The sequence below is a fragment of the Drosophila tropicalis genome, unplaced genomic scaffold (assembly GCF_018151085.1).
Source record: "Drosophila tropicalis isolate 14030-0801.00 unplaced genomic scaffold, ASM1815108v1 contig_1190, whole genome shotgun sequence".
Classification (NCBI taxonomy): domain Eukaryota; kingdom Metazoa; phylum Arthropoda; class Insecta; order Diptera; family Drosophilidae; genus Drosophila; species Drosophila tropicalis.
In genome coordinates, this window is record NW_027172561.1 from 811,144 (window position 1) to 879,176 (window position 68,033).

At 37.7% G+C, this 68,033-nt stretch overlaps 10 protein-coding genes and 2 long non-coding RNA genes across 14 annotated transcripts; 6 read left to right on the top strand and 6 right to left on the bottom strand.

Moving 5' to 3' along the window:
* Positions 1-6,310: 6,310 nt before the first annotated feature.
* LOC137578673 (ankyrin repeat and MYND domain-containing protein 2) lies at positions 6,311-7,884 on the bottom strand. Its single transcript, XM_068292247.1, has 2 exons — positions 6,816-7,884; positions 6,311-6,749 (listed from the first exon to the last, which is right to left on the bottom strand). Exons 1-2 carry the CDS (start codon positions 7,767-7,769, stop codon positions 6,495-6,497), a joined length of 1,209 nt encoding a protein of 402 aa, XP_068148348.1. The 5' UTR covers positions 7,770-7,884; the 3' UTR covers positions 6,311-6,494.
* Positions 7,885-8,049: 165 nt separating this feature from the next.
* LOC137578677 (CYFIP-related Rac1 interactor B) lies at positions 8,050-29,202 on the top strand. 2 transcript variants are annotated; one of them, XM_068292250.1, is made up of 5 exons: positions 8,050-8,332; positions 10,029-10,338; positions 23,756-24,019; positions 28,230-28,492; positions 28,564-29,202. In XM_068292250.1, the coding sequence occupies exons 2-5, from the start codon at positions 10,156-10,158 to the stop codon at positions 28,826-28,828; spliced, it is 975 nt and encodes a 324-aa protein (XP_068148351.1). In that variant the 5' UTR covers positions 8,050-8,332; positions 10,029-10,155; the 3' UTR covers positions 28,829-29,202. The 2 variants fall into 2 exon arrangements, with proteins under 2 accessions (XP_068148351.1, XP_068148354.1); XM_068292253.1 differs by having other exon boundaries at positions 8,050-8,238.
* Positions 18,817-26,125, bottom strand: LOC137578690 (uncharacterized). Its single transcript, XR_011032741.1, has 3 exons — positions 25,468-26,125; positions 22,988-23,092; positions 18,817-19,611 (listed from the first exon to the last, which is right to left on the bottom strand). It is a non-coding gene; the product is annotated as an uncharacterized lncRNA (long non-coding RNA).
* On the bottom strand, positions 27,014-28,187 carry LOC137578684 (uncharacterized). The gene is made up of 5 exons (XM_068292256.1): positions 28,103-28,187; positions 27,694-28,033; positions 27,427-27,640; positions 27,167-27,287; positions 27,014-27,041 (listed from the first exon to the last, which is right to left on the bottom strand). The coding sequence occupies exons 1-3, from the start codon at positions 28,174-28,176 to the stop codon at positions 27,470-27,472; spliced, it is 585 nt and encodes a 194-aa protein (XP_068148357.1). The 5' UTR covers positions 28,177-28,187; the 3' UTR covers positions 27,014-27,041; positions 27,167-27,287; positions 27,427-27,469.
* A 2,515-nt stretch (positions 29,203-31,717) lies between the features above and the next one.
* Positions 31,718-32,997, bottom strand: Cnep1r2 (CTD nuclear envelope phosphatase 1 regulatory subunit 2). The gene is made up of 4 exons (XM_068291682.1): positions 32,847-32,997; positions 32,646-32,717; positions 32,440-32,574; positions 31,718-32,366 (listed from the first exon to the last, which is right to left on the bottom strand). The coding sequence occupies exons 1-4, from the start codon at positions 32,866-32,868 to the stop codon at positions 32,212-32,214; spliced, it is 384 nt and encodes a 127-aa protein (XP_068147783.1). The 5' UTR covers positions 32,869-32,997; the 3' UTR covers positions 31,718-32,211.
* Positions 32,998-33,101: 104 nt separating this feature from the next.
* Positions 33,102-37,020, top strand: E(z) (histone-lysine N-methyltransferase E(z)). Of its 2 annotated transcripts, XM_068291648.1 has the most exons (8): positions 33,102-33,320; positions 33,415-34,206; positions 34,286-34,446; positions 34,643-34,657; positions 35,137-35,234; positions 35,302-35,491; positions 35,872-36,438; positions 36,497-37,020. In XM_068291648.1, the coding sequence occupies exons 1-8, from the start codon at positions 33,199-33,201 to the stop codon at positions 36,904-36,906; spliced, it is 2,355 nt and encodes a 784-aa protein (XP_068147749.1). In that variant the 5' UTR covers positions 33,102-33,198; the 3' UTR covers positions 36,907-37,020. The 2 variants fall into 2 exon arrangements, with proteins under 2 accessions (XP_068147749.1, XP_068147759.1); XM_068291658.1 differs by lacking the exon at positions 34,643-34,657.
* Positions 36,888-41,836, bottom strand: LOC137578025 (chromosome transmission fidelity protein 8 homolog). The gene is made up of 3 exons (XM_068291670.1): positions 41,697-41,836; positions 37,387-37,510; positions 36,888-37,324 (listed from the first exon to the last, which is right to left on the bottom strand). Exons 1-3 carry the CDS (start codon positions 41,714-41,716, stop codon positions 37,016-37,018), a joined length of 453 nt encoding a protein of 150 aa, XP_068147771.1. The 5' UTR covers positions 41,717-41,836; the 3' UTR covers positions 36,888-37,015.
* Positions 38,871-41,623, bottom strand: hay (ATP-dependent DNA helicase hay). Its single transcript, XM_068291637.1, has 3 exons — positions 41,442-41,623; positions 39,559-41,378; positions 38,871-39,482 (listed from the first exon to the last, which is right to left on the bottom strand). The coding sequence occupies exons 1-3, from the start codon at positions 41,491-41,493 to the stop codon at positions 38,940-38,942; spliced, it is 2,415 nt and encodes an 804-aa protein (XP_068147738.1). The 5' UTR covers positions 41,494-41,623; the 3' UTR covers positions 38,871-38,939.
* Positions 41,837-42,200: 364 nt separating the features above from the next.
* On the top strand, positions 42,201-43,282 carry LOC137579974 (uncharacterized). Its single transcript, XM_068293889.1, has 5 exons — positions 42,201-42,485; positions 42,554-42,637; positions 42,707-42,854; positions 42,913-43,044; positions 43,098-43,282. Exons 1-5 carry the CDS (start codon positions 42,273-42,275, stop codon positions 43,205-43,207), a joined length of 687 nt encoding a protein of 228 aa, XP_068149990.1. The 5' UTR covers positions 42,201-42,272; the 3' UTR covers positions 43,208-43,282.
* Positions 43,283-44,410: 1,128 nt separating this feature from the next.
* On the top strand, positions 44,411-45,244 carry LOC137580077 (uncharacterized). The gene is made up of 3 exons (XM_068293995.1): positions 44,411-44,601; positions 44,691-44,922; positions 44,977-45,244. Exons 1-3 carry the CDS (start codon positions 44,497-44,499, stop codon positions 45,225-45,227), a joined length of 588 nt encoding a protein of 195 aa, XP_068150096.1. The 5' UTR covers positions 44,411-44,496; the 3' UTR covers positions 45,228-45,244.
* Positions 45,245-46,738: 1,494 nt separating this feature from the next.
* On the top strand, positions 46,739-47,616 carry LOC137580101 (uncharacterized). The gene is made up of 4 exons (XM_068294019.1): positions 46,739-47,004; positions 47,070-47,188; positions 47,256-47,406; positions 47,466-47,616. Exons 1-4 carry the CDS (start codon positions 46,824-46,826, stop codon positions 47,582-47,584), a joined length of 570 nt encoding a protein of 189 aa, XP_068150120.1. The 5' UTR covers positions 46,739-46,823; the 3' UTR covers positions 47,585-47,616.
* A 2,982-nt stretch (positions 47,617-50,598) lies between these two features.
* Positions 50,599-51,289, top strand: LOC137580088 (uncharacterized). Its single transcript, XR_011032940.1, has 2 exons — positions 50,599-50,662; positions 50,724-51,289. It is a non-coding gene; the product is annotated as an uncharacterized lncRNA (long non-coding RNA).
* Positions 51,290-68,033: the final 16,744 nt, after the last annotated feature.

Here is a 68,033-nt window from a genome sequence, read left to right on the forward strand (position 1 = left end):
CCAAAGGAATAAGATTCTAAACCACAAATGAAATCCAAAAAGCCTAAAAACATAATGATCCATTTCGAATGTTGAATATATGCATAGATTGATCCCTTTTAAAATTAAGAAACATTCATCGCATTAACATTTTATTGCACACTTTTTCATTTAAAGGAAAACTCTTAAATATTTAGTGCTTTGAGTGACTAGAGTTCTTTTATGTCATTGCCTCCTCCGGGTTTGGTTTCAGCCTTGAGCATTTCCGTTTTTACAGGTTTTTGATAACAAACAGAAACGAAAGAAAAACAACTTTTTGGCGAGTCCCCAAAAACAAAAAAACCAACAAATTAATGTGATCCATTATAAATGGCAACCAATTTAGAGACAGAGAGCGTGAGAGAGGGAGAGAGAGAGATCACAAAGTCTCTAAAACAAAAAACCAACTCCGGTAGTAGTTAATACAATTCTTGAAGAGATAAGGCGTCCATTATGAGCAGCGATTTGACGGCTTTCAAAGCGTTTGGTCTTTGCCGACCCAACTTGGGTGAGAAACCAACCAAAAGAGACACAAATAGATAGAAGAAGAAGAAGAAAAAAAGAGACCCAGAGACGGGGAGAAAGAGAGAGATCGACGACGTAGAGGATGAGGGTAAGAGATGAGGCGATGTCGTTTGGTATCATTGCCGGCTGCGGCTGTGGCTGCTACTGCTGCTCTGTCTTGTGAAATTTCCGTTTTTATCGCACCTTTTATGGCCAGTGGCTAGTGGCCACTTGGCGGCATTTGGCCAGTGTGTGGCTATTTCTTGGGTGTGCATTATCGCGTCAAATGCGACAAATCTGTCTACGGGTCGGCGGTGGCCTTTTAGCTTGCATAATTGAGCCGATAAATCCAGCGATCATGCATGTGTGCGGTCCCACATTTTGGACGAACCTTTAGCCCCCTCCCGACTACCCAAGCAAACCAATCAACCAGTCAGTCAGCCAACCAACCACTCTCTAACCCACACACACACACACACACACACACACACACACACACAGTGATCACTTAAAGGTTCCAAAAACAATTTTAAAAAACGACAGCGCCACACAAAAACATTAAGTGTTTAATAATTTAAATGAAGTTTCTAAGTGCAAATGAAACGACTAAACGGAAAGCAATTTATTGAAATTAGTTTTCGATATTTTCTTACACTTATCCTTAAATGTTTGTTCCACAAAGTTAAACTCAAAGATATATTTTTAGTTTAGAAAAGTAATTACCAATTTCCAATCAATTAATAAAATGTAAAATAAGGATCAAATCTATCAAACATTAGAATATCCAATTTCAAAATCCTCTAACTAAGCCTTCTATTAACAAACTTCAAACTAGTTAAAGATACAGTTATATTGCCATTAAGTATATATACATATATACATACTTGATCAGCGTCAGAAAACAAGTTGATATAGCCATTATTCGTCTGTTCTTATTAACTTTATGTCTTCAATTGGAAAGCTACTGAAATTAGAACTTGGTATTTAAGTCTTTTATTGACTAATTGAAATTAAGAATGGCCATTCATCGGATCGGTTAGAGACCAACCATTGAAAAGTCTAGATTCAAAATAAAGCTGCCTTTATAGTGAGACAGAAAAATCGTATAACATAGAAAACTATTTGAAAAACGATTAACTACAGTGGACGCTTGGTTAAGAAACATAATTGGCAAGCCGCTTGCTCGTTCGGCAAGGGTATACAAACTTCGAGGTAGCTTCTTCTCGTTTTTGTTTGCTTAACTTGCTGCTCTTTGGTTGGTTTTTTTTCCCTCTCAGTTTCCATTCATAGAAACTTTTGCATAATTAAAGACAGCAGCGCGAAATAATTCACTGGCCACACGAAACCAAACAAAACCCGAAAATCACAGTCCCCAACATTGACTAATTTGGTCTTAGTTTCTACTTTGCGTTTATGTTTCTAGTTTTGTATACCCTATTTCGACTCAGGGTATATGGGCAAGTAGACCTAACGAAACTGAACGTAAAGTGCTCATCTAGTGCTATATAATAACTATACAATCTAGTTCGATCGATCTTATAAAGACAGAAGAACTAATTGATATTTGTAGAATTCTTCAACTTAAGTATATGATGAGCTAGCGATGAGATTAAAGTTAGTTTGACCCTCTGGATTCTGGTTCTGTTTCTTTTTTTTGTCACATAAATTTGACTTTTAAATGTTGAAACAATTAAATTATGGGATTTGCACGTTTTCACTCGAATCTATTGTCGGCATTCGATCTTTAGATGTGTCGTTGTTGTTGTTTTTATCGTTGCTATTGTTGTATCTATTGTTTAAATTTGAAATTTAATTTTTGGCTGTTTCTCTTGGTTTGGGAAATACAAAAACAGTGGCAAAAAGCGTCAAAATTCGTAGATTATGCGATAAAAATGTAAATATCGAGACGATCTCGGGCATTGCATTTCTAATTTGCGCTTGTTTTAATATATTTAATGAATTTTTTCTCGATATATATTCGATATATATGTACATATATATTTTTTTGTTTCAAATCAATGTGTGTAAATTTCGTTTTTTTTCGAGTATGTGTGTGTGTTGGTTTTGGCTCGAATAGCAACAACAACAACGATAACGAGAATAGCAGATCCAAAAAGCAAATCCAAATCCGGTTTGGCGGTCAGAGCTGTTGATAATGATAATGAGGATAACGATGCTTTATTGAGAAGGTGTTGCCGTTCGTATTTGAATTTTATGTGTGCCGCATACATACATATACATATGTACATACATATATTTAGATGTATATATGTACATATGTAGTATTATTAGTGTTATGTGCTGTTGTTGTTGTTGTTTTATTCTTTTTTATTATTGTTAATTATAATATATTTGATTTGGTATTTAAGCTTTAAGCTATAAAAAATGTTGGCATCTTCTGTTTTACGACCACCTAAAAAAAAAAAAACAAACGGAAAAAAGGTTAATTAAATATATCGGATGGTGGACATATGTACATATGTCTATATAGTTATATATAGAAATGGAACCGACACTCAAAATACAGGTAGAATACAAGTTAATCCCAATACATATGTACATATATACATATATGTAAATGTTTAATGTGTTCCATTAATGTTAAGACATTCAACTTGCAAAGCCCTTTAAGTAGAACAACTAACTAACTAACCGACTTATCTTACCCTTGCAGAGGGTATTATAAAATTGGTCAGAACTTTGTAACGCACAGAAGAAGACGTTTTCGACCCCATTAAGTATATATATGCTTGATCAGCATGAGAAGCTGAGTCGATATAGCCATGTCCGTCTGTCCGTCCGTGCGTATGCGTTTTACTCAGCCATCTTAAGAGCTATCGGGATGAAACTTGGTATTTGAACTACTTATAACCCGGGTGAGATAAAGTATGAAAATCATTAGGATCGGACTACTATGTCATATAGTTCTATACGAAAAGTAGGTGAAGCAGTTGGAGTATCGCTATGAATATTACTTACACCCAGAGACGCAACGCTACATAAACTGTATATCTTAGGGAATGAGGGAAGAAGAAGCAAAAAATTGAAGTAATGTTTTATTATACCCTTGCAGAGGGTATTATAAAATTGGTCAGATGTTTGTAACGCACAGAAGGAGACGTTTCCGACCCCATAAAGTATATATATTCTTGATCAGCATGAGAAGCTAAGTCGATATAGCCATGTCCGTCTGTCCGTCTGACCGTCTGTCCGTCGGTGCGTACGCGTTTTACTCAGCCATCTTAAGAGCTATCGGGATGAAATTTTTTTGGGAGCTTTTTTTTTACCCGGGTGAGATAAAGTATGAAAATCTTTGGGATCGGACTACTACTATATCATATAACTCTGGAACAAAAATTTTTGCAAAAATTGGAGTATCCCCATAAAATTTACCAATATAATAGAATTTGATATAAAATCTCAGATCCCAAAATTTGACCCTGATCGGATAAATAGAACACAAGTTACAGTCTATATAAATCGGTTCAATCGCTGCCGGCAGCTCTGCTTGCTGCCTACTACGTCATCATCAAATCAACAGAGCACATGCATACACACACAGACGCAACGCTACATAAACTGTATGTGTATGCGTGCGTTGCTTTGCTTAGGGAATGAGGGAAGAAGAAGAACAAATTGTACATAGTATGAAGAGTAAAATTGTTTTGTTTGTATATTAATGAATTGAGTTGCAGAAAACAAATTTTGAACATGTGAAATTATTATTGTCAAGGACTGCAAGGGTATATAAACTTCGGCATAGCCGAATTTAACTTCTTTGATATTTTGTATATTGATTAATTGAGTTGAAGAGAACAAATTTGGAACATGTAGAAATATTATTGCCTTCTTTGATATTTATCATTAAATTCAGAGGGCCGAATCTAACTTCGACCGCGCCAAAGTTTGTATACCCTTGCAAGTTTTCCCGTTACTCTTTTCACTATACATTTAGCTATCAACATGTCTAGAAAGTCTAATGTCCGCCAAAGAACACCCTACAAGCCTAGCCGGCGATGATACTGATCGATCCTTGTTAGTCCTATTCTATCTAAGTTGAAAGAACGTCAAAATTTAGTGTATTTTTAAAGACTTCTATTTCAATAACAATTTCAGTATTTATTTAAACTGATGCAACACACTTCTAATGAAGAACATAATTTTCAGATAACACACAAAATCCAAGATCGATTCTTGACATCTCTCAGTATTCAGTTTAAATCATTTATTCGCATTTACTAGAAGTGTCTCAACTTTTGAATCTCAACCGATTTCATATTTTGGATTCATAATCTGTGAAGTATCGACCCTTTCGATGGCACATTTTATTTTTTCCAAACGCGATCATGAAAAAGTGAATTTTGCAACGCTATCCGGGCAGAGGCCCCACTGTACGGCGCTTATAACGTCTTTTTATCATAAGTTTACATATATGGCAGCATTTAGGCATATAGTCATCCGATTTTTATCAAGTTTGGCACAGTCATTAACAACTGAAAAATAACAAACTTTATTGCAATCGTGTGAAAAGCATCGAAGTTACTGATAAGTCACTGTTTTTGACTGATCGGTCCTATAGAATCATATATGTAATATGATAAAGTCACCCGATCTCTATCAAATTTGGTACAGTTATCAACAGTTGTACAAAACTAATAAATCTTAATAGTAATATTATATAGAAATGACAAGGGCTTAGAAAACAACGAAATTATTGAGGAAAATCACTAATCGTGACTTTGCCATTGTGTATGGGAGCTATATGATATATATAGTGGTCCGATCCGCCTGAATCCGAAGTAAACGTCCTGTGCGGTATATACAAGCTCTAGTGCAGCTCTTACCGTCCAGGCGGAGTTTGCGCTGATACAGGCGGATGGACGAACATAGATATTTGAACTCGTCTCAACGTGCTGATCAAGAATATATAAACTTTATATGGTCGGAAATATTTCCCTGTTACCCGTTTTAAAAAAAGTATACAAATGTTGCTTCATTACAAAATAAAACGAATTTTTAACAAAATAATAGTAAGGTCCTGAAAATCACATTTTGAAGCCAATTAGGCTGTAGTCTGTCTACAAAAGAGGAAAGAGAACACTAATAGAACACTCTGAATAAATACAAAAAAAAAGTCCTGAAAATGGTAAAATTATATTGTTTGAATACGTACGTATGACTATTTGTTTGTATCGTAAAGCTTAACAATGAATTTAGATCGGTGGACTTCCCCCATTTAGAGACATATCTCTATTCCCAATCTATGGTTAATCCTGGATTCGATGAATATAATCAAAAAAGAGTAGTGTGTAGAGACAAAGGATGAACTAGGCTCTGTGATATACTATCCTAAATTTGTCTCAACTAGTTAATAATCAATAATACATTGATTTTAAAAGTTTTCTTTAGATGGTTGGCCAATTTTGTATGCCATTACTGTATGTATTTTGGGGGGAAAAGCTTTTTCCGTTTTAAGCTTTTGATTTTGAATACCCTTAAACAGAGTCAATTCGACTGGCTTAACACATTCGTTTTCATTTAGCCTTCTTAATCACTGATGAAGGTCCGATGCGATATTTATCCGTATCCGTATTCTTCACAATTTATTTAGGTATTCATATGTATCTACATCTTTCTGTCCGAAAAAGAAAATCTGAACTTGTATACAGAAAGGTTTCGCATATCGAATGTTGTTGAGACAACCTTTTGAGTTCCATAGAAGCTTCAATAAATGGATGGGCATAGACGATATGGTAAAACGCATCGGCCAATTTTGATAAATTTACAATTTCGCTTTTGAATGGATAATTTCTTTTTTGTTTTGTTACAAAAGTTTGTGTATATGTATACAGATAGGTATATATGTATGCGATCCGTCTGAATTTGTTGGATTTAGTTTACGTTTTATAATAATTATACATTTATTATATAGTAGTTAGATCAATCATTGTGACATTTTGGCAGCGATCCTCTTACGCTGACAACTTGGCCAGCTCTTCACGCAATTCGTTTGTGTCGATTGGTCCCTTCGATTGCACCTGTTGCCCAGCGGCGGTGGCGGCGGCGGCTCCAGCCTGGGAGGCGGCCAAAAGCCGAGCACAGTTCTTCTTGTGCATGAACCAATGCAAACGCTGGCACTCCCGGTCGCAGTATTGCACTGCCTTGCATTTTGAACACTTTTTGTCTGGCTTCTCCTGGCCGCAGGTGCTGCAGTAGCTGGACTCGTCCTAAAAGAAGAGGAACCATTAATAAAATTCAGAAATCGATAGACATCAGTTGAGATTCAAAGTTACCACAAATCCGCGCAATCCATTAATGGCATTGCGCAGCACTATCAGAGCTGGTGGAGCATCTTTGGCGCCTAGTTGTGTGGCTATTTGACGGAATATTGTGCAGTCACGGAATGGAAACTCACGAGCGCATTCCCGCAATGTGAACTCCACGTAGTCAAGCTGCCCCAGTTTGTTCTCCTTAAGCACACGCTTTACAAAAACTTCGATGTAATCGTTCTTGGTGGACTCCTCCTTGTGTTGGGCCTTAAACTGTTCCTCGCAACGTATCAGCTCGGCTATAATCCATCCCTGATAATGATATTTAAAGGCTAGCAGTTCATTAACATCGTGACTTTTCTGCATTTCCTTCTCGCACATTAGTGCTAAAGTCTTTCGAAGATTAGGCAGTATTTTCAGCAGGCCCAGTACTTGGGCATTTAGGGAAATTCTCACAGGATGCAGATTGATTTCGGTGACAAAGGTGTGAAACGGTTTTAGTAAAGCCGGTGGTATGTGGGGCTCCGTTTGCTGGCCATGCACCTGTGTATAGTACTCCAAACTGGATTGAGTCACATAGTTATTAATGGTCTCGACACAGGCATGATTGCCCACAAAGGCGGCCATCTGGGAGGCAGTGCGTGAAACGCTATTAATGCTATTCGGATTAATGCCGGCGTCCAGTAGTAGGCGACACACGTGGACATTGCCCGATAGGGCGGCAAAATGCAGCGGTGTGTAATCCGCTCCATGTTGATTCAAATTGATGTCAGCTCCCATGTCCAGTAGGATTTGCACTGTCTCCGCGTTGCCCTTAAGGCTGGCATGGGCCAGCAATGACATGCCACTGTCGTCCACAAAGTTCACACTCTTCAGCTGGCCAAGCAGCTGCTTGAATCCCGTCGTATCATTCTTAGAGATCCGTTCCAGTAGCAATTTCTGGACATCATCCAATTGCGACTTTTTGTCGTCAGTCATTGTTGCAATTTAATTTTAATCTCTTCGTTTATACTAATTTCAATTTTTCCTTGAAAAATAATACAAATTTGCATCAATTTCTGGCAGCGTGCGTAAAATCGATAGGAAATCGATAAGTACTCGATAGCACGAGTCTGATAACAAATTTTCTGTTAGTTTGTACCGGGCCGGGGGGGGGCTATGTTTACTTCAGCTATTTTAGATTCCAGTGTTGAAAAATCAGAGCCAAGTGTTGTTAAACACAAATTTTATAAATGATGGCATTGCCAGATAGTTGTTTTTTTGCTGCCGAGTTGAGAGGTTGTTTTTGTTTGTGAGCGGACGTGTCGCGGATTTTGTTGTTTTGGTTTTTCACGTGAGCTGAGCGGGTTTTGTTGAAATTTAAATTAAAAAATCGCTTGTAAACGTTCTGAAGAGGAGGTGTTGCGCAAACGTCGGATGTTTTTTTTTTATCGTCGTCGCGTTTGCTGTAAGTGAGCGGCGGTTGTGAATGTTCAATATAAAATTGAATTTTTGTTTTTTTTATGTTTGCAACTTTACAATCTGTGCAAATCAACAATGTGGTAGGCGCAACTGCAATTGTCCAACACACACACCAATAAATATATATATATATATATACAAACCAATACACACAGAGAGGGAGCGATAAAGAAGCAATGCAAAAAAGTGGTGCAGAAAAAGGTGATAAATCGCAAGAAATTCCAATGCACAAGGAGCTCAGAAAACCCTTCAGAAACATAATAATAAAATAAATGGAAAAAGTTGTGTAGATAAGCGCGCAAAATGGCAGGAAAAAAGTAGAAAGAGAAATGACAGCCAGCCCCTTTAGCCCCTACCCTGCCATCCCCTCCGGCCTTTCAGATAAGGCGTGCAGATAAACAAATACAAAATAAAATTAATAACAAGAACTTCGCCTTGGCCTCTTGTTGTTTTTGTGTTTTTGCAATTAACGTAAAGCGAGTGAGAGAGTGTAAGAGCCAGAGAGAGGACGTGAGAGAGGCAGCAACAGAGAAGCACGCTAGAAGGCTTGGGGTGGGCGGTTTGGCCTTAAAAATGTTTACATGTGTTGCGTGAAAAAAAAAAAAAAAAAAGGAAAATTGCCTTTTCCTACTACTTGGCATGATGTGTGAAAATTGGCCTTGCGGCTGCTTGAGTTGAGTTGTTTACTAATTTCGATCATATTTTTTTTCGCTTCCTTTCGCCAATGAATGTGCATGTATTTGTGAGTGTGTCGGAAGGAGGGGGTATCAAGCAGCACCAACACACAGACACATGGCCAGCATATCCTTGAGTTCCCACTCTCTCTCTCTCTCTCTTTCGTTTGCTCTCTCTGTTAGTATCTTCTGACTCTGGCGTTGCCTGTGCCTCTGCACCCCCGCAATGCATTTTTTTGTTTGATACTTTCCGATTAACCATATATTTTCATACGCTTTATCAAAATTTGAGCATATTAATTTTGCTAAAATACTTGTATTTGGTGAATTTGCATTATGGCCAAAATTATATTTAGACCAAATTGATAACACTAATTAAACGATTTTGTAGTCAAAACTTGAACTAAATTTGAAATCATTCAACAAGAGCTTAATGCCTGTGAATCTTAACAATAAATTGTTTACTTTTTCAAGTTATCGTTTTTTAGGAGTTTTCTTTATTGACTGAAACTAGCGCGGTATAAAATCAAATAGTAAATAATGGAACATGAAACATTTTGTTAAATATTCGCAACTGCATATTAAGTTTCAATGAGAAATTATTTACCAGTTTACTAAAATAAATATTGATTTCTGCCTCTCTCTCTCTGTCTCACTTTTCTGATATTTTCCATAGAATTCTTAACATTTATTTGGCAAACATTCTTAAAAACTGTTTTTAAAGTGTATAGAAACTTCAGTAGAGCAAGTTCTACTATGGTTTTTCTTCTAGGGGCTGCAAAACCAAAGATGAAAACACATTTTCCGGCCTTTGTTTGTGTTTTCCTTACCCACCCCTGTTACCTGCCCTGCTGTCTGCTTGATCGACATTATTTGTCAGTTTTATTAAAAATTTGTGGCCTCTTTTTTTGTTTTGTTTTAAACAAGTTCCCTATAATTTTTTTTTTTTTTTGCTGCGCATCTTTTGCCTTTTGCAGCTGCCGGTCGAGGCCATTAAAAGCAAATTTATTAATCCCTTTGTTGTGTGTGTTTGGCTAACAGGTGCAAGAGCCTTTTCCACATTTACAATCATCCAATTCCTCAATCTCCCCTATTCTTGCAGTTTATAGAAGAAGAAAAAGAAGTGTGTCAAATTAATAACCAAAACAAAAAATAATTAAGACCAAGGAAATAAAGCAAAAGTATTAGTTAAAATTAACAAAATAAAAAACGACAAATAACACAGAACTATGGGCAAGCTACTGAGCCTTCTGTCACGCGACGATTCAAATTGTTGTGCAGCCAAATCCTACGATGTCTTTCTGGACTTTGAGAATGCCGCACCCACAGAGACTGAACGCGAGGTCTACGAGGAGGTAGAGCGTGTGCTTAAGGAATCAGAAGTGGTGCTAGAGGAGATACAAATCTATAAGGTGAGTAAAGTAGAACTTAAATATGATAAATATTAATAAATATGTAGAGAGCCAAAGATCGGGTTCTTTGTGCGTCATTCGATGATGGACCGGTTAGCTCGAGTGAGAAAGAAAATAATGTGTGTTTTAATATATTTACATGGGGTTGGGTAGGGGTAGGTAAACTCCCAAAAAAAGAGCTACTGATAAAGCTTTACGATTTGGTCTAAAAAAAACCATTAAGAGTAGCTATAATCAAATGAAAATGGTCAACAAAAGCGACAAAGCCAACAATAACAAAAACAATAGAAATAATATTAGCAATAAACTTCCAAAACAAATTGAGCATTTAACCTTTGCCAGGCCCAGCAACGGTGAACAGAGAGAGAGAGAGAGCGCGAGGCAAAACACAAGCAGTTATCTGTCTTGCACACCTCTCACCCTCTCTCTCTCTCTCTCTTGGTCACAGACTCATACAGTTTCTAAGTTTATACGGCAAATAGAAAAATTGCATGATCCTCTCTCTCTCTCTCTATCTTTACCTCTCTCCTTATCGATCAATCATGTTTTTGTAATAATTTTGTTGTTTTTTGCATAAATATTATATTTGTGTATTTTTTATATTTCTCAACAAATCTTGTATAAACTGAGTAACTTTTAATTCTAATCAAATATCTTTCATTGCCTTAGTAATTGATTTTATTTTTAGTATAAGCCGTGCCCCTTACTCATACATTTAGATGTACATACAAATGTATGTATGTATGTAAGTAGAATATGTTTTTCATAATTTAATAATTTAAGTTGACTCATTTTCCTTTTTTATCAATTTCTCAAAATTTTTTGCATTATTAAACATTAAATTCTTTTTTTTTTTTAATTTTGAAAACATTGTACTTTAATATTTTTTTTTTTTTTTTTTTAACCGCACAAACGTGAAGTGATATTTGCTCTTCTTCTTTTTTGCTTTTGCTCTTCTTGTGGTCTTTCTTGTGTTGGTGGGGCTGACTCACACACGTGCCCGCATGATCATCATCAGCAAAACTTCTTTCATTATCTATCCTCTCTCTCTCTCTGTCTGTCTCCCTCTCTGACGTCACTGACTACGTTTTGCTTGCTTGTGGCTTTTCCAAATATTATTATTTCTCTCTTTCTGCATATTAGTCAGCAGCAACCGCACATCATGTGTTGTTGTTGTTGGCTTTGATATTGTTATTAATGTTGACCTTTGCCATGCGCTAAGAGTTAGGCATAGGTCCGTTTACCCAAACACAAACCCAACCCAGCCAATTCTTTTCAATTCAAAATTCGCTTTCGTGTTTGTGCGAAATTATTAATGGGACTTCAGACAGGCCAGTCAGTCAGAGATACATATATATACATATATATGTACATACATTCGGATTCGGTTTGAGGGTGGGTAGGAGAGAGGCTCGAAAGCTTTAATCAACGCAAATGAACTGGAAAATGTATACCAAATGAGCTCATTTCCTTTGTGTGTGTGACCCAATGACTAAAACTGAACCAAACCCATCAACAAAAAACGACCTCGTGGCCATTTAACCCTTTGGTTAGCCGCTTTCTTTCCCACCGTGTTCTATCCGTCCCATCCAATGCAAAACCAAAGCAAACTAAACCAAACCTACTTAAAATGCATTTAATTTTTCTATTGCATTTCTATACACTGTCTATCTAACCGGATTGCAGGGTATAGTAGCTTCTCTTTAATTGCGTTAGAGCTTTAAGTAAAAGAGTATTAGTGTTGGGAATATAAGAAAGTTTTGGTTTTAGTGGTTTTTGCTCTTTCAGTTACAGTGGGTGGGTGGGTGTTTGGTTTGGTGGGTTGAACTGGTTGCAACTTGGTTGTCAAGGCAAAGACACAAATAAACTGGTTGTGGAGGAGCAGCAAAAAAAGAGTCAAGCCGCCCGTCCTTCTTTTCCCCTTCCCGTTTTTGGACTCTTTGGCTAAGCGCCAAAAAAGAAAAACTTTACATTTTCCTTTTTTGAGTTTTTTTTTTTTTTGTGTGCTGCTATAAATAGAGTGAAAACTGCTCCTTGGAAAAATCAGGCTATGCTTCTCTTTTTTATACCCTTGCAAAAAGGGTATATTAATTTTGGTCAGAAGTGTGCAACGCATAGAACGAAGCATCTCCGACCATACAAAGTATATATATTCTTGATCAGCACGACGAGACGAGTTCAACTAGCCATGTCCGTCCGTCCGTCCGTCCGTCCGTCCGTCCGTCCGTCCGTCCGTCCGTCCGTCCGTCCGTCTGGATCAACGCAAACTCCTCCTAGACCGTAAGAGCTACAGAGCTGAAATTTTGCACGTAGGCTTGTATATACTGCAGGCGTTGTATATCTCGGATTCAGCCGGATCGGACCACTATATCATATAGCTCCCATACAAACCCCAAAGTCACGACCAGTGACTTTTCTCAATAACTTCGTTATTTTCTATGCTATTATCGTGAAACTTAATATTAGAGAGGTTACTACGCCTATAAGCGACTATGCCAAATTTGATCAAGATCGGGTGACTATATCATATAGCTCCCATAGGAACGATTGGTCGAAAACAGTGACTTTTGTAAATAACTTCGTTACTTTTAACGCGATTGCTTTTAAATTAAACATTTCTTAATTTAATATATATGTTAATGACTGTGCCGAATTTGATAAAGATCGGGTGACTATATCATATAGCTCCCATAGGAACGATCGGTGGAAAACAGTGACTTTGATCAATATCTTTCATTATTTCCTATGATTGTAGGCCTTTCTTTCTCAAGCTTAATCCTTTTTAGATAAAACGTTCTTACACATTGATGGCTAATAGGTAAGGATAGAGTTACCAAAAAAGTTGCAAGGGTATACAAACTTTGACGCGGTCGAAGTTAGCCCCGGCCCTCTGGTTTTAAATCAATTTTATAAATTTAAAGACGCCAAGAAGCCAGAAAGAAGTGGAGAAGTAGGCAGAAATAGGAATTGGAAGATGGGAAGAGAAAGTATAGAAAAGGGCCTCTTTGCTGTTAACTGGTTTATCTCATCAAAGCCATTGTCAAATATTGGCCCAATGCTTCTTTTGTGTGTGCAGTCGACCAACAAAGCAACTAACTAATAATGACAACAAAGTCAACAACAATGACAAACTTCAACCACACTCTATGCCAAAACACAATGAACGATAATAGTTAATAATAGTCATAAATGTAATATGATAGTCGAGTTGAGTGAGGCAGTGGTAGAGGTAAGTAGAAATGGCCCAAATAAATCCAGATCTAGGCCAAAAGTCTTCAAAATGCAATGGCAAATATATCAAAATGGGCATAAGATAATATAATCTAAATAGTGTTAATTAGGATGTCACCACAGTTCTCCTTGCTTTTTGTTTTTCCTCTCACCCTCTATTTAATTGTCAAACACATGGTGATGGCATGGAGGGAGGAGGGGCCCTGCTTAATCGTATACACAACCTTGGACTATAGCCCCATCACACCCAATGCACAGCAAGGGAGAGGGATAGCTCATTGAAGTAAAATGAAAGAGAATGTGTGAAATTATATACAAAGAAGGGTCATTTATTATGCCTGATTATATATAACATCAAAGTTCCCACCAACAAACAGAGGAAAATGCCTGTTTTACTTTGTATTCCTATTGACACTGGCAGTGATTAACTAATTACAGCGGAGACGAAGAAATGAACAAGTCTTCAAATATTAAGACTATCTTCTGCTATTAGGAATTGAAAAATTGATTATGATTTAATAACATTAAGTGTAGCTAAAGAACTGAAGATTTGTTTTTTTTTTTGGATTCTGTAAAAGTTTACAGTTTAATTCAAGTCGTAACTAGGGCTAATTTATGTCAAATCTAATACTACTTTTATAAGATCCTCCTGCATTTGTAACTGTAACCAACGGCTGATTAACTTAGCATTGCCGTATGGATGAAAGGTTTTCCATATCAGGCGGAACAAACCCAGCCAGCTTAAGCCATTTCCCTAAAAAGAATTAACAAATCTGTCCCCGGAATTGATGGTTTCGGATATGAATTCGGAAAGCTGCTTTCACTCAAACGTGACGCTTCCAAAGCCAATTTATCAAAAAGTTTTTCAGCTGCTCTACATATCCACATACACAAGAAGCCAATCGCATATCTACTTATTGTGAATTAAATACTTAAACGACAGTTTAACAATAAAAAAAGACTGAGTGCCACAACAAAATAAGCAATCATTAGACAGACTATGTATACATAAACAGATAAATGTATATTACTCTTCACATCCCCACCTTAACCAGTTCCATTTCGAGTTCCACGAATAAGTTAAATGTGAATGCAAAAAAGCAGAGAGAGAGAGAAAAAAAGCGTCGCGCCAGCGCACTTCCGGTGTGGGTTAGGTTTGTCGATTTGGTCGCTGCTGGTCAGTCAGGCAGTCAGTCAGTCAGTCAGCTAGCCAATATAATTGTTATAATGTGCGTGCCTGTGATGAGCATTTGAATATTATCAAATATATTACGTATACGTATATGTCTATACCATCTATTTTCATATGTCTACCCTCGTTGGAAGCCTTCTAAGCCTTTTTGGAAACGGTTTTGTACCTCTGACAATTTAATTTCCGCACATTCATTTATTCCCATGAATCCAACAAAACGGAGCACCAAATATGAATCTTTGTTGCACCACACACACTCACACACACAATCAAAACTTACATATGTATGAAATGGTGTATAGAGAAATCATTTAGTAGGTAATTGGTTTTGTTGCTTTTCTCATTTCATTTCACTTTCTTGTCTGTCTCTATCGCTAGTTATTTTCGTATTTCCGACGTCATTATCCTCATCATCATGATTATCATGAGCTGCGAATCAATTACGTCGAAAACAAGAAAGAGAAAAACAAAAACTAAAACAAAACAAAATAAGGTATAAACAATTGCTGATCTTTTTCTTTAAAATTTAGATTAATAAATTCTTTGTATAAATTGTAAATTTAACTTTGTTGGATTACCATTAAAAGGGTCCTTATAGGATAAGGCTTAAGGCCATATAGAACTTTCTTTATTATTTCGAATTCATACATTTAATTGACCTGATGAGTGCAACAAAAAAGTTTATTGGCTAATTTGAAATTTGGCGGAATTTTAGAGAAACTTAAACTGAGATTTGTCAGCAATTTTAAGACTTGTCGGGAAACATTTTAAATGAAAGAAACTTTAGTTTATTAAACTTTATTTTTAATACGATTTCTGTGGTTACTTTTGTTATAATTACTCATCATAGAAAGGGTATAAAAATGAGTTTGTTTGTTAGTATTTAATCTCTTTCCTTTGCTGGAATTACAGCATTTTTATTTGTTGTTCTTTGCTTATTTGTTGTGTATGTGTGTGAGTTTTGTGGCACCCACTTGAGAGAAACAGTTTTTCGAGCACACTCAAAAGCAACTTGTTGTTGCTTGATGCCTCATTATGCTTCTTACTCGCCGAGGTTCAGGTGGGTGGGTGGAGGAAGTGGTGGTGCTGGTGGCAATTGAAGAGCAAATTTTGCATGAAATTAAGTATTTGAATGATTGTGCCAGCAGCAGCACCACCTTCCTTCCAAGCAACCACCAAACCACCTACCCACACACACAACTGTCACATTTTAGTTATTATTTTTATTTTTGTTCGTCTTACTCTTTCTTAGTTGTTTGCTTATTGAAATGACACTGAAAAGCCAAGCCTTTTGTTAACTGAATTTAATTCAATTGAGTGAATCGTCATAGAATAAATTTGTTTATTTGTTATCTTTAGTTTAGCTAGACATGGATATATATACATATGTATGGTTGTAAGGATAAAGCTTCTAGGTCCTGTTTTCTTTTTATTTTGCCCTAAGCACCTGCATTTGCAAGTGCCTCTACAACTGTCAAATGGCCAATTTACGAGTGTCATCTAACTGTCTGGACTTGTGCCAGCTCTTTAAGCGGCTTACAAACAAATGTAGGTACATATATGCAGAGAGTTATGTGTCTATGCGTTACAAGTATTTTCAGTTAGTTGGTTTACTTGTTGTTTAGTTAGTTACAGGAAATCTACCAAATGAACAATTTTAGCCGGAAATTAGGGAATTCTTTTCCATAAAGAAGACTATTCCATGCCAAATATGTACATACATACATATATATCTCTGTATACATATGTTAAACATTCTGTAGGTGCAATGTGGCGTATGTGTAATTTCCCTCTTTTTTTGCACAAAAATAATGAAATATTTATTTGTTTCTCCTTTTATTGTTGATGATGATGCCTCAATTAAAATGCCAAAAGCGGGGCAACGTTAACCCAATTTCCAACAGCTGTTTGAGAACATTTTACAACTCGCAACCTGCCATTAATCGATATGGAGTATATATGTACATACATACATATGTCTGCCCACAATTGTGATTTATGCGAGTTAATTGAAAACAAGAGAATGACATGTGTAATATTTCCCCATACGAATTGGCATCCCATTCCCATTTCCATTCCCATATATAAAAGCCCTCTTACCCGCCTTCCTACCAAGGCATTTCTATGGCCTGCCTGAACCGAACGTACATTGACATCTCTCTGACGTTGACTGCGACTCTTTTGGGGCTCCTCCACTGATCCCCCACGCACAACTCTGTTTTTTTTTTTGTCGATAATTAAATGCAATCGAACGTTTCTTTTCACATTTTCTCTGTGGCATTTATTGCTGGGCATATCTGTCCGTCGGTCGGTCTGTCGCTGCCTGACGCCGCCGCCACTTGGATTGACATTGATAATTCTCATGTTTTATCTTATCTTTATGGCAATTGCTGTTGTGGTCGATTATCTTGATAAATTACGACGCTCGTGACATCCAAAACCCTGTTGCTCGGAATTATAACCTTTTTTTGTGTATTGGTTTGCCTGTACAATTTTTGCAATTCTGAGTGTGTCAGTTTCCATTAGCTTAAACATCCCAAAAGCCAAATTAATCTATCTAAAGCTAAAGGGTGTTATCAAATTAAGCTAGTAGTGCTAGAGAAACTCATTAAAATAACATATAGTACGACCAATTCTTATCAATAACAAATTTCAAATTACGCTAGAGAATTCTCAAAATTCTAATAATTTTTTCACACATACTAGTTTTGATTTATGACTAAAACTTAAGATTTCCTTGTGAAAGAAAATTTTTTACTCGAAAACAAAAAATACTTTTTGAATGATTATTTTGTGATTGGATATTCTATTTATAGCTTATCTTGAATCTTGCTACCCTCAAATGAAGCCAACCAATTTTCCCATTCCCATAGCAAAATTCTTAAGAAAAAGAACCTCAGTGTCACATTTTGTTTGAAATAAGTTAATAGAGTATGGCAAATATCGGATATTGTTTGTTGAATGTAGGCTTTAAGCTCTGAGGGCATTACCAAACAAATGAAAGCACTTTTCTTAGTACTTAGGTTTTGCTTTCCTCTTTCTGGATAAATTTAAGGATTCGTTTTAAATATTGCTCAGTCAGATGGATTAATATGGATTAGCTACCTTTTAACTTCCATAATCTGTTTGCCGATTAGAACCCGTTTGAGCCCTTTTGGAATGTGGGTTATAATAAGCCTTTTATACTCTATTTTTAGCTGATTTATAAATAAACAACAATAAAAAAATTAATTTAATTTACAATTTACGCATTATTTAAGTGTAACCTAGGGTGTGTGTACGTGTGTGTGTGTGTGTGTGTGGTGTATGTACTCTCATGCTTGCCTCAGTTCAGTGAATTGCAAATCCTTTGTTCTCGCTCCTCTGCGAGGTAGATTCATCAAAGTGCCGCCTCTGCCTCCGCCTGCTCTGTCAGTGTTGATATTTATGATTCACTGCATCATTTTCAGTGTTTCGAATGTTGTGAGTGAGTTTCCTGACTTTCGTGTGACTGAGTTCCCCTCTCTCTTTCTCTCTCTCTCTCTCTCTATTTATGCTTAAATACTTTTAGGGCCATTTTTGCTGTTTCAATGCCCAAATATGTCACAGCAATGACAGCATTCACTTAGGGCCCAAATACCTGGAATGGGTTATGTTTATTTATAATGCCTTGCATCATCTCGTGATGATCATCATCATCATTATCATCACCTGCAGATAATTACTTAGTCTTATAATTGTTATTGTTGCAGCAGCAGGCATCGTGACATTCTTGTGAAAAACAAAAGTGATTTACCTCTAGCCCAACAGTCGTTTCTTTCTCTATTTCTTTCTGCTTTATATAACAAAGCCAATGATCGCATGTGAGTCAGAGCCCAGCGTCAGACCAGTCAGAGTCAGAGCAAAGCTCTGGGAGTCGAGACGTCAACATATTTCAAAGAGTTTTGCAATACGCAAACATATGTTCTTGTCGTTGGTTTTTTTTTTTTTTTTTTTTTTTTTTTTTTTTTTGCTGATATCAGACTTAGTGGATGGATCCATCATTATATATGTATATGTAAGTTTTTGTCAGCGGAAGGCACTTTAGGAAATCAACAAGCAGTAGCTGTGGTAGTAGCAGTCCCAGCAAGGGCAAAAGGCAAATTAGTGTTATGAAATATTTATGATCATGTTGTAGACCGATCCCTCTCTCCATTCCTCCACTTACTTGACTATGGGAATGTGGTTAGCTGGCGCTGACGTCGTCAGTTTGTCATCCAAGCGAGCGTCCAAGTGTCTGTGAGTGTCTGTTCCCCTCTCCATCGCTCCATCGAGCTAGTGTATTTTTCTGGTTTATTAAACAAGAAATGATGAGAAATTAATAAGAACTATTCGGTTACGAGGCATTGATCGGGTGAGGTGACGACGATTTCATTCATAGAGGATAGTTCAACGTGACTGGCATACAACTTGAAATTTCAGATTTAATGATGATGCAAGTCCAGAGAAATCAGAATACAGCCGGGGGGGAAATTGCAGTCAGTCACTTGTTTGTGGTTGTTATTGTCGTAGTGGTTCTTTTCCCTTTGCCACAGAATAACCTTTTTGTATGTGGCATCCACACAAAAGCATTTCATGCATTCGTTTGCATGCATCCATATGTACATACATAAGTATGTATACTTGTATGTATGTATATACAAAGGCCAGCACCCCATCCACCCACACTTTTTTTCTGTATCATCATCATGGATGAAGCTCAGTTTAAAGTGTTTTTTTTTGTTGCTTGTATCGCACGTCACGCGTTTTCATTGTGGGCAAAAGTCCATGGCGCTTCTACTTGTTGGATAAGCAGTAATGTCGCCCTATAGAGTCTATAGTATAGACCATAGCTACATACAGAGAAAGAGAAGTTAATGTTTATGTTATTTGTGTTTTCCATTGGCAAAATTTCTGCTGTGACTGCTTAAATATTTAGTTCAATAGAGTAATTACTGTATTACTGTATAATTAACCTTTTTTTTAGATGATTTTTCTTTGATTTGATTTGTAAAGAATTTTATCTATCTTGTATTTATTAACTAGTGCATTTTTTTTGGATGTTTAAGTTATGACCTTTTTTCCAATTGAAATCCTCTATTGGCCCTCTTTGCTCCTTTGAAAATGAAAGACGTTAAGCCAAAAAAGTGAAAGGAAACGGACTGAAATTAGGAGCAGAGAGGTGGATATGACTATTCCTATTGGATTAAGTTTAAGATTAATAGGCAATCATTTTTCAAACGTTTGTAAAACTTTTCTTAGCATTTCACTCATCTGTCCAATTAAAGTCAAATGTATCTTTCTTGAGATAGAATTAACTACTCTTTATCAGGATAACGAAATATGTTTATCTAGGCTTGATATTTACATTTGTATTTCGGTCTCTTGCCATTTGCAGCATCAAAGCAGAGTTTAGACTGATTCGTTTTGCCCCAATCAAAGGCGAGGCTAGAAAATTCCTTTTGGATAACAGAATATCTTGGAACCTTCCCTCATCCGATTGTCTGATTGGAGATCAATAAAGTGTGTTCATATTTTCGAAATGTTATATTACGTATACGCCTCGTTTCGTAGCAGAACAACATGCGACCGACCTTCATGGAAACAAAAGGAAGGCAATAATGAATTTACTGGCGCTCTGGAGTACTAAAGTGCACATCGTCATTCAAACTGACGACTACAAGTGTCCAAGTGTCAAAATGAACATTTAATACCAAACCAGAGGCCAAACGAATGGGCGAATGGGTGTCCATTTGAGGAGGATGATAATAATGATCAGTTAGTACATTGTCCGACTTGTGTGTGTGCCGTTTGTGCAGTGTTGCATTTCCGCATTACGCTAGTAATTTCATTTTCAATTAAAAGCACTTCGTTTACTACTTCTTAAGCGTGTGAGTATGTGTTTGTGTGTGCCAGAGATGTGCAAAACTTAATTAGCTATTCATGTGCACTCTCGCGGTCTGTTTGGTTGAAATAAATGAAAACTCTGTAGGCAAAAGGCAAAAAGAGAGGCCTACCAACAGTCCGACCACATTAAAGTGTTAATTAAAAAAAAAGAAAAAGACTAGAAACAGTTGCAAAATGAAAAACGGGTTTTTCCCACTCTCTCAGTCTCAGAGTCTGCCCCCTGCCTCGTTGTTTTTTTTTCTTCATCATAAAAGTCATACAAGTTCAAGTTTGCTGCTCTTATCGGTGTGATGTGGTGGTGGGGAGAGGTATGTGGTGCGGTATGTGTGGGTGGAGGTGCGGGGTGGGGGCAAAGTTTTCCTTGGTAAATGCCTAAAACACAGAAAGACAGAAAAGCAGACAGACAGACAGCACGTGCTAGTGGCAAATGGAGCAGAGCAGCCTCAGAGGATAAAAACGAAAGAAGACTCGTTTCCTGTGTGGACAAAATGCAAACACAAGGCTTTCCACCTTCATGCGTCTTTTGTTTCAGCGGCAAACACTTGGCCATATGTGACGACGACAACGAACCCGATGTATGAAGGGATGGATGGATGGGGTGGAGTGCCTGCAAAATCTGTGCGATGCATACCCGAGACTCTCTCTCTCTCTGGGTTGGCAAGAGTGTCCTTAGAGAGTCAGTGGCGTAAACAGGACAATGCCAAGGCAAAGGCAACTGCAAGGAAGGGCGCAATGCCTTTGACTTTGCTTTTGCTCTGCTTGCAATGTTTACAATGTTGTTTGCGCACATTAAACAGTCATGCCCGGGCACAGAGGAGACACTTTCAAACAGTCTTGAAAAATGTCATCATGCTGAAAATAAGAAGATAGCCAAGGAGCTGTCTCTAGTCCATATGGATGGATGGCTGAGTGAATGAATGAATGAATGGAAGATGCCTTGCAGCTGCTGCCAAGGACAAAAAACTTGACTTACAAACAGGTGTAAATTATGTAGAGTGAAAAGAGAAGAAAGAATTGCGAAAACAAAACTAAAGAGCGATGCAATGTTTGTTTGTTTGTACAACAGACAGTTGCACTCAAAAGAGTCTTCCCCGTCCAGCTGCTGGTGCTCCTCCGCCTCCTCCTTCTCGGCCCTAACAGAGAGTGTGAACCTGTGGGTGGATGTGGCTTTTGGGCCGTCTGTATAAGCGTGGGGCAGGAAACCAGAGGTAGACGACGTCTGGATGGATAAATAAATGGACGGAGAAGTGTGTTTATATGATGTTCGCTTGGATATGCGCAGCAATTTAATTATAAACACACAACACGTGCTGGCCCATTACATTTCATACACTCACACACTCACAGAAAAGTGAAGAAAGAGGTGTGCAAACCAAAAATAACCGCGCCAACACACACACACATACACAGAAGCCTCCAGTGTAGGGGTCACCTAAAAAAAGGTTTCTTCTACTTGTGTAATTCCTTAACAAAATTTATGCCAATGCTTCTGTAATCGGTTAGACACGCGACTACCCCCCTTGGGGGAATTATACATATAATTAAGGTGTTGCTGACCAAAAAACAAAAAACTAAATAAACACCACACCAAACAGACACACGCAAGAAGACGAGTTCATCAAGTGGGTGGAGCCAATTGGGCCCCCAGACATTGTTGCCTAACAAATTTTGGTGATCTTACCTTTGAGACAACCCGGCTCTGGCCTGGTCATTAGCAGATTATACCTGAAGCTAATACCCAAAGGGTCTCGAGTCTAACTAACTAACAAAGTAGCAGAACTAGAATCAATTTATCTAAGAAATTAAATTTAAAATGAAAGAAACCATCAGCAATAGAATTATCTAATAACAGAAACTAATAGACTGCTTTATACTTATATTAATCACATTGTTAGCACTAATAGGATTCAAAATTTAAAATGTATTAATTAGGGTTTTTGCTGATTGATTATTAAATTTAACAAACTTCTTATTAGCAATCAATTTGCCTTTAAGAAAAACTTTAAAACAAAAGAAAGCAAGAGACAATTGTAAAAATGACAAATCAAATCGAATATTTTAATAAATAAAATAAGTAAATCTTCTAGTTTGTATAAAATCTCTCTCGATTATTGATATTATAACAATTTACTAGCTAGCAGATTAGATTTAATTGAAAAGTATTTCAAGCTAATTGATTTGTGAAAATTAATGAATTGTTCATGCCTATGAATCAGTCAATTAAATACTATTTACAGGCCGAGGGGGTGTCGGCAGAGGGAGTCAAACTAAAAACAAGTTTTTTAATTCTATACTTGAGACTTGTCTAAATGGATTACTCACTTTGTTAGAATTTTAAATGGTTATATTATAAAGTTACCCGGGCAACAAATTCGAATACCAATTCCGCATAGACCACCTTCTTTTTTGTTTTGACCCAGTTTGAACCTGCAAAAAATGGGTTTGAAAGTGTTTGAAAATTATATTTATTTTCTTGTTATTAGTGTGAGGCCACTTAAAAGTATTAACAAAAGCAAAAATCAAAACGCCTCAATTGGAAATAATCAACGCCATTTGTTGATTCCCATTTATACACAGTCTCTCTCTCTGTCTCTCTCTCTCTCTCTCTCTGTCTGTGTGTGTGTATAAAAGTAAATTAAACATTAAAAATAATGAAAAAAAACGAAACAGAATGAACTTTTGAAAACATGCAATGACCGTACTGAACTGAATTGGACTAGAGTGGAGTGGTCAGTCGGTTGGCCGCTTGGCCAGTTGGTTCGTTAGCTTCATTTTGATCATAGAGTTTCGATAAAAATCGCTGCGCCGGTCAATGTACGAGAACCTCCGGTTCCTCTGGTTCCATCTTCGTCTCCGGCACCCGGCCTGCTGATGGTTATTGTTGCATGTGGCATAGAAATAACCACAAAAGCCTACAACGCCGCCTTCTGTTCAGTTCAGAGAACTGACCATTTATATATGTATTGTGCTCGCATGCCAAACTCACATTTTGCTTGCAAACTCTAACTAACTCACTAACTAACTAATATATACCCATATATATGTACATACATTTATTGACCAACTTTTGTGTTTTCTTGTGTTTTACAGGGCGCCGGCAAGGAAATACGTGAAGCCATTGCCGATCCCTCACCAGAAGTTACAGGCAAGGCCTGGTCCGCTGTATTGCCATTGGTTACCAAGCTGAAACGTTGCTACGAGCACTCCATGAATCTGGATAAAATAGTACCCAAATTGTTGGGTCAACTGGTTGGTGGCAAATTGAATCCTACGCAGCATTTGGAGACACAGCAAGCGTTGGTCAAACAGCTGGCCGAGATCTTAGAATTTGTATTGAAATTCGATGAGTACAAGGTGAGTGAGTTAGTTACATAAAGATGCGGGTAGGAAGAGGAGGAGGAGGAGATGTATTCACAATCACCGCAACCACAACCAGGTGGAAGTAGTCTCGGATGTCTCTTTCCCTGTCTGAGTGTGTGTGTGTGTTACATGTCTTTGTCCATATTTGGTTGGAACGACGCCCACCAAAAGTGAGTAAAAGAAATAAAAAGAGAGCGTGGGTCAGAATGTCTTTTTTTATTTGTTTTACTGTTGGCTTGGTTTTGCCAGGAACGGATCTAAAAAGACAAGGGTATGACGTCTAATATGTATAACAATACTTTTTATTTCACCCATGTTGGACTGAAATTCTGATGCTTTCAAACTGTAACAAAAGATTTAAAGACCTCCATTAGATTTGGGTTGATTTCTTGAGGCGAGAAGAGACTCCTGCCCTGCACTGGTTGTGGTTGTTCTGAATGTGCATGTGTGTGGGAGGGGGGCAAACCAAATGTACAAATGTATGTGTGTAGCTATAACCAAGTCCATGCCAGCTCATTGCGCGCGTGGTTGCATTTTTAATTGACTGACTGTCGAGCGCGTGCTGCGGCTCATTGATGGAAAAATCTTTGCTTGCTGCTGATACAGTAAAGACTCATTAACATTTACACACGAGAGCCATTTAAATGACCGGGGAGTCCAACAAACAAACAAACAAACCAGCCAACTAACCAAACGTCTGCCAATGCTTGGTTGAACACGCAAAGCAACCAGAAATTTATGCCTAGATGAAGCTGTTCGAGTTACCACAAACGGAATGACCCACAAAGTGGGTTAAATTTCATTTCAATCCATCTTTCTCTTTCTCTCTCTCCCTCTCTCTTTCACTATATGTGTCTCTCTCTCTCTCTATCTCTCTAGATCTTTGTATTTTAACATATTTAAATATGCCAGTTTATTGACTGGTTCCTCCAAACAAATCGATTAATGGTTATGGCAAATCTCTCTGTGAATCGACCATTTCCCATGGCTCGTTTCCGTTTTTTAGTCATAGTAAAACTGAAGAGGAAGTACTATTGAGGAACATACATACAAATGTATATTCTAGAGAACAAGTAGGGCAAGAGGCAATATCATCTATGCCTCCCCTTCTCTCCCACATTGATGCTGCAAATGATGTTGAAGGCAATGATGATGCTGCAAATTGCACGTTCATTGTGTATCAAAGTGTCAGCTACTTCATCGTAGCTAACTACATCTATACCTCGGCATCATATACATATAATGTATAAGTATGCACATCATGAGTATGAGTATTATATGGCAACAGTGGCGTATTCAAACGGGGGCAGCCGCCATGTACCACAGGGCGTATGAATATATTATTTCTTTAGCTTTCTTAGGCATCGTTTTTTAAGTAATAACTGATTACATTAGAAATCAAATATTGTGAGTTAAAAATATATGTGAAAAGAAAGTTTTACCAATTCCAAACGCTTCCTTTAATCGAATTGAAGTAGCCCCTTCTAGGTACATGGACTCATTTTTTTTTTGCTCTTGGTTGTATGAAACTCATAGCTGGCCGTCACTGCATTTTGTGGCAAATTCAAAACGTGACTTCAAACTATTAGGTACTTCCGTTTCAATTCCATGTTTCACTCTCCCTCTTTTTCTCCTCTTGCTTACTTTTTACAAAAGCACCGCAAAGTATGCTACACAATTTTCCCATTGACTTTGCTTGTACAGCCGCCGCTGGGGGCGGCCCCGACGCTTCATGTAAAACGATGACAATGACAAAGGCACTTGATGCCTTTTGTTGTTCCATCACCGTCCATCCCTCTAGTGCTCCTCCTCCCTCCTTTGCTTCGCCCATTACTATCTCCTGCAATTGATCTGTCTTTCTGCCTCTCAGCACGCACTGCAATTAGCCAAACTGCAGAAATTTTCTTGGCATTGCATCAAGAAATTCCAACGCGTTTGTTGGATGGAGGAGGGTGGCACGACGACTTTCTCAATTCAGTTCTCATTGTTGCTGTATTCTTATTGAATAAAATTAGGCTATTTAATGTGGCATTTATTTCGTTTCATATATTTGGCAAATGGATGACCTAAATGCTTGGCATATTTTTGGTGTCTCATTCACTTGTGGTCGTTGTAGATTGGTCGCAAACGTTGCGGATATTTACGCACATAGTTGGCATAATGTTGTAAATATTTGGCTATATACTCTTGTTGACTTAATGCCTGAGGCTGCTGTTGTTCTGCTTGTACGAAGTTGCGGTTGTAATTGTTGTAATTTGTGGCCAAAGAACGACTACCGCCTATGTGGACAATTTGCTCCTCATCCTCCTGCTGCTCCAAACGATGACGTGCGCTACTTGGCACTAATTCTGATTGATGCGACGATGATGTTGTGGCTGCTGTTGGTCTTGGCACTGGCTGATAAAAGTAACCAGGAACATAGCCTGACACATTGTCGTAATTATGATTGGCAGCACGTGTTGGGATTGGGATTGGCCTAGGTGGTGGTGGTGGTGTTGCTCTTGGCTCTATCCCCCAAATAGAGGATTGTTGTCTTCTAGCTGCTGATAATGGTGATGCATCTGTGGGAGTTTGATACTCTTGTTCCAAATAGTTATTCGCATTGTCACTAACCACAATCGGGGCACCTGACCAAATGGATTGAGCTGCCGCTTCATATTGTTGTTGTTGGTGCTGTTGTTGTTGTTGTTGGGCATACGTGAGCTCATATTGATTTAGATTATAGCCATAAGCCTGTTGATTGCCGTATAGTGATGCATATTGACCCAGGCATGATGAATTCATCATTAACACTAACCCAATTGATAGATGCTATATATAGAAAATATCATTAAATGCATGATTAATCATCACGATCGAGAGACGCTCACCACCCAACTGGGTCCGCTTTTGTTAGTCCGTTGTGTTTGAAGTTGCATTTCTGACTGTTCAGAACGATTTATGCTAATAACGTATTTATATAAAGCCCCAGCCCCAACTTTGTTGTTTCACCCCCACGATAGAGCTAAAGCTAGAGCTAGAGAGAGGGAGAGAGATACAGAGTGCTTTGTTTTCAAGGTGAATGATGAGCAAGACTCAAAACTTCAAGTAAGACTCAGCTCAATTTAAATTAAATGACAGCAACGTCGGCAAATCTCTTACATGTTTAAATATTTTCTCACGCACGGCGCTAGTCCAGCCCTGACAGTTAAAACGCTGCTGCTATTTGGTTTTTGGGCCTGCCACACAAATTGGAAAACTAAGTAAATTGCGGTGTCACGTACTACGACGACATACATAGGTAATTAGATTTTACAAGTTTCAACTTAATTAAAGATAAACATGGCCTAGCAAAACAACTGGCAAACTTTTGCAGTGTTGCACAGTTGCATATGCAGCAACATAAGTAACCAAGTACATACCTTTGTTGTATTTGCTAGTTTTGTTTTAGAAAAGAAAGGAAATTCACTGTAAATTTGGATGCATATGCAACACAAAGAAGGCACCATCGCGTGGCACTGGCAATTGGGATAGAAAATCGCCGGCATCGTAACAATTGTTAAATAATTCGCTAAGATATTTATTTTTCTCTTGCTGACTGGCTGTAGCCATGCAGGTGGTATCATGTGTTAGATGCTATAAAGACAAAAGGAGTGTTGGAAAATGTTTAAAAATGAGTGTTGTCTTACCAAAGTTGCCTTAATGGTGGACAAACTGAGACTGGGCGGTGGCTTATTGAAAGGCTCGTGATTGAATACATTTTCATTTACACATTTCAGTATATAGGCTAGAATTTGATTTCTTGCTCTGGCCTCATGGACGTTTCGCTGGGTTGTTTTCAGTTTGGCTATCCATGCGGTGGCCATTGATTTCTCACGAAAATCCAATGAGCATATAGAATGTTCCAAGCGTACAATATCCTGATCAAATTCCTGATTAAGTTGATTAAGCACCTTACGATTTCCGCCGCCCTCCTCTCTCACGGCATGAGAACTGGATGAGCGTGATCTGCTTCTGGTTTGCCCCTCTCTGTTCGATAAAGGCATTGCCGTCAAGGTCTCACCAAAAAATGTTCTATTAAAGTAGAATTTAGTTTACCTATCTTCAAAGTCTGAGCTATGCATTGTTTCAATTAGTTTCTTAATAAAAGTTATAGATTTTTTGGAGTTCATTCTGTTAAAATAGAAAACTAACTAGATGTTTTCCACTTGTTCTCCTTTGACAGATGAAAACACCCGCCATACAGAATGATTTCAGTTACTATAGACGCATTGTGAGCCGCCAGCGAGTGGATTCCACAGAGAACATGTTGGTCAGCACGGAGTTGGCCAATCGCATGTCATTATTCTACGCCCATGCCACACCCATGCTGAAAGTATTGAGTGAGGCGACATCGAAGTTTGTTAATGACAATGCGGACGATGTGGAGAATACAACAGAAACGTTAGGAACTATGGCCAAAGTGTGCCTGAGAATGCTGGAGAATCCGTAAGTTATCCCAAAAAAGAGAAATACATTTCCATAGTTAATTCTTTGTTTATGTTTTTTTCTGCTTTTAGCAAACTACTGCAACAGATTGAACGCGAGGAGACACAAATGCTGGTGCTTCGTGTTATGGTCGGTCTGGTCATACTCTACGATCATGTGCATCCGGTTGGTGCATTTGCACGCGGTGCCCATGTCGATGTCAAGGGATGTGTCCGATTGCTGCAGGCACAGCCAGCTATCAAAGCGGAACCCCTGCTCAATGCCTTACGCTATACGACAAAACATCTGAACGAGGAGAATACGCCGAAGAATATACGCAATCTCCTCGCCGCATAATATTGAATAAGAAGCAATCAGACTGGGATCAACAATGGTGGAGCAGAAGCAGGAGGAGAAGGCAATCTTGGTGTTTTACCTATGTATTTACTATCAGACAACCTACTACTACTACTACTACTACCACCTAGTACTACTACTATGACTACTGTGTAATCCCAAAGAATGTGTTTCTTTTACAATGTGTACAATTCTTTAATGTGTAATTTTGTGTAATGATTTAAAGCAGTTTTTTTTATTTATGTAATTAATAGGATTCTATTTTTATTATAATTAAACAAAACGAGGAAGAATGCAAATTTTAATTACCAAGTGCGTGTGTTAGTTGTTGTTATGCAAAGAAATTAAACTAAAAAACAAAACTAAACCCAGGAGGCAGACTTTTAGTTTTATTTATCCTATACATACGTATATATATATAAATACAAGCATTTCTTGTGTTAATATTCAGTTTTTTACAGCCGGCCTTTCCTGTAAAACCCAAAAAAATATCAGCAACAACAAAATTTAGTTAATAATCTAGCACTAATATTAAGTAATAAAGAAAAAATAAAAAACACCCTAAAAAATTAGCGCAAAATTCCCAATTTTCAACACACACACACACAAACGGAGATTATAAATATTAAAAAACAATTTTAAAATCAAATTTAGCTTATACATTTTATATATATTATGATTATTATTGCCACTGTTTTTTTTTTTTTTTAATATTTTTTTCCTTTTTCTTTTGTTTGTGTACATGGGCAAAGTTGTATAATGTGTGTGAATGTAGAACAAGTTGTAAAAATTATACAAATAATTCATAAATTAATTGAACACTAACAACAAAAAACAAACACAATTAAGGAAAAGCGATAAACAATTAGAAATGTGAATGATTTATGAAACGCCTAAGAAGAAGAAAAAGAAAAAAACCAACAACTGAACAACGTGCAGAAAATCAAATGCATTTATATTTCCACGCCGTCAAAATCTTTGATAAACGTATTTCAACAAAAAAAAAATAATAATAATAAAATAAAACAAAAACTTAGGACGAACTCTAAAGAATATGATGGAAAGTAGCTGCGCAATAATATTAATTTTTAAGATTTATACAAATAGAAATTTAAAAATTTGCTAAAAGAACGAAAGTAAATAAACAGTTGATAATGCATACAATTTGTACCAAAAAAAAAAAAAAATATTTATATATATATAATAATGATGATGAGCAAGGACAAGAACACACTAACTATGTGAAGATTTATATATGTATGTATATGTATATGCAATAAGGGCAGCAGGAAAAGAAGGATTGAATTGAGAATTCTGAATGAGAATAAATATCAAACAAGATCATAAATGAAATCTATTGAAAATATCGTTTAACTTGGGCGCGATGAACATACTAAACGATTCTTGCCATTTCGAGATTCGACAAAATGTGGCTTAAACTGGGCCAAAAGCTGTCAATGCCATCTTTTAGTTTTGATACTCAATTACAGAAGTCTAAAGTTATTCTAGATTGGAAATTTGACAAAATAATTGAATATTATCCTGATTTATCCTTTGTTCTTTGTTCCAAAGTGAGTTATAATTCCCTTCACTAATTCTTCTTCCAAAAGCCTATTTTTCAATTAATGGATTACTATTTCATATTTAATTGGCGTTGGTGGCAAAATACATATGTATGTGTATTTGGCATGTTTATTGCCAACTTTATATGCATGCTAAACAACGTATTAAATTTTGTGACTTTGTTTTGTTAGTCTTCTAGAAAATCCGTTTTGTTACATATTCGGGTGCAAAAGTGGGCGTGGCGAAAATTTAAAACCAACTTGATCACTGTACTGACTATACGAGTATACAAACTAAATTTACTGCTTTTAGCTCTTATAAGTCTCCGAGATCTAGGTGCTTATACAGACAGACGGGCGGACAAAGCCAAGGACAAGGAAGAATATATGGAGACGGAAAAGCTCATTTCTGCCTGTTAAATACATTTACATTTGTCAATAGAATTTTCGCAAATACATCCAATATTATTTTCGATCAAGCCATTAAGAGTCAGCAAAGTGTTTCAGTTGAATCATCTTGATTTAAGAGTTAACATTTGCATTGTTTTATTTATCCAGGTGAACTTTTATAGTTCAAGTCAATATTTAATCCATAGTATCCTATGCGCTCTCCTACCCTGTAACATCATTCACTTAACTTCAATTAAAATTTGTCTCTTTCCTTTAACTCTTTCTTGTAACTCATTTACACAATTGTAAGAATCATTTTGAAGGCCAATTCAATGCCTCTTAATGAATATGACAGGAGAATATGTTGGAGTTTTGCGTTTGATGGCTGGTTTAAGTTAATGAATTCATCAGTTATAAATTTGGATTTTCAACTATTGCTTCTTTATTTCAAATGTAAAAATGTAAAATGAACTGGAGGCGGGCATTGGCTCCAATTTGCTTAAGGCATGTTGTATTGGCAGACGACTGAGTCTAACCACAGCAAGCAACCTCGCCATTCTTGTTGGAACTAGCACCGCCAGAATTAATGTCCACTCCCAGGCTGCGTACGACATTGTGATGGTCATGATGAGAATGTCCTTGCATTGGCAATTGATCTTCAGCGATCGGTGAAGCTTTAATATGTGAAGAGGAGAATTAGTAAGTATTTTCCTGTTACTGCTGCTGCTGCGACTACTGCTTACCCGTGGCCACAAAGAAAGCGATGCTCAGGATAAGGGCGCAAACGAGATAGAACTTCATGGTGTTGGCTTTTTGTTTGTTGTTTGTTTGTTTTGTGTTGTTGTTGATTGGAGTACAAAATACTTCTGATGCTTAGGTTCAGCAAATTGGCAGTATTTATACAGGCCAAAATACAGAAAGAGAGATTACGTATCGATTTCGTCGTCTGTTGGTGCGCTGGCTAATTTCCTAGTTAGCGATAAGCGAGCAATTTAATTAGGCTTTAAAACAGTTGGTGTTACACAACGTCTGAGTGGGTGACCACACTTGTTTTAGTGCTAATTGAGCAGTTTTTAATTTAAATGTTATTTATTTAAATTGGGCTTTTTGTTTATGGGTTGATTTGGCAGCAAAAGATTTGAGTGTCCATAACAAAACAAAAGTAGACGGCACAAATGAACAAAAATGAAAACATGTTTAACAATTGCTAGTTTTGTTTGTACATAGTGAGCTTCTATATAATTTAACCAAATTTGTTTAAGGAGGTACGTTATATGTTTTTATATATCTTTCCTGCATAAAAACTAGGGTGTCCGAAATAACATAATCATAAGGTGTGGAAAGGTTTCCGGGAAGGGGTCTTTTGAGGACAAGACGAAATTATTGTTAAATTGTATGATGTGATTGATTGTCTTTGCTCGCACAGCGGCTTCATGTGCTGTTATTATTGCTTTGGCGTGGTTTTAATATCAATTTCCCCGTGTCATCGCAGCTCATATTAAAGTCACACAGAACGATGCGTGTCCTAGATGTGATAATCTGTGGGGCAATCACTAGTTTCTGGATGCCAATAATAAAGAGAACAACTGAGATGGGGGAGAAGAGAGGAATACATTATTACATACAATTACATGAACTCATTCGTTCAATTATTCTTACTTAATGTTACTGTGGCCATTGTAAATATCGGATGTATCCATAGGGATTCGGTTAGTGGAACAACTGTTGTGCGCGGATCCCTTAGCCAGTACCATGCACTTATAGCCGTACAAACTGACATTGCTGACAATATAACTGCAATTGATTATGTGTATGTGTGTGTGTGATTAGGCAATTGCCAATAAACCCATAATTCAGTTACTCACTGCGCCAACGGAATGTGGAAGGCCTATATGATGAAACCACCTCAGTGAGACGACGCTCAAAGGATTTTAGATCTATATGGAAGAGCGCAAGCAAAGAAACAAGGATGAGGATTAGAAGAAAAAAAAAAAACAACATTACACAGCCGGTACGTTTGCTGATGGTGTTGTTGCTGTTGTGTTGTAGTTTGGATGGATTCATACCTTCGCAAGCCGATGGTTCCATTGCAGCAATTTCCTCAATCTCGTGAATGTCCAGCTTATAGAATTTTTTTATTTAAAATGTATTTCCTAGGATTTTGATTTCAAGACTAAACATAGTATTGTTTTTATGTATGACAGAGATAGCAAATGAGCATATTGGGGTTGCCAGAGCAATTAAAATCGATATAACAATCAAAAATGATAATAATCGAATGCGCTGGGAATTGAATCAAGTGGCAACTCTCTGCTCCTGCGAATTATGTACAAAAGTGGCAGCACTATCAAAAAGGCGGTCGGTCTGTTGATTAAAAACATTTAATTATTGGCATTTTATGGCCAAATTAATTGCAAAATGAGTAATGCCAAAGTGCCACCAGAATGGAAGCGTCGCGTCAAATCGGAATATATGAAAATACGACAACAGAAACGTTATAAACGAGCCGATGAAATAAAGGAAGCGTGGATTAAAAATTGGTAAGTGGTTCTCGACTGGGGGAAAATTGCGAGAGGGTAACGTACGATGGATGTCTGATGAAAAATTTGCATTGTCTTTTCATGCAAATTGCAGGGACGAACATAATCACAATGTGCAGGATCTTTATTGCGAGTCGAAGGCATGGCAAGCGAAACCCTATGATCCTCCGCATGTTGATTGCGTTAAACGGGCCGAAGTGACCAGCTACAGTGGATCACCGGCTGGCCCTCAACGTGTTCCCATTTGTGTAATCAATGCCGTCACTCCCATACCGACCATGTATACTTGGGCACCCACACAGCAGAATTTTATGGTTGAGGACGAGACAGTTCTCCATAACATTCCATACATGGGTGACGAAGTCTTGGACAAAGATGGCAAGTTCATTGAGGAGCTTATCAAGAACTATGACGGCAAAGTGCACGGCGATAAAGATCCATCGTTTATGGATGATGCTATATTTGTGGAGTTGGTTCATGCTCTAATGCGATCACATAGCAAGGAGCTGGAGGAAACAGCATCTTCCAGTTCTAGTACTCAGGTGAAAACGGAAACTGTGGTCAAGCCATCCAAATGCACAGCTGATGAGAATGACGACAAAGATAAAGAGAAAAAGTTGTCGCCATTGGCTAAAGTTGATGAACAGACCAAGGCGATGCCAGTTGGTGGGGCGGTAAAAAAGAAAGAGAATGACGAGTCAACCGAAGAGGCATCGTCGTCGGCATTGGCTGTAGATATCAAGCCAGAAGTCGTTAAGGAAACTATCAACAAGGATAACAACAAGGAAGAGGTCAAAGAGAAGCTACCATTTCCAGCACCAATTATATTTCAGGCAATCAGTGCCAACTTTCCAGACAAAGGCACTGCCCAAGAGCTCAAAGAGAAGTGCGTTTTATAGTCCACCCTATATAAACCCATATGCACAAAAGTTAATGGCTAATTTTTCTCCTCCTTTTCGTATCAGATACATTGAGCTAACCGAACATCAGGATCCAGAGCGACCACAAGAATGCACTCCAAACATTGATGGCACCAAGGCCGAGAGTGTTTCCCGGGAGCGCACTATGCACTCATTTCACACTCTCTTCTGTCGTCGCTGCTTCAAATATGATTGCTTCCTTCATCGTAAGTTAATCCACCTAAGACGGCGGTTCCAACTGGGTTATAAATTTAATGAACTTTACGTTTTGTTTTTGCTTTTTATTTTTGCCAACCAAAAAAATCCAAACAAAATCTCTTCTTGCCAAAAAAAAAAAAAAAAAAAAACCAAACACTTTTAAATTTTTTGTTGTATTGAAAAACAATTGCAATATATATTTAGGTCACCATGTGCAGGGTGAGTCGTTGTTGTAGTTGTTGTTTTTCGATAACCACACGCACACACAACTCATGCCGCCGCCTCCTCCACATCCATAATCATAAATCTCTCTCTCACTCTCTATGTGTCTGTCTCTGTTTACCTCTGTGTCTGTCTTTCTAAATGCTATGTGAATTGATTAGGCCAATTTTCATTGTCTTGTTAAAACAAAATTGATTTTTCTTGGTGTAAATCCTGTCACCTCATTCTGCTGTGCGGCTTTGCCTTGATCGTCATCATTATTGACCCACTACTCACCCACCACATTGAATCAAAAAAATTACTATGGAAATCAAATAAACGTAACGATCGCTCGCCCGCGCCCTCATGCTAACCAACCAACCAACCCACAACCGAAAAAAAAAAAACAAAGCGTCTCATATTGTCTCATGATCTCTGCGCCTCTTCCGAATATTGTGTTCATTATAGTAATAATTCTCTTGTGTCTCAATCAACAGGTCTGCAAGGACATGCTGGTCCCAATTTACAGAAGCGTCGCTACCCCGAGCTAAAAACCTTTGCCGATCCTTGCGGCAATTCCTGTTACATGCTAATTGTAAGTGAAAAGCATCAATTGAAATCTTTAGCCATTTGATATAATTTGTGTTTGGTCTTCCTTGCAGGATGGCATGAAGGAGAAATTGGCTGCCGATAGCAAAACTCCACCCATTGACTCATGCAATGAGGCCAGTTCCGAGGATAGTAATGATAGCAACAGTCAGTTTAGTAACAAGGACTTCAATCATGAGAATAGCAAGGATAATAGCATTGCTGTTAACAGCGCCGCCGTTGCCGAAATCAATTCCATTATGGGTAAGCCTCTAGACAAAAATTGTAAACAAAATTGCCTTTGGTTATGGTAAAAACATGTCCTAGGGGGACGAAGAGTACCATGGTCACATAAAGACCATTCTCTTTTATACTAGTATAATTTACAGTTGTACTACTTCAGAAAACTGTCTTAGCATCAATTCGGCATTAAAATGAAAGAGATAGCATTGCAATAGAAAGAGAGAGAGAGAGAGAGAGAAAGCAAAATCGTTTGCCTTTAACTAGGTATAAATTAAAGCTCAGAAGTTAATTCTTTCTTTGATACCCTTTGTAGAATCTTTAGGCTTTTTAATGAAATCATAAATTAAATGTTACCCCATTCATTTGGACATCCGTGCTAATAAGTCGTTATTCTCTTCCAGCTGGTATGATGAACATTACAAGCACTCAATGCGTTTGGACTGGTGCCGATCAGGCATTGTTTCGTGTCCTCCATAAGGTGTATTTGAAAAACTATTGTGCCATTGCGCATAATATGTTGACCAAAACATGCCGACAGGTCTATGAGTTTGCCCAGAAGGAGGCAGCCGAATTCAGTTTCGAGGACTTGCGTCAGGACTTTACACCACCGCGCAAGAAGAAGAAGAAGCAACGTTTATGGTCACTGCATTGCCGTAAAATTCAATTGAAAAAGGACTCGTCATCGAATCATGTCTACAATTATACACCCTGCGATCATGCCGGCCCATGTGACATGAATTGCTCATGCATTTTGACTCATAACTTCTGTGAGAAATTCTGCAATTGCAGCAGCGATTGTCAGAATCGTTTTCCGGGTTGTCGCTGCAAGGCTCAATGCAATACCAAGCAATGTCCATGCTATTTAGCTGTCCGTGAATGTGATCCGGATTTGTGTCAGGCATGCGGAGCCGATCAATTCAAATTGACCAAAATCACCTGCAAGAATGTGTGTGTGCAGCGTGGATTGCGTAAGGATCAAAGGAAAATTCTTAGAGGATTTCATTACTAAATCATTCACTTTTGCAGATAAACATCTACTAATGGCCCCATCAGACATTGCCGGCTGGGGTATATTCTTGAAGGAGGGTGCCCAAAAGAATGAATTCATCTCCGAATATTGCGGTGAGATTATATCGCAGGATGAGGCCGATCGTCGTGGCAAAGTGTATGACAAATATATGTGCTCTTTCCTATTCAATTTGAACAACGATTTTGTGGTCGATGCCACACGCAAGGGCAATAAAATACGTTTTGCCAATCATTCCATTAATCCCAATTGCTATGCCAAGGTTATGATGGTCACTGGCGATCATCGTATTGGAATATTTGCCAAACGCGCCATCCAGCCGGGTGAAGAGCTCTTCTTTGACTATAGATATGGACCGACCGAACAATTGAAATTTGTTGGCATCGAACGTGAAATGGAAATTGTTTAATTTATTACCTATAAGTATGAAGATTATAAAAATATATATATATATATAACAGACATATAATTACTATCGGAACTATCTAAATCATCTAATATATACACATACATATGTATTAAACACTTTTCGCCACATTGGCTATAATGGGTTTGGGTCGCGATTTGAATATTAATTTCTTGGAACAAATGGCTCGAACTGTATACTCGGTACGCTGGCGACTTTTGTGCTCCTGGGCAATGGTCTGATCAAGAACTGTGCGTTCCCCACCACCAGAGGTGGCATTTAGGCAGCTTGCATCGAGTGTAGCCTGACTGGCATCCAAAAGACGTTGACCCTCATTTGTTTTGGATTTCTCAAGGACAGCAAATGGTTTCTCCAATTTCTGTTCTCGTCCTTGCAGTATGTGATGGCCAATTATGAGTATCTATATACAGATTATCCATTGGAATTCAGATTATTACATTATTAAAATTGAGCTAATTTTACCGGTTGTCCATATTTATTGTAGTACAGATCGCCAATGAATTGATCATGCATATCCTGATTAGTTCTCACCTCTAGATCACCCTGCAGTTCAATGATGGCCCACTCGCCGGGTCCAGAACTTGAACTAAAAGAGAAGGGAAAATAAATGAAGCAAGTAAGTCGACTCGTCGACTTGGGTATACCATACACCAGGTGAAACAAATATTTCAAATTTCGATAACCAAATGTACATATGTATGTCTATTAAATTGTTTTTACATGCTTCATACATGAGCACTCTAGCGCCGCCACTAGCCAACGGCCAATTCGGCTCTTATGGACCACGTAGTAAAATACGTTCATACGCATATTTTGCATGTTTCTAGTCCGATTTAAAAAAAATTTGGTAGTTTGGTAGAAATTGATAAAATTAATTAGTCTGCGGAATTTGAATGCGATAGTCAAAAAACTACATGAGGAAATCGGTTTTTTCTAAATTATGGAGGCGGAAGTGGGCGTGGAAAAATATGAGAAGATGTATACTCTGCGCGCATACTAAGCCAGTGTACATACTAAATTTAGTGACTTTAGCTTTGTTAGTTTTTGATAAAATCAGTTTTGTTTCATTTGCGGGGGCGGAAGTGGGCGTGGCAAAATTTTTTAAATAGCCAATATCTGCGCGTCTATTAAGCTAGTCTGCATACCAAATTCAATGTCGGTAGCTGTCATAGTTTTTAAGGAAATCAGTTTTATGTAAATTCCGGGGGCGGAAGTGGGCGTGGCAAAAAGTTTAAACAATTAGTTTCTGCGCGCTAACTAAACGAGTATATAAACCAAATTTGATGTCTCTAGCTGTTATACTTTTTTAAGAAAAATAGTTTTAAGTGATTCCTGGGGGCGTGGCCAAAATTCGAATTAACTCTATACATTTACATACTACACGAGTATACATACCAAATTTGATGGCTCTTATAGTCTCCGAGATCTGCGTGTTCATACAGACGGACGGACGGACAGACGGACATGGCTAGATTGACTCGGGTGTTGATCCTGATCAAAAATATATATACTTTATAGGGTCGGAGAAGCTTCCTTCTGCCTGTTACATACATTTTGGCGACTTTAATATACCATTTCACCCTATGGGTGTATGGTATAAAAATGATTTTGTTTTTAGAGATATTTCCAATCTCCCTCCGGATCGACATATTTACATATACATACATATGTAGAACTAACGGACCAAAGTTCTATTCGGTTCGAAGACCAAAGTATAGATCGAAAAGTATATCAAGTTTGTTATGGAAATCTAAAACTATTTTTTGCGAGATCAAACGTTTTCATAGAAACTATATGATATATATAAGACCAATGCGAATCAAACCAAACTATTTAAACGGATTCCTTGATGTGAAAATAAAATAAATCCTATAAATTATTGGTGAAAACTAAACCCCATTCCTTTTTTTAATAAAAGGGTTTAATATATTTAAAAAAACACAATTTGTTTTCTTTTTTGATGTGATTGAACTTTATTTGTGGTTTAGACACAAGTTTTACTGTGAATATGTGATTTATCCTCTGAATTTCTTAAAGAGAGGATGAACACTTCCAGTATTCTTGCGTCGATATTCATAGTAGACGGCATCATCGCCTCCGGACATGGAGCTAAGACCACCAGTTCGTTTTGTGGTACCGCCACCACCAGCACGATATCCTGGCTCGCCTGGCATCTTCTCATCCTCGCAGTCCAAATCGGAGGCGGATAGCACCAATTGCAACAATTGGCCCTGCTCTTCTTGGGTGCCATATAGTAAATCTGGTTCCGTGTCGATGCCTTTGAGATGGGTAATCACTTTGTAGCTATAACCCTGATTGACCAAAAAGCGTTGACGCTTCCGGGAATAGCTCATCTCCATTGTATCCTGCGAGACGAGAGTGTAGAAGAATGCATTATATTCCTCGGCAATGGCGCCCTTCTTGGCACGCAAAATACGGCCCAAACGTTGTGCTTCCTGACGACGAGAACCACCATGCGAGGATATCTGTATGAGAACATTCGCTTCGGGCAAATCGAAACTGGTGTCGGCCACTTTCGATACAAATATCGTATTGACCTAAAGTGTGATAAGCAGTGAGGGGAGATCAGAGTTAAGAGAGAAAATGTGAAATTTCTGTAAGATTTCCCCTCACCTTAGCATTGAATTTGAAATTCTGGAGAATCTGTATACGCTCATTCTGTGAAGTGGGTCCATAGATGAACGGTTTGTTCATCTTGATGGCATAATGCTTCAGAGCAAATACATTGTCCGAGAAGACAATCGTTTTGTCGCCTCTTTGTTCATGGTATTTAATAAGAAATTGACAACTACGAAACTTGGAGGGATTCATCACATACAGCAGCATCTTTTTCGATGTCCTTGTTGTCAGATATTCACGATAGAACTCTGGCGACATGGGGCACCAGACCTCGGCACACTGGACACGGGCAATGAAGCCCTTCTTTTGCAATTCCAACCAATTGGCCTCATACAATTTCGGTCCAATGAGGAAATTAAGATCAGCAATTTTATCATCCTCACGCAACAGAGTGGCGGTCAGACCGAGCTTGCAATGGGACTGGACAATGGTTAAGACGCGTCGGAACATCTTGGCGGGAATGGTGTGCACCTCGTCTAGGACCATTATGCCCCATTCCTGTTCCTGAAGCCAACGCATTGTCTGCTCCGCTTCCCAGGACCGTTTCTGTGTGTGTGTTATCATGGAATATGTGGTCACAAGGATGCCACAGCCCATGGGTTTATCCTTAGCCTCTGAGGTAAAGCGACAAATCATGCTATCATCGGCTGTGGACCACATTTTGAACTGTTGTTTCCATTGTTCCACCGAAACGCCACTGTTGCATAGAACCAGGGCACGTTTGCGCACCGTGCAGCATGCCGTGACACCGACCAGAGATTTACCGGCACCGCATGGAAGGACAATTACACCGGAACGTGCACGGCCATTGCCAAACATTTTTCGAAGACTCTTCTCCTGATACGGACGCAGAACGGCAGCGGGTTTTAGATCAATATTTATGTCTGGATTGTGGGTATCATTACGAAAATCGTATTCCGCCAGCAACGGATGCTCAATCTCAATGCAACGTTTCTGTATTACCTCAATTTTCTCCTGGGCCACCTCAAAGGATACGGTTTTCAAATTTGCCTCGTCCTCATCCTCCTCTTCCTTGTCGATTTTCTCATAGAAATTTGTTATGTCATCGGGTACAGCGGCATTGCCATCGGGACCAGTCGTTGCCGATGTTGAAGCCGCCTCTTCTGTGGGATTTGTGCCTGCCCCAGCAGCTGAAGGTGGTAGTTTTGTGCCAAATTGGGTAATCGCTTTGCCATCCATTGTGCCTTGAATGAATTCCTCGCCCTCGTTCCGTATGAGTCGGCACTTTTGAATAACCGGATCCTTGAGTAGCTTTTGCAGCACCTCCGGATGCGGCGATTCGATGAAGTATTTGTTGTGCTTCAAAACCAATTTAACTTTACCATAGGACAGAGTACAGAGACGTATAAACTCAATAATGCCCTCGGGAATGCTCGTCTTGCTGAGACGTTTCAGATACTCGATAATGTCATGGGTTTGCAGGCCCACTGAGACAGCGGCATAGAGACTATATGCCGTCAGCTTGTACTCATGGATGTGCTCCGGTCGGCATACTGGCTCTGATATGGCAATAAGAAAGTCGTGAGCATGCTTATACACCGGTGAGAAGGATTCTAGGAAGACATGTCCGTTGGGTGCCACCCAGAGTGGACGATTGCCATGGTCCTGACGCAATTGCATCTGGGAGCGATAGTCTTTGGCCCCGTATTCATCTGTGTCGATATTCTCATCGTTGGCTTCCGCATTCTTAGACGCAGCTCCGGGTACTCCTTCAGCCTCGGGGGCATCATTGCTGTCATTCTCCATCTCAACGAGCTGGGTGAAGGCCTCATCTTCAGCCCGCCGCTTCTTGGCTGCAGATTGTTTGGGTAAATTTACTTGGTTTCTCGATGATTCTCGATGTTGCTGCTACTCACCGAACTTATCCCCACCGCTGCGCTCTTTTTTTGATTTTTTTGGCGGTCCCATTTCGAAAAAAATTAAATAAATTTCACAACGCACATAAATTCTTCACCTTAGCCGGTCGACTGCCAGATCTACAGTGACCATAAAAATATGGCAACGCTTCATCAATGACGATGACAGCTTGCTTTCGAAGCTTTCGTTTGTCCATTGTTTCTCTTAATAACTAAGCCGTTTCCCCAAAATTAAAATTTTTGGCTTTAACTTACGTTTTAACCAAAATGGGCATGGTTTCAATATAGTCGATATGTAATTTTCCTTGTAAACTGTAAAATCCAATGTTTTTTGGAGGGAATAACAACGCTCACATACACACACACGTGGAAAATATATTTGCGACGACCCAGTAGGAAATGTTTTCAGGGTTTATTCATGTGTTTTGCACCTCTGACCTATGTCTCGCTTTAATTTGTACATGTTAATTGGGGTTTGTCTTAAATATTGTATGCATGAAACAACATTAAAACTTTTTTCTTACATAAAATTAATAATAATTGACTCATTTGCAGAATATTTTCTTAAAGCATAAATAATTTAAATTCTATGTCGTATAAATTGATGCTATTTGGCAATGGGGTTTTATAATTAGGTATTTATATATATGTTATCGATAATTTTTTAGTATTTTTCGTTAACTCTGGCAGCTCTAAATACCGATAAGTGCATGCCGCCTTATTTAAAAACAAATTCAGCAGTAGAAGCAAATAAAAACAAGGCTTTGCTTTAAAGGTCATTCGAACTGATCATTTATTTTCATTTCTTATTTTCTTAATGGGATTTAAAATATGGCCTCAGGAAAGGAAAAACCTGCGAAAAAATCACCAGCTAAGAAGGCATCGAAAAAGAGTAATAAAAATAATAAAACAACCAAAACAGCCGGCCCTCTTTCAAGTGCCTTTTACCATAATCTGTTAAAGATATGCTATGCTATAGCTATTTTCGATCTAGTACATGCGCTATACTTCGCAACTCAGGCCATGATATTGCTGGTCACAAGTGTAAGTAAATATTTATGTATCTAGTTATTTGGAATTAAAATCTTAATGAACATCGTTTATAAATATAGTTTAATATATTTTCGATATTCGCACTGTTGGGTACAATCTTCTGGGTACTGATTGTAATTTTGCTTATTGTGGGACTTTGCAAGGTTTGTCTCTTTTCTGTCTTCTAACCATAAAGATATAGTATTAAAAGAGTTTTGAGTTATATTTTCTAGCGTCGACCAACACTAGTGAAAGTCTGGCTTACATTTTCATTGATCGGTTTTATTGTGGACTTGTTATTTTTAACATGGGGCATAAGCTCTTCAATCACCGTCGACTGGGATCATTTGCAGGAATTTACCATTATCTTCATTGGCATTGGTAATGTAAAAATTTTCATCCCAAGACCCAACTAATTAATTCATTTTCATATTTTCAGTCATTGAAATCACCTGTATATATCTTGTTTACAGATATTATACACTTATGGATCCCTGCCGTATGGTTGATGCTACCGAAGAGAGTAACTTGCCAAAGAAAAAACATCCTCTGGACAAGGCTGCCTGCAATGGTGAGACTCCAAAATACATATAATCCAAAATATTGAAATTTTCTTTTGTACAGAGCGCAAAAAATTGGCTGGTGGTAAGGTAAAGAGTGATAAAGGCACTAAGGATAAGAAAAAGGACAAAAAAGCCAAAGAAAAAGACACCAAAAAGAAGGGCAAAAAGTGATTTTATTATTTCTTCAACAATACCTCGAATTTAGTTGCCTTTTTGTAAATATTTAAATATATTTTTGTAAGGAAACTGTTATGTCGTTTTTCACTCTTTAATCTTTTTTTTGTGAATTAAGACAAGACTTAAAAAGAATGAAAATCGTATATAACATTATATCACAATCAAAATAAAACCAAAAATATCTCTTTACTGAAGTTGGTCGATTTCAATTTACTTTTGGTATGACAAAATCAATTTGCCACCACCCCCCATATCAGAGGCAAAATAAAACACACCGAGCGAGAGTGAGAGAGAAAAAACAATAATAATAATTGACTTACATAGTTTTTTTTTTCTCTCCTCTTGTGAGCCTTCTTGGTTTCCAACTGCAAGTCACGTTGTCAGAGTGTGGAGGAAGCGTATGACTGGATGGAGATGGCAACAATCTAATCTCCAGGGCCTGCTGACAAAACAAATGCCATAAATGAAAGATGGGCAGATGTTCACACAAACTTGTCACATCGCAAAGTATTAAACTGAGGAACAAAATGCTCACACCCACACCCACACACATATACAGTGGGCTGAAAAGAATACAAATTTTGCATATACATATTTAAAATTATACGTAATTATTATTGAGGAAATTTCACGTATACTTTTGTTTCTCAAACGTATTAATATTTAACATCTACTTAAGGCTTAAAAATAATCATTTTCATTGCTATTTAGAATTTGTTCGTTAATTAAAAAGAGTTTAAAAAATGTAACTAATGATAATAAATTTAACTTCAGGTAAAAGTTTTGCAGCTTTTATGTCGATATTTCTGTGCTAAAACTACTTGCGAATTATAACAAAATAAAGGAAAAAAGAGATATTAGGCAGACATTTTATTACAAGATTAGTTCAGCAAAAAAAAAAAAACAATATATTTATGACAAAATGATTTGATTTAAGACAATAGTGTGGTCTGTGGCCCATTGTCTGATTTGGGCTGCTGCTTTTGCTGTGTGTGTGTGTGTGTGTGTTGGTGTGTCTATGCCTGGCAATCAAACGGCATTGATTAACCTGTAGCAGCAACATTTCCACTCCATCTCCCTTACTATTTGGTATATCTCCTTGCCTTTGCTTGACATTTCCAGATCTTTTGCCTGTATGTAGTATGCTAGGGAAACTACGTGCTTATCATCATTATAGCTTTGATTTAGTAGACAACATTGCCCATGCGATTTGATGGGACTAGAAACAGAGAGACACACATAGAGACAGAGAGAGAAAGGAGAGAGATAGAGATATATACAGGATGGGTTCTGGATATTTAGTGATTTGCAGCTATTGCATTGCCGTACTCGATTTGGCATCAACTCTGCTCTTTGCCATTGTCTCTGGCATGGTCTATGCGAAGCATGTAAGCAAGATGTCCACTCACAAAGACACACAAGCACTACCCCATACCAATTTTGATCTATACCAATTGAAAAGTGCAATTGATTTTAGGGCCATTGGACCTCAATGGCGGCTTTGGTATTCACCATCCTTTGGATTTGTCTCATAATAATGCTCCTATTGGGAATCTATTGGCGTCGGGTGAGTTTTGTACGTTATTGGCTGCTTTTTACCTGCTTGGGCATACTTCTGGATGGTTTTCTTTTGCTTTATGGCCTGACCCTGGCCATATCAGTGAATTGGGAGGGCATTAAGATCACAGTGCTGCCCTTTGTGGGCTTAGGTGAGAGTAGATGGGCAAAAGAAGTTTGCAAGAATTAATTAACTCTCTTTACAGCTGTGGAAATGTCTTTTGTCTATATTATATACATATTCTACTTGCATCTCAAAGACCTCGATGAAGCCAAACGAGTTCAAGGGGGTGCAGAGTATGATTATCAAGAACAAAATAACACTCAGTATGAGCAGGAGGAGTTGGATAAAAAAGACGATTTGATGCGTATAAAAAAGCTAATGGAAGAGCGTAATGATAAGGCAAATGCAATGTTTAAGGCTATGCAGCACAATCCATCTGCTGATTGGGTATAACAAGCAAACTATGGAGTCAGAGGGACAGAGAGAAAATTTGATATTTTTACTTTATTTGACTTTATAGTTTGAATTTCATTGTTAATGTAAAGGAAATTACCATGTTAATGTTTTCATCTTTTCTACTTTGTGTGTTTTATCCGCTATTCCATTTTCTCCACTTTTCTATTCTATTTTATTTCTGTTCTCTCTATGCTTTTCTCTATTCCGTTCTGCATTTTCTATTCTCTTTCTATCCTATATTTCATTCCCAGTTCTATTGTCTTTTTCTTTATTCTATCTGCTATTAGAATGGAGAATAAATTCTACTTTCTATTCTGTTCTCTTTTCTTTAATTCTTTATTTCTGTTCTCTTATTTTCTCTTCCATTCTCCATGTCCAATTGCTGATTATTAATTTGCAATTAAATTTTTGTTTTAAATTGATAATAAATGAATTTATTAAAAGCGTTGCCTACTTTAGGGCGTTTACGTGTATTTTGCGGAACTTAAGTTGATTTTTGGTTTGTCTATGCAACGCGTTTTAAAATTATAAATTATTATGTTACACATTTAGCATGCATCTCACACACACACACACACGTACTCACAAAGAAAACACAAAATCCGTTTAAAATAATTTCCGCAATGGAAGCAAGGAGCACATACAAACAAAACGAAAAGTGAAGAGGAAAATAATTAGATATGATAAATGACAAATACCCTGAATGAAATATTAGAAAACACCTTCAAATACGATGGTTAAAGCGGGGTGGAGGGGTAGGAGAAGGTGGAGGAAAGTGTAAGTGAAAGTGAAAGCCTAAACCTACACAAATAGAGATGCGAAAGGATGTTTTTGTAAAGGGATAACGAAAAATAGCAAGGAATATCTATGACAAATGACAGAATATAGACAAGGGCACAAATAGATTCTTCATTTCATTTAGGAGCTGCAGTTGTTGTCCAATAGGATCTCAGTGGACTCTTGCCAAGTCTTCTCGACCTTATTAACTCAATGGCTGCTTAAGTGATATGATTTTTCCTTCCATTCCTTGTCGATTGGCATGTGCGCTGCTTATTATGCGTACTACTTATCATTTTTTTTTTAAATATTTCTTAAAGTGTTTCGCCAAGGAGCTCAGGTAAAAACCTTTATTTAGTTTGTTAGGGTATGGGCATGGGTATGAGTAAAGGAAAGCGGAAACAGCAACCAGGCAAGTCTTGCGCATCACGAGTTGACTTGGCTGACAGCGTTGTCGCATCTATTTATGCAAAAAAATATATATGTATATATAATGTCAAGCTGATGAAATACGTGCAATGTCTATGTCCACGAACACATACACACACGCACACCACACCACACGTACATACAATCATAACTCTGGGGTTGTGTGAGAGAATCCCCGTTGACAAATATAATTTACTTTTTTTTTCTTTTGCTCAGCCCAAGGAAGCAAATCCCTTGGGTGCTTCAAAAAAAAAAAAAACAAAGGAAACCTGTTTAAACATTTCAGTTTTCTGTCAACTAAGAGTCAGACTCACACAAATATATTTACAAACAAACAGAGATTTAGATAGAGAGAGACAGACAGGGAGAGAGAAAGTGCAAAAGACAATGAGTCCTTTAAATGCTCTTGGATTGGCCATTGGCTGGATTGATATATTCGGTGCATTACTTTTCGAATTGATGATCCTCTATATGATGAAACGTTGTTGTAATAGCGGACCAATTCAAGATGTGGAAAAACAACAACACGCAGATGATTCACAAAAACCTCAACGTAGAGTGACACCAAGTGCGCGTCATCCTCGCTACTTACGACTTAATTTCTTAATCCTCAATATCTCTTTTCCTTTCTAGAACTTTATGGCCCTAGATATTTGCAGGATAATTCCAATGCCCTCATATTCTGGGGTTATCTGTTGCTGCTAAATGCCTGGATTGTGGTCACATTGCTGATGTTGGCAGGCATTCTCTTGGTAATCTATGCCAGTGCTTTTATTAACTAATCTAATCTGCTTTCCCTCACTCTCTCCCATCTTTTAGCATAAGCCACAACTGATGCTTATGTGGCTTATTTGGTGCATAGCTGGTCTGGTCTTTGATATGTTCTTTTTAATTTGGTGGCTCTACGAACTGTTGACCGGCGATTCCATTGAGGCCATAACCAACATTATGATCTCTCTGCTAACCATGGGCAAGTCCTTGAAAACTTAAATCTTTTGTTTTTAATTAATCGTCTTTGTTTCATCTTAGCAATTGAATTTGGTTTCATCTATGTGATTCACAGAATCTATGAGAATTTATCTCAGTCGACCAAAATCACAGCTAATAGCAATGTCACCGCCCCAGTCTATTCATTTTTGATTATTTAAGTATTTATTATTAAAATTTATTTTACAATTGATGCAACGTGTACAACGTGGCGTATGTGTAATTATTTGCTAGTTTGACATTTGGTGAGCCTATGACAAAAAGCGCATAGAATCTGGCCCATGAAACATGAGTGAACTCTCGTTCCCTCTGCCTGCTAGCACATTACTAAGCCCACCTCTTCCGTCACTCCACACCATAGCGCATCGATTTGGTTATAGTTGTTACCCCATTTACAGTGGCTCAACTTTCTGTCATAAAGAAAATTATCAAAATCCAAAATAGTTTGAACACGATTAGCAATGAGGTGGTTCGGACCGTCCACTCCTAATAAAACTGACTCATCTCGGCAGTGATCGATAGACATAAAAACAGATAATGGCCGCAATGAAACTTGAAGCATAATTTCGGATTACTTTTTCATCGTTTTAACTCGTTTTGGAGCATCCATGGGTCTAGAATAGTGTACAAAAATCGTCTCCAGGGGTATTCTTTCCACGATTTTTCCTCTCCCGCTAAAATCAAAGTGTAAAATTGAAATATCGTGTTCTGCATTCAATCGGACATCAATTTGAGTGCTCTTGTAAACCCATCAACCGCCATAGAGGGTCTTTACAGAGTATATTGAGAGCTAAATTTTAATGTGGTTTGAACAGAATATCTTTCAACATCTGTTCTGTTCACTGATTGACCACTGAAACAACTCGAAGTTCTTGTATTTTTATCAAAACTTAACTCAGACGATAATCTTCTATTGTCAAACTTGTTTTTAGGGGGTCATACAATCAATAAGACATGTTCTCGTTTCCGAGTCATGATCCGGCAAATGACCTAACACCGAATAATTTGCCTTATTTCAATTGTAGTTCAATTCGAGTTAGAGTCACGCTTTTCTATTCTATTACATTCTATTGAAAAAGTTTGAGAATGAATTTAAAAATTTAAAGTTTTAGCTTATGTTAGCACTTCAGTCTAGTTGCCTAATTAAAAAGTTCAGCCACTTTTTGTACACACATACATACATAGATACATATGCAGATATGGAGATATTGAATTTTTCTAGACTAATGACTGCCATTGAGTTTCGTGTTTCAGTAATTTTCAATTCTTTTGCAGTCCTGTGGCAATAGTCGATAAATGGTAGACGGATGAGTTCAATAAATTGGCATGGAAATACGAGATTCCAGATGCATCAATAGAGATGTCTGTTTTGTTTTCTGTAGGCAGGAAACAATGTTAACCTGGAGAGTGGTTCATTGTCTTTTGTAATAGGATTTGCTTAAAAATTCTCATAGCTTTAATTGGCTTTCACACACACACACCCACACACAGACGGACAATGCAAATGCATACTTAAAGCCACAGAAAGTAAATTTATTGCTGGCTTCTATCTCTATCTCTCTCTCTCTTACTCGCCATTTCTTTCTGTCTTGATGATTTTTATATTTGTGCATGTATTTTTTTTTTGTTGTTTTTTGTTTTCTTCATGTTCTCACTATGTAGCTGTTATTTCGCTTTATGCTTTTGTAGTTTTTAATGGCCTGCAAAACGGAAATTGATTCATTTCCGTTTTTTGTTTTACGTTTCCGTTTGAGGCATCTGCCGCTGCGTTCCGTTGCGTTACGTTGTGTTTGTGTTTGTATTTGGTTTGCTTTGCCCTGTGAATGAACCATAACGCACGGGCATTGTCCATCCATCCATCTATCCGTCTTAGAGTCTCAAGTCTCAATGCCCTTTTGAGAATGGAAATTCAATATTAGATGACTGCCTTAGCCTTAATTCAAAATCAAATTATATGAAAATCAACGGCATTGTCAACTGCCAACAATACAACACAAGCAACAACAACAACAACAACAAAAACAACTGTCACTTGCAACTCGATGCCAAAGTGAAGAGCAAAATATTTCTTCTTCTTTATTAAACACATCGCTTGGACTTGGTTCTGGTTGAATATTTTTTTTATTTTATTCTTATTTTTATTCTTTTTTTGCTAGCATGTCCCCACATTTCTTACCCATTTCCTCAACGGTTTTCACCATTCTCCAAGGAACGACTGGCTGCTCAAATTTATTGTTTGCAAATTGAAATTCTTGTCGACACGCACGAGCAAATCCTTTGGGAATGCACAACGCCGCAGCGACAACAGCAGCAGCAGCAGCAGCAGTAGCACCACCACCACCAGAACGAGAAGGACAAAAAGCCAGAGGATGAGCCTCATCTCGAAGAGGATGCCATCGGCTTTGATGGCTTTGTGCTTGGGCAGCTCACTATGGGTTCCTAGTGTTTATTAAGATTGTGATGTGCCATGAAATGATATGTATGTATGTGTGTGTACCTAAGTATATTGTGAAAGCATAAAGACATATTCTCCATTACAGCTGCATGTTATTAATTTTTGCTCACCTTTGTTATCAGCAGGTTGCATTCAATATGTGAATAGATGGAGAACAAACATGGTTGGAGGCCTTTTGATATCCAGTGTCCACATTTATTAGCATCTACAGCAATGAAACAGCAAGTGAACGGCTTTAGAACGACAATACCTATATATCACTTCTTAAACTAGATGAGAATTACAACTATAAGAAGCGAAAATAAGTGGACAAATCCATCTATTGATCGCAGAACTAAGTGATTCTGAAACAATCTGCCCATCTTTTGGGCTTATGATGATTTCAAAATCTTATTCGTAAGATTGACCCAAAAGAGGCTAATACCCATACGCACCCAAAAGTATGCTATGAAGAGTCCAACCATTGTTTTCTTAAGTCTTATACAGATTTTGGAATGCCCTGTTAAAAAAATTGATTTGTTATTGCAAACAAGAGATTCCAGAAAACTGTTTAAAATATATGTATATATATTTGTGTAAAAATATATGTATATTTTTTTCTGAGTTTATCAGAGCTGTTCTCAGTTGTAATTAAAATGTGGCACAAGTGTTTTTCCAATATTTTTCGATGGTAGACTTAATTTCCCAAAGCTCCAACGTGATTTCGGTTATTAGTTGGAGATTAGAGTTATGCGATTGCTGTTGTTTGTTTGTTTAAGCGGCTGCCTCATTTTACTGAGTCATGGTGAATGTGAAATTGTGATTAAGACAAACATTCGTATTGATAATGTTTTCTTTTTTTAAAGGCCAAGAAAATGATTCCACCAAGGATGATATGAGTTATGTGAAGCGAGATGTAGATACAGATCTACTTGTACGCTCAAGTCGGTCAATGAGTCTTCAAGGAATCGCAGGCAGTGGAGGAGGTGTTGGTGATGGACGAAGCAGAAAAGGGAGATGTCGAATTGCAGGAGGTCAATCCACGACACCGAAACGTAGTAGCAAAACTAGCAGAGCATCGAATGGCAGAAGGCGTGTAGTCAAACATAGAGCACAGGTTGGTTCCAGTGATAAGCGCAGTGGATCTAGAGGTGTAACAAGTGGTTCAAATGGGGGGAAATTTGTGACTAGAAGCCAGATCTTGACCCCGGCTCCATTTGAAACACCAATATCTGGATAGCTTCTTCTTATCCCTCTTTCTGTCGATGGAGGATAAATCGATTACGGGGCGTTACTTTCTGGCAATGGTATGAACTAATAAAAACTATTCAATTATTTCAAGTTCAACGTTTCTTAAAGACATGTTAAGTAACTTAGCACAAAAACTAATAAAAGTGGTAAAAATGTCTAACTAATTTTATGAACAACAAAAGGACTTTGGAATTTCCTCTTTTGAATTTGCTGAAAGATTTAGCAAAAGACCCAACAGACGGGACATTTTTGAATAAAGTTTTATTTGTTGCTTATTCTGTTATTACTATTTCTCTGACTTTCTCTACTTGCTCGAGGAACATGTTGAATATAGCGTTCTGCTCTCTGTTGAATTTGAGTTATGCGAGTTTGCATTGGCCACAATTTTAATTAAATTATAAGAGGACTCAAGTCTTTCCCATTATATGGTCATGAACATTCCACTTTACTAGCCACGCCAAACGATTGAACCAAAAAAGTATAAAGAAAGAAAGTAAGAGGAAAATTGATGGGGGGAACAAAGGAGAGCGAAAAAAATTTGAAAAGTGCCACAGCGCTGCAAAGTCTACGCAGGAAATTGATTGATTTCCGTTTTAAAAAGAAAGTGTATAGAAAAAATACGGCAAAAAAGAAATTTTGTTACCCAAAACTTGTTTCAGCTTCGAAACTAAGCAATTTCGATTGGCTTTGATGCAGCTTATGGACATGAAGCTGGAGTATATAAACCATGGCTATAATGCTGCCTGGATAATTAGTTGGATATATGTGTGTATATATGTATGTATGCATCAGGATTCGCCTGTTGTTCTGGCTGTTGCTGTTGCTGTGCAGCGGTGCCAACAAAATGTTTGTGCAAAACCAAAACACTAAAGTGCGTGCTTGTTGGCATTTGCCCGGCAGGAGTTCATGCTCATACGTAAACACAGACACAAGCGACACACATGTTTTTGGCATTGCCAACCAATGAATGAGCATATGGTATGGGGCTGGCATAGTGGGCTACCCGGTTGGAGTTGCTCTTGCTTCTGCTTTTGCTGCTATTGCTGCTGGACCAGTTATGTTTATCTAGCATTATGTATAGTATATGTTTGCTAAAAGCAAAATCTCTACACGTTACATGCTCAATTAAGCTGAAAATGATGCCATAGGAAACTTATAGTGTAAGTCACGCTATTATGCATTTTCTTTCTGTCTCGCTCTCGCTCTTGTTTTTTTCGCCAGTTTACCTATGACCAAAACATACATATAACTATGGAAATAAGCATATGTAAGTGCAACCAAATGACCGGCAAATGCAAATTTCAGAGTCAGTATGGAGCTTTAGTTTATCCATAACCCATATAACATCTAACTGAAATGTAGAAATACTTTTCTCTTTCAAATCTTTTATTTTTCCCTAAACAACAATCTTAACTATTACACTAACAAAAGGAAAACAATGCAAAGTGTACTACGATTATCTTTGACCAAACTATGTAAAGACAGAAATCTTAAAACACAATACAGATAACAAATATTCAAAGGAGAAGGTTGGCTTATTCGTCGAGTGAGGCAAACTCAGACATATCAATTTCTTAGCACCAGAATAGTGCAATTTATGTAGCATACTTTTTGGGTGAAGGACGTACAGTATAAAGTAAGCAACGCAGAGCGTATATTGGCGTAAACAACATTTAAGTCATTTGTCAATTAAAATTAGGACACCTTCGTGGAAAAATATATGCTTTGGATCCCTTGAGCGTCTCTATATGCCTAGCACAAAGTATTCAAAAGCACGGGCGAACTCCACGGTCGGCGAAAGGAAGTTTTCTGCTTTAAATATCATAATGATATTGGCCAATTTTAAGAACATTTTTTAAATTTTCTTTTGAATTTCTAACTTACAATTAAACAAACTATTGAATATCGTAACGAAAATACTTTGTACATCAATTATGTAGCATACTTATTAGGGCGAATTCCATTTTGATGTCTTTACTATACCATTTCACCATATGAGTGCATTGTATCAAAATTCTAAATTAATAACTTTCGTTTTTAAAAGATTATTGTTTATATTCATTCGTCTTAAGGTTTTGCACTTTGTCTATTTATGAAGTTTATTTTGCTTTTATTATGCAATATTGAAAATAAAATTATTGTTGCACTTGCATTCGCTGTAAGCAAATTATTGAGCATGCAAAATTGGTTTAGATAAAAATAGCAAACACAAAAGCGACTGCCAATTAGCGCGAGGTAGAAGACTATGTGTGTGTGGTTAGCAGCCTCCTAATATGCTTAGTCATGGCAGGTCCTTTTGCAGGCAGTTGTGTTGAGCGGCGACAGGACACGTGCCAAACACACAACACAATATACTGAGGGAGCGGCATTAGATGAGACCGAGGCCCGCACATAATACGACTTCTAACATTGTTTTCTAGGCCATAGTGAAAAGTTGCGCAGGACATGGCACACACACACACACACACACATCAAAATACATACATATATATATACATACATACATACACAACCAGAGATATATAGATACACAGGCACACTTGGAATTGCAAATCAGTCGACTAATGTGTACATAATCAGTCATGTTCCAACATGTGAATTCCATTAGTGATACACGGGCATGCAAACAAACAAGCATTAATCAGCAAGGACATATGATGGGTGAGTGAATAGGAGGCGGCGGTAGACGAAGGATCGGGTGGGGTGGGTGCGGGGGCAGTGAGTGAGAGTGATAGGGCGACTTTTGCTGTCCCCTCGTTCAACTATGAGCCGCGAGGTGCTGGCTCGTCTATTTTCAGCTGACATTCCATATTCCATTCCATGTTTGTATTATTTATGCTTATGACGGGATGGCTGTTGCTTGCCACAGCCACAGACAGCCACAGCCTGGTCAACAACAAATCGAATGAACGAATGAAAAAGGCACAAACAAAATGCAAAGAAATCACACCACTAAGAAAAAACGACAAAATGAAACAGGGGGTAGATGAATAGAGAGGGCAAGTGAGTGAGAGAGAGAAAAAGAAAGATAGTGTATATTGGTATACGCTACATCGTCTTCACAAAACTAATAAGTATTTGTTTCACTTAAATCGGTATACGAAAAATATTCAGAACACGCAAATGAAGCGGTTAATATTTCCCATGAAGTGAAGATTTCCTTCTTAGATTACAGTAGACAAAAAAGTAATCACACAAACCGTCCCTAAGCTTTCCAAAAAGTAAGCTTACTGTTTACAGCAAGCGTCAATGTAATCACTTACTCTTAATCGATATCAGACAAAAATGTAATCATTTACTAACCTTCTTACTTTTTTTGAAACGTAAGTAGTTTAGTAATCACTTGCATTCAATCAAAAGCATTTCCAAGTTTGTTTCATGGTCGGAATTCGAACCCAATTTCTTACTGAAATCGAGCTAAGCACCTATGTTATACAAATTGATCTCGATCAGTGAGAGATTTTCCACTGTGCTTATAAACCATGCTCTAGGACATTTTAATCAACGCACACAATGTAGATGGTGGAGAAGCGAGAGGTCCATCGGTACACAAAATATACTCATAATCAGATCATTGATTATTTCATTAATTTAAATATAGAGTGCTCGGACGGTTAACGGCTGAGTTTGTGAATCAATTGATTGCCGTTTGCATACTTTATGGGGTGACATTCAATTATTTCAGATCTTTCACAAGACTCGTAGATCATGAATGGCATCATTTTGGCATTTAATTAATACATTTTTGCTTAAATATTCTTTAAGTTTTTCCAATTTTTCTTTTTATAAGCGATATATACTGTGCATATGTAGAGTGTGTGGTAGACTGCTTAATGAAGGCAAAGAAGGACATTCAGGGCTTACAAATTACAGCAGCCCACCTTGATTTATACTCGCATTTCAATACCAGGACACACATACACAAAGAGAAAACACTCCAACTCTGCTAGCCGACATCTTATTAATATGCCATTCATTTGGTCGCGTCATACTTCATTAAAGCAGAAGCCAGCAACCGAAAAGAATAAAAGATAGAGAGAGAGAGAAAGAAATTGAGAAGAGGACAGAGAGGGATAAAGGGGCAAGGGACTGGGACAGGACAGGGACAGGGACAGGGACAGTTGCTGCTGCAAGCATATCCGGCACCTTGGCCGCAAAGTGCAGTCGGTAAAAATTATGCGGCTCGTTTGCCATGCCGTTCGAAAAAGCGACAGACGGACGGGCTAGATGGATGATTGGGACAAAAAGGCGGAGGGGGAAAAGTGGAACTGAAAGACTGAAGACTGAGGGATAAATGCAGCAATGGGCAATGCAATGCTACAACTGGGCTCAGGCTATTCGTTTATCCTTTTGTTCTCATTTATTTGCATGTCATTTGCTTCACTTTGCTTCTCCAAACCTCCGCTCTTCTTGACTCTCTCTCTCTCTCTCTCTCTCTCTCTTTAGGTCTTGGGCTCAGTTTCTTCTGCTCGTACTTTCTCTGCCACTACTTTGGTCACGTTTGTCTGCCAGCACACACACACACACTGTTGTGTGCATTATCAATATGCATTGTATGGCTCCACTTTATATTTTGCTAGTGCTTTGCTCCAACATTCTGATCGGGTATGGCTAACTTGCCCTTTTACCATTCTCTTTAGTCAACTCTACTTTGCTCTGCTTTGCTTAATTTAATCTCAGACATGCCAAGTGTAACTTCTCTTTATTTTGGTTTTCGTTTTTTACTTTATTAATTATTCGTCATCCGATTAAATGTTGGATACCAGAATTTGAGCAGTCATCTTTCGAACCCAAAAAGTATGCTATATATTATAGGAATCAAATACATGGCATTTGTATGAAAAGTTATAAGTTTGTTGGAAATAATAAAAACTTTCTTTGCCTATTGCTTGCTGGAGAGCAAGTTTCCATGATCATCAGCACCTTGATCCGTCTTTTGACCTATTAAAAGCATTCTGGGATAGTATAGAACGAATATATGATGTTATCAATGGATTTAGTTTAATGCGTAAGCCACAAGAGAAACACTTAAAAGTTTCCTTTACTTATTCGAATTGCCTACTTTAGATTCCTGAAGTAATAAACTTATATGTCTTATGCTTATTTCAACTGCAACAACTTCAATGCGTGTGTAAACACACTGAACGAATGCGTGTGTGTGTGTGTGTGGTAAATAGTGTATTTTCGATTCGTTTGAACTTTTTACTATCGGAACTCGTTATTTTTATTGTGTTTCTCTGTTTTTTTTTTGCATCTTTTGCCTCTCTGTTATGCAGTTTTAATAACGAATTGCTTTTTTATGGTTTCCGGCTTATGGAGCAACACAGAAATTGGCAAAGAAAAAGCCAGTCGCCTGGACCCAGGTCCTGGGTACCAGGGACCAGATACTTAAATCATGTTTTGTTGTTATTTTCTCTCTCTCTCTCTCTCTCTCTTTCTGTTTTTTTCTTCTTGCTAAGAGTGTGCTTGTTTGTGTGTATGTTGCATTTGCCAGAGAGATTTTTTTCTTTTGCCCCCATCTTCATCTTCATCTCACTCTTTACATTATTATTGTTCCCCTTAAGTCCTCTTCCCCTCTCTGTTGTTGTGGTGCACTATGTCTCTTTTTGGTTTTGTTGTTGTTATTTGTCGTTGCCGTTGCCGTTGCTGCCGCTGCTACTTCTGCTGCTTTGTTAACCAAGTCAAGTCTAGAGCGCCAGCTTCAGTTTCCGTTTTGGTGGCGCTGTCGCCACAGTTGCCATTCCATTGCCATTTGTTCGCCAAGCGTAATTAGTGCTCATGGCATAAGGCGCACTTCCTTTTACGCGCTACTCCCAGTTAGCAGCTCCAATGTTCATTCTCCATCTCTATCACCAGCTCCAACCAGTTCCATATCTCTGAGAAATTCATTCCACCGCCTTCCATTTGTAATCACTTTTTGTACCGGCTTCCCTCGTTTTGTTCTAAAGATTTACCAACTGGACAGGGCATAAGGGCACACAGAGCACTCACAATTACTTGAACGAGCTTGAAGGAGGTATGCTGAGAGAGAGACAGAGAGAGAAAGAGAGAAAAGATGGTGCTTTTCTCTTTAACTATTTGTTTTTTTTTTTAGTCCTCCTTCCCAAACGCCATCGTCATCGTCGTTGTCGTTGTCGTCGTCGTCGTCGTCTGCCCATTGTTGTAATTTTAATGTTAACAAATTTGTAATTTAGGACGACGCATTGAATTTCTGCTAATTAAGGCCAAGCTTCGTAGCAAGTTAAATGGATTGAAATAAATGAGCAGTGGCAGAGGTAGAGGTGGGTTAAGGGATGAGAAAGTTTTCCAGTTTGGCTAGATTTAAATGCAAAGTCTTTGCATATCAACTACATCATTCAAAATGATGTCGACTAAACTTGATTCCTCGTTCATTTCTTTCTTTATATTTTATTTTTTAGTTTCATTGTTTTATGGATTTCTTTCTTTATTGCTTTCTTCACGTTTCTCTTTAGCTTTTGCCATTTTCCTTTGCTGTCTCTTTAACTTTGTGTTTCCCTTGATAATTTAATTTTGCAAACAATCTTAAATCTCCTTAATTAGTTAAATTTTGCTTACATTTTTGTTTTTCCTTTACCGAAAAGCAAAATGCACATTATTTTTATAAATAGAAATTAAAATTATTTGTGCTATCCCTTTTTATGTGAAACTGTAAAACCTAAAACTCTGAGTTTTGAAACGAAACTAAACTAGTTACTGAAACAACAAATTCCAGCAAATGAATTTGCCAGCTAGTTAGTTTATTTAATGCCCACAATTTACAGTGTTCTGGCCTTTATCCAGCTTAAAGGCCAACAAAGTTGATGAGATTACTGAGCATTTTCAGGTTGATGTTGTTCAGGAATTACGCCATATGTTTGCAGTTATTTCTTATGTCCATATGCCACCTAATACTATCCTAAGAAGTGTCATCATAGAACCATCCAATTCTATCGTATCCTTTTCCTATCCTGTTCTATCTCATTGTACCCCATCCTACATCATACTACACCATCCTCAGCCAAGTCATCGTATCATATCCTCTCTTATCCCATCTATCTAATCTGTTTATTAAGTATATCCTACGACCTGGGAATCTTTTATTTTTTTGAAAATGGGTTTTTTGTATTGTTCAATTCTAATTGGCGAATCCTTGTAAATTAATTAATTCCCTCTACACTATGCCTTTCTCAGATGAACTCTCGTTGTTTTCCCCACACACTCACACACACACACACACACACACATACGCTCTATAAATATTAAAGAGGCATTGCTCCCTTTGGGTCGCTTCGATGCGAATTTACCAGCTAATTGCCATTTACAACTTTTCTCGTATTAAGTAAAACTTTTCAACTGTTCTCATTCCACTTTGCTTTCTCCCTTTCTCTCTCCCGATCTCTCTTACACACACACACACATAGTCATTCAGTACCTACTTTTACCCGTGCCCTATCCTAAGTTGCCCTTTGTTCTCATTTCAACTCTTGTTTTTACTTTATTCAGCGACTCGATTGCTGTTTGCTTTGTGGACATTGTTTGAGTTCACGCAGCCTGACCATTAATTTCACAATTAGCCGCGAGAAGAGGTACCACCTGTTCCCATTTACCAAAAAAAATGAAGAGAGAAAGAGATAGGGGGAAAACTTTAATTAATTTCCTTCGCTATCCCCACATCAATACGCACTGTATGTATGTATGTGTATGTGTGTGTGTGTGTCGATTGTCTGGTAATTCTTTTTTTCTTGTTCCATTAACTATTTGCCAACAATTTGTAAGAAAGAAAATGACTAAGAAAACATGCTCCAGCACTAACTGACCAACTGGCACAGCTGTGGCATTTTCCTCTCTCTCTCCCCTCTCTCTCTCTCTCTCTCTCTCCCTCTGTCTCTCTGTCTTCCTTTCATTGCAGTGGGGAGTAGAAAATGGCAAAACTCTTTCTATTTAATTTTTTTTTCATCTTTTTGCAGGCATTTTCATCTAACCAAATGATGATTTTTGCTGACTAACTTTTGCCGTGCTCGGGAAAATCCACGCGCAAAATTTAAATTTATGTAGCTTGCCTGGCTCAATATTTTATTTATAGTAGATGTGTGCGAGTGTGTGTGAGAGTGTGTGTGTGGTTGTTGCTAGGAATTTGCTTTTAGTGGCAGCAACAGCAGTGGCAACAACATCTAATGGGCGTCGTCTGTTAGTTACGTGAGGCCAAAGCGAAATTTTCTGCTGACGCCGCGTTGTCAACTTTCACTTCACCTGCAGCTGCCATGACGGCACAAACACACCCAAAAAGTGGGAGAGAGAAGAGAGAGAGAGAGAGAGAGAGAGACACACACATACGTAGATATGTACATATATGTATTTGCTTCCCTTATTCAGCCTGACATGCATTAGCAGCAAATAGTCAAATAATGTTGATAACTCATACGCCATGTGGTCCCCCATTTCAACTTTAACTTTGAATTATGTGCGTGAAAAAGTTTTTTTTCCTCCACCTCCTTTCTTTCTCTCTCTCTCTCTCTACTTCTTTCTCTATCTATCTTTTTGGATAAAAGTTTTGCCTTGCCGTTTATTTATTTCATTTCATTTCTTTCTCTCATTCCGTTTTTTTTTTTTTTTTTGGTTCACTTTTACCATTGCTTATGATATAATGAAATTTGTGCAATTGTATGGCTGGGAAAACGTAAAAGAAATCCATTAAAGCGTAAAGTTTTGTGCTGAAACCATTTCACAGATTGATTGGCATCACAGAGCAGCACAGTGTAGATTCGGAATTCGGAAGAGAGAATCTAGCTATTTCAATCTACCCTGGTTTAATGCACATACCTTTTTTCATGCTTTCTCTCTCCTCCTGCCTCTATTTGTTTGCTTTTTTTCTTTGACACTCTGTATGTATCCGTGTCTTTTTCTAAGGGCTAATGTTACCAAATTTGCTGAGCGTGTGTAAGACAATAAAAGTAATTGAGTGCGTAGGTCGTTTCTACAATTTTATCGTATGTTGTTTGCTACCAACTTTTCTTCACCGTATTTTGATTTGTATACTCTTTTTTGCAAGAGGGTATCATGGTTTTTCATAGTCTATTATGGACTGTTCGTTGGAGATGGAATACCTACTACTAATCGGAATTCGATTTCAGACCAATTTCAAATCGTTCGCGTTTGAGTCTGTGGTATGAAACGAATAAAACCACAAGGAATAAAACATTTACAATGTATTTCTATTATTAGCCATAATTTAATAAATTCGAACCTTTTATTAATCTATTTGCCATGACTAGAAACAGTTTGAAAAACCCGAGTTACTTCTATTAGAATATGCACTCAAAAACAGAAGATAACCTAAATGAATACCCTATCAGATGATATATGTAATGGCGATACGAAAACTATTATGATTTAACTCGAAATTCAAAAATTACTCGGACTCTCTGTCGGTGTATGTACCTTTGAAATTGACTCGGAAACCAAAATAGGCCAAAAAGATTTCGAGAAAATTCTCGTTAGCTTGGCAAGAGCATAGCAAAGTCGTCTGGAAATGTATTCGATTCAGTTGAATTGTTATGTTTTTTTTTCTCTCTCTCTCTCTCTCTCTTTGCCTTTGTATTTTGCTTGTCAATGTAGTGTAAATTGTGTCACCAATGCGAGACAATTGTGTGCAGATGGGCGTTTGTAGATTGGCCCAGTGAGATAAGCCCCAGTCATTACCGTGAGCCAAGTGGAGTGACTCTTAGTGGTGTTCAAGTACTTTTTCTTACAGTTTTTTTTTTTCTCTCCTGCTTCTCTTCTGTTTAATAAGCTTAGTTGTCAAGCTGGACAAAAACGATAGTAGATTGAAGAGCAGATTCGAGAACCTTTAAAGTCTTGCCTTAACTTTGAGATTTGGTAAACGGAAATCGGTTGAAACTACTTGGCGGCTCATTAAACTGCTCAAAATTGCGTACAAAAATGGCAACGTTAACAAAAAAGGTTGCTACTTGCCAACAACTTACCCTCCACCGCCCCCCGTTCCTACATCCCCTCACATTCCGCTGATTGTCTGCAGTTCTTCTGTACTACTCAGTTGTCATTTCCTCCTTTTTTTTCCTGTGCGCGCTATTTATTTTTGCCGCTTCAACAAACCGAAAGCTCACTATCTCGTTTCGTTTACCCCCTCTCTCTCTCTCTCTCTGCATCTGTCTCTGTCTCTGTCGACTCATTCATAATTTGCATAACCAAGTAGCGTCCAGTGCTTCCATTCCCCTTTACGCCATGTCCTCTGTTTCGGTCTCTCTGTATGGGTAACAATTTTCGGGGAAATGTTCGTCCGTTTCATAACTTAATTTTAATTGAATTATGTAAATCACATGCTAAAAATTAGCAGGCGCAAACTATTTTTTAATGATGCTTTGTATGCGTTTAATTAAAAAGCAAGTGAATATTAAATTTAATGAGAGAATGTTTCACTTGATAATTATATCAGGAGTAGTAAGTGCTATGAATACGAAGATAGAGCAGCAAAATCATAGAGGGATTTGGGCTAGATGAAGAGACAGAGAGACAGAAAGAGCAGGAGACAAGGTACAAACGTTTGGCTTAGGGCAAGTTGCTAACTTGGTTGCTTGCTTGGCCAGGGCATTTACATGGCTGGCTGGCCGAACGATTTATCATCGTTGTTAGCCAAGATTAGCTGCTGCATGCCCAGTGGGTTCAAGCTGCCATTCAGCACAGCTTCGAGTCCTTGCCGAGCACTTGCAAATGATGTTCATTTTGTCTGGCCGTGTTTATGTCGCCCGTCACCCCGCCGCCCCGTTGGATCCGTTAGACCCGTTGTCCTTATTCTCCTTCCGCTACGCTACGCTGTGTGTGCAAATTATGCAATAATCTATGGCAATGCATTGAAACTGTTGCCATTGGCAGCGTTGACCGTAGCAAGTTAGTCAAGAGGCAACAACACTAACAAGAATCGGACCAAGCCGGAGCCATATCCTGCTGCTAAAATCTGCTGCATACGTTACGGTGCTTTTGTTACAAATGCTTGCCATATACATACATACATATATGTTCATATGTATTCGAATCTGTCTGTGTGTGAGTGTATGTGAGGGTTTTGTATGTATGACCCTCTCCATGTTGCTGTTGCCGTTCCTAAGGATATCGTGAGTATCGACTTAACCGCTTTAGTTTTACTCATTTCGTTTGTAAAGTAAACTTATTGGTCTTTAAGAATTTATAGAGTCCTGCAGCATTTTATTTCAATAAATCAACAAATCCAGCCAGAATGCACAATAATGATTCAGTGTGTGCCCTCTGTCTCTCTGTCCTTTTCTCTTTTTGTTTATTCTACTTTTCTCTGGTTGATGATCGAATTACCAAATGTCAATGGGAATTTTTGAAAATACTAATAACAACTTTGTGTTTTGGACTTTTTTTATCAAAGTATTAACTAAATTAAAGTGCAACAGGATACATAACACAGGGGCGCATCTGGGGTTTCAAAATGGAGGTCTCTTTGACCCCGATAGTATGCAATATGCAGTTTTAGAATCCGCTTTTTAACGCATTTACAGAAAGTTTAAAATGTGTCATGTATAAATATAAGTTACAAGCCTATTGCATACTTTAATGGGCAAACACCCATTTTATAGCCCTAGATGCGCCAGTGACTAACAAAATAGTCCTATGGTTATTTTATTTACAAATACTTAGTCAGTGCAGTTACATGAACCAATTAAAAATGAATAGTAATTAAAACAAATTGAATTTTATAATGTACAATGACAACTCTGACAATCGGGAGGGAAAACAGCGAAAAAGCTACAAAAAACTCATTCACACACAATGAAATCGAGCAACAAATTCACGTGTTAATCGCCTTAATGTGCGAATGACGGCAACCATTTCGAAAAAATGAAAAGAAATAGCAACAAAGCAAACAAAAAAAAAACGTAGGCTCAACCCAAAAGCAAAAAAAGGACACTGCACAAAAAAAAGAAGAAAAAAATTGGAGATTTATACGCCATATTAAAACAATTTAATTTGCATTTCAATTTTTTATATATGCAAATAGATGTAGAAACATTTCAGTGTGTGTGTGTGTGTGTGTGTGAGCGTATGTATGTGTGTGTCCTATCATTTAATCATTGTCATGTAGCAATTACATTTTAGACATTAAATTATTCCAATGAAAACAAAAAGAAGACAAAAATAAAAGAAGGAAAAAGAAACCTACCTGAGGCTTCTCTCAATTGGTCTCTTTTATGCAAATTCAGTCGGCATAATTTGCATACAGGCAGCTCGGTCTCGAGTGAAACGAGAATATTTAAAAACATATTTTATATCATTTCATTTTGTCTCGTTTCATTCATTTTGAGTGGGGCAATAATTTTAATTGCCCAACGATTGAAGTTACTGGTTTAGAAATCAGTTCCAAAAATTGAGATCTCAATTGAAGTTCACAGCATTTTTGTGTTTCATATTTTGGGAACACTTTTTGGTTTTTTTTGCAAAACTGAATTGTAACGAAAAACGCAAATTTGATTAGGCCTTTGTACAACACACACACACAAAGCACATACAAAGCACATACATAAATACATGTGACTAATTACGTATACGCCCAGTGGCAAGTTGGGCCTGTTGTTTTAGCCTTTGCCACAGCAGAAATTCAATAAACTGAAGCGCAACAATGCTGCTGTGCATAGGAGAAATGAATAAGGTGTGTCTGCTAGAAAAACGTGTTGCCTTGATTTTCCAAAAGTAATAAAGTAAATGCAATAGGTCGCAAGATTTAAGAACAACAACAATTAATTAATTTGTCAATTGGAATAGTTACTTACAGTTTTACTTTACCGTTTCGTAATCAGTGTTGGTTAACTTATAAATGTCTGGATTTTAGGGCCAATGAGGGTAAGCATTAAATGAAGTAACTCTGACTTAGAAAAGAGAGTAATTAAAGGAGAACTAAACTAATATAGTATATGAATAATTTAAGTCGTTTCTAGGGTTAAGAACTCTTATCCTAGTACATAATATTGAACTCACGAATGTAAAGGATAATAAGTTAAAGTAAAATAAATGAATGAATGCAAAGACGAAACACATCTACATAGGTTACCTCACTTAATCCATCTTTCAAATTAAACTTTCAGTTTAAACTCCATAATATCGATGTCTGTAACTTAATCTAACTGAACAATGAGGACCCGGGTTCGAATCCCAGGCTAGTGTATGGATGTAGTTTTTCGTCTAAGCCGAAGGCCTTAGTTGCCAGTGCTTGAAAAATATAGTTAGGTTGATAGTTTACAACTATATCCTATATTTATAACAACAACAACTTAATCTAACTTTTAGTCGGATCAAAGGGGCTGTGGGTTGTCTTTTTAGCCAATACAGACCTTATGCATTGCCTTTACATTCTACTAAATGGTTTACTATACTAGCTATATGTACATTTACAATATACAAAAATATACATCAATATATAAATTTTTCACATAGCTAAGTTTGCTAAAAGGGCGACAAAACAAGAGAGAAAGAGAGAGAGAGAGAGAGAGTGGTTTTTCGGTTATCCCAGGCTTGATGGATTTAAGTGAACCACAGACAGGGCTCACACAGCTGCTGATGCCGCGACTCCTGCTTCGGCTTCGGCTTCATCTGTGGCTCCTATCTCTGGGTCCCCTTCCTTGCGCGCGCGCTCACTCTTTCTGTTGTTGTTGTTGTTGTTGTTGCTGCATATGGATTTGTGTCGATGGAGCGAACAAAAAAAAAAAGAGATGAAATTTGTTCAAGTGGATGGGGAGTAACAACAATACACAATAAACCCGTATAAAATACATCCCAAAACCCACAGTGAAATCCCTAACCCCTTTTTCTTCCCCCTACGCCAATTTGAGGAGATCCTGAGTGTGAGGGGGGGTCACATCGAAATCATGCTTTATTTATGATGCCCCGACGTGTAACACTGCCGAGAAGGGAGATGGGGTGGGGTTGCGGCACATACAAAGATTGACATGACATGCCAATCGTGCGGCAAAATGTCTTTTTTTTATTTGGTTTTTTTCTCTTTATTTTCATTTTGTTGCTTTCTTTTTTATTTATTGCCAACGAAAAACTCGAACAATTTTTAATTTATTTTGTATTTCGTTGTTGTTATTGTTGCTACTGCTACTGCTGCTCTGTGTGTTAGCCAAAATAATTCTCCCTCAATTTGAGTTACATTGTGTAAACGCTTTGCTGCTGCACTTACAAATAATTGCACACACTCAAGTAGCGGCCATTGTGTTGAGAGGAGAGAAAAACTGAACAGAGAGAAAAAGAGAGTGTGTGTGTGGAGAGAGAGAGAGAGGTGAGAAAGTTGCAACGTTTTAAAATAATTTAACAGCATTTTGAAGCGCATTCAAGTCAACTTCCGTTGCTGACTTTGGCTGCATTGCTGCAATGGCTTTGGTTTGGCTTCCTTCTGTCTGCGAAGACGACTATGGCGACGTCGACGACCAGAAGGAGCAGTAAGGAGCAAGCGAAGCAACCGGAGAAACGGAGAAGGACGACAACGTTTGTGCAATTTGTCATTTGGGCAAATACACATGAAAGACGAACGGCATGTGGCATTTGGGATGCAGAATGTTTGGGTAGTTGGGTGATTTGGTGGCTTATGACCAAAGCGAATGCGAATCAAAATAAGAGGGAGAAAGAGAGATAGAGAGAGAGAGAGAGAGAGAGAGCGCACGAGAGTGTGAACACACATCTCAGTGTGAGCAAGTGTTGTTGGGGGGCAAATGTGCTTTTGGTTGTGACGTACTTCAACAGCTTGCCAAAAGGACTTACATTAGCCACTGGCTAATTTCTCATCTCTTTCCCCCTCTCTCTTTCTCTCTCTCTCTCTCTTTTTCCTGCTTCTTGCTCGTTGCTGCTTCTGCTCCATTCGCTTTTCCTTTCGGCCATAATTTTTATTACACGCCAGCAAATCTAATGCGGCAATAAACGGCATGGCTTTTCAACCAAGTGTGATGGACAGAACGTCTTTTTAATAAACTAACTTCATATTTTGCCTAAACATATTACATTTAACACAAAAATATTAGCATATTGTTCACAACGAACTTAGAACTATATCAATATGCTTCAGATTATAGAGCTATAAAACTAAACCGATTCATTTTTCAATCTGATTTTGGTTATGTACATTTATATTAAACGAATATTCAGTCTAAAGTTAAAATCAAAGCAATTGGTATACAATTTATTTTGTCCAACTATCAATTTTACACATAATTGTTTGATCCTCATAAATAATTTTAATTTATTATTTAAGACAATGTTCTTATTGTTAGCCTATTAACTCTCTAAGCCTTATGAGAGGTTTAATCGATTGTCATATAATCATAACGAGTAATGAAAATTTTGAAAATTTATTTACGTTGGCAATAATCAAATGAAACTTTTTAACCTAAATGATATTTATGAAACATTGATGTACGCCTTGAGGCACTGCTTAGTCTTAGAAGGTTATTCAACACTATTTCAATCGCACATTGCATTATCGATTGTTTGTTTCAGTCCAAGCCCATGCCAATTGCCAATATTTTGTACAAAAGCAATTGTCATGCTTGGCCTAAAGTCATTTTGTCTATAATGCGCTTTAATATACATACAAATCAATGTTGTTAGTTCAGTTTTAATGGTAACAAGTTGCTATCGTCCATATTCTAGTGATGTTATTGTTACGATAGTCAAACGATGGCCAGTAATCAGCAATGTGTAATGTGAGGAACCTACCAAACATAGAATCCATCAAGTTAGATCTCTCATTTCCACTTATTATTATGAAGAAAGTAGTTTCTATTTACATAGATTGAAGAGTTTTGGAAAACATTTTGATTTAAAATTAGACGCATCTAAGTTGCAACATTTAGTTTAAGACAACAAAGTTTAAGTCGCCCATTGTACCAGTAAGTTAAAATTAAGCTTAGAAAGATAAAAATTTGTAATTGTTGCCGCTTTCTTGGATCATTTGTGCACACTCACTTGACACCTCATCGTTATCTTTTTTTGTTTGTTTTTAATTGTAGTTGGCTCAAACTATCAACAGTTTTGCCACCTGCCACAGAGAAAACGGCAATTAAGTTGCCGCTAGACAAAAAAAAAAAAAAAGAAAATTGGACGAAAAAAAGGACAGATTCACAGCTATTCTTTGGATTTTGCACAATTTACCGTTCAATTAAAACTCACTTCCGCCGGGACACACTAAAAAGAAAAACGAAAAGGAAAAAAAAAAAAAAACGCAAGTCAAGAATAGAGAAAAATGTGAAGAGAATGCAATTTGAAGTGGCCAGGAAAATGGCAGTTGAGAAATTTTTTGAAAAATTAATTGCTTTTATTATCGTCACAGAACAGGAACAGGAACAGCAATGAAGGATGCACCAGTGTCGGAGCATCATCATCATCATCATCCGCTGCTGCAGCCTCCGTTGGTAGCCTCCTGAATTTGCTAATGTTTAAATATTCATTGAGAAAATGTCCTGCTCCTTGTTCAGCTCCCTCTCCGTCAATGTGCTTTTGCTCTATGCAAATAAGTTTGGGCATACAAATTGGCCATTGGTTAAGGGGCGACCCGTCTACTTTTACATCTATCTTCTCTTCTTTTTCTCCACCCTTCCCCCGCTTCTTCTTTCCTTTCCTGTTTCTGGTACGTGACCTTGCCTATAGTGCCAATTGAGCGGGCTTAAGTTTTCCTATTGATTTCTGTTGCTTTGTTTTTGTATTTCAACTATTTCAATCCCCCCCTATCTTGCAAACATCTCAATTTCATTTCAATTTCAGCTTTTGCCATTCCGTTTCGTCTTCTCGTTGAATAAACTAAACTTGGCTATGAACTAAAAACTTGGGGCTAAGGGCTGAGAATCGGTTAGAGAATCAGAGACTGCGGCAGCGGCACAACTGTACCGTTTTGTAAC

What these genes read in the sequence shown, in the direction of transcription:
- LOC137578673 (XM_068292247.1), bottom strand. Translation starts at nt 7,769, where the DNA reads ATGACTGACGACAAAAAGTCGCAATTGGATGATGTCCAGAAATTGCTA. An exon ending in ATGGATTGCGCGGATTTGTG is followed by an intron (nt 6,750 to 6,815) that starts GTAACTTTGAAT and finishes CTCTTCTTTTAG; the next exon opens with GACGAGTCCAGCTACTGCAG.
- LOC137578677 (XM_068292250.1), top strand. Translation starts at nt 10,156, where the DNA reads ATGGGCAAGCTACTGAGCCTTCTGTCACGCGACGATTCAAATTGTTGT. An exon ending in TGAAATTCGATGAGTACAAG is followed by an intron (nt 24,020 to 28,229) that starts GTGAGTGAGTTA and finishes CTCCTTTGACAG; the next exon opens with ATGAAAACACCCGCCATACA. An exon ending in CTGAGAATGCTGGAGAATCC is followed by an intron (nt 28,493 to 28,563) that starts GTAAGTTATCCC and finishes TTCTGCTTTTAG; the next exon opens with CAAACTACTGCAACAGATTG.
- LOC137578684 (XM_068292256.1), bottom strand. Translation starts at nt 28,176, where the DNA reads ATGAACTCCAAAAAATCTATAACTTTTATTAAGAAACTAATTGAAACA. An exon ending in AGCTCAGACTTTGAAGATAG is followed by an intron (nt 28,034 to 28,102) that starts GTAAACTAAATT and finishes TTTATCGAACAG; the next exon opens with AGAGGGGCAAACCAGAAGCA. An exon ending in CCACCATTAAGGCAACTTTG is followed by an intron (nt 27,641 to 27,693) that starts GTAAGACAACAC and finishes TTGTCTTTATAG; the next exon opens with CATCTAACACATGATACCAC.
- Cnep1r2 (XM_068291682.1), bottom strand. Translation starts at nt 32,868, where the DNA reads ATGGAACCATCGGCTTGCGAAG. An exon ending in GGAACCATCGGCTTGCGAAG is followed by an intron (nt 32,718 to 32,846) that starts GTATGAATCCAT and finishes TCTTCCATATAG; the next exon opens with ATCTAAAATCCTTTGAGCGT. An exon ending in TTCCACATTCCGTTGGCGCA is followed by an intron (nt 32,575 to 32,645) that starts GTGAGTAACTGA and finishes AATCAATTGCAG; the next exon opens with TTATATTGTCAGCAATGTCA.
- hay (XM_068291637.1), bottom strand. Translation starts at nt 41,493, where the DNA reads ATGGGACCGCCAAAAAAATCAAAAAAAGAGCGCAGCGGTGGGGATAAG. An exon ending in CAGCGGTGGGGATAAGTTCG is followed by an intron (nt 41,379 to 41,441) that starts GTGAGTAGCAGC and finishes AACAATCTGCAG; the next exon opens with CCAAGAAGCGGCGGGCTGAA. An exon ending in ATTTCAAATTCAATGCTAAG is followed by an intron (nt 39,483 to 39,558) that starts GTGAGGGGAAAT and finishes ATCACACTTTAG; the next exon opens with GTCAATACGATATTTGTATC.
- LOC137578025 (XM_068291670.1), bottom strand. Translation starts at nt 41,716, where the DNA reads ATGCCCATTTTGGTTAAAAC. An exon ending in ATGCCCATTTTGGTTAAAAC is followed by an intron (nt 37,511 to 41,696) that starts GTAAGTTAAAGC and finishes CTTCTCTTTTAG; the next exon opens with TTCAAGTTCTGGACCCGGCG. An exon ending in ACAATAAATATGGACAACCG is followed by an intron (nt 37,325 to 37,386) that starts GTAAAATTAGCT and finishes ATCTGTATATAG; the next exon opens with ATACTCATAATTGGCCATCA.
- LOC137579974 (XM_068293889.1), top strand. Translation starts at nt 42,273, where the DNA reads ATGGCCTCAGGAAAGGAAAAACCTGCGAAAAAATCACCAGCTAAGAAG. An exon ending in TGATATTGCTGGTCACAAGT is followed by an intron (nt 42,486 to 42,553) that starts GTAAGTAAATAT and finishes TTATAAATATAG; the next exon opens with TTTAATATATTTTCGATATT. An exon ending in CATTATCTTCATTGGCATTG is followed by an intron (nt 42,855 to 42,912) that starts GTAATGTAAAAA and finishes TCATATTTTCAG; the next exon opens with TCATTGAAATCACCTGTATA.
- LOC137580077 (XM_068293995.1), top strand. Translation starts at nt 44,497, where the DNA reads ATGGGTTCTGGATATTTAGTGATTTGCAGCTATTGCATTGCCGTACTC. An exon ending in GCATGGTCTATGCGAAGCAT is followed by an intron (nt 44,602 to 44,690) that starts GTAAGCAAGATG and finishes AATTGATTTTAG; the next exon opens with GGCCATTGGACCTCAATGGC. An exon ending in GCTGCCCTTTGTGGGCTTAG is followed by an intron (nt 44,923 to 44,976) that starts GTGAGAGTAGAT and finishes CTCTCTTTACAG; the next exon opens with CTGTGGAAATGTCTTTTGTC.
- LOC137580101 (XM_068294019.1), top strand. Translation starts at nt 46,824, where the DNA reads ATGAGTCCTTTAAATGCTCTTGGATTGGCCATTGGCTGGATTGATATA. An exon ending in TGTTGGCAGGCATTCTCTTG is followed by an intron (nt 47,189 to 47,255) that starts GTAATCTATGCC and finishes CCCATCTTTTAG; the next exon opens with CATAAGCCACAACTGATGCT. An exon ending in GATCTCTCTGCTAACCATGG is followed by an intron (nt 47,407 to 47,465) that starts GCAAGTCCTTGA and finishes GTTTCATCTTAG; the next exon opens with CAATTGAATTTGGTTTCATC.